Source organism: Leucopleurus acutus, assembly GCF_964270905.1.
Source record: "Leucopleurus acutus genome assembly, chromosome: 16".
NCBI lineage: Eukaryota > Metazoa > Chordata > Mammalia > Artiodactyla > Delphinidae > Leucopleurus > Leucopleurus acutus.
The window spans coordinates 27,208,783-27,280,871 of NC_139158.1; the positions used below are offsets into that span (position 1 = coordinate 27,208,783).

Below are 72,089 nucleotides of genomic sequence, written 5' to 3' on the forward strand. Positions count from 1 at the left end.
CTACATTTCAAGGCAGAAGCAAAATACTTAAATCATTGAAATGAGTCAATTAGTAAACTAATGATTAACTTGTTTAAGAGGCTACAACAAATTCACAATGTGTTAAAAGAGTAATTTACTTCTTTTAACTTTAAAAGGAATGTTGAAGGAACAAAAATGTATGAGTCAGGGGTGGCAGGAAATTAATCTTTGTTGAGTTAAGGTGTCCCAGGCATTATACTTACCCCATATTCATTACATTGTCAACAAATGAGTATTTTCAGAAGGAGAATGGTTTTCCCCCTTCCTTAAGGACACATGCTACAAAATGAAAAACAGTAAAGGAAAATAACCAAAAGAAAAATACTCTGATGCCTTAGAAAGTGGGTTTACCAAGCAAGTCAAATGCCAAAGCAGTGGTTCAAAGTGCATTTCAGCTTTAATCGTTTACTCTGCGTAAAAAAAACCAATTAAATATTCTCTGAATTTTAAATTATATTTACCAACACACTGGTAACTATAATGTACTGGGAATATATTCCCTTTCACTATACATGGTTATTTTTATTTTGCCCACAGAATGCTGAGGAGAATACTGAATAAATACACGTTATTAAAACACACACAAACAACTCTGTTACAAATTGATGTAAATGGTTAGGTCTCCCTCCCATACAAATTTTGGCTTATATACCCTTACATCAAAAAAACAACAGTGGTGGAGGCCACCAAATACCCATGGATAAAGATGGTAACTTAAGCACTGAAGTCCAGAATCAGACAGGAAATAGCTATAAACCAAAATAGAAAGCAAAATAATGAAGAGAAGTGACAACTCATGTCAAAGTCTGGGTAAATTTTAATATGCCCAAGCCTGAGAAAAGAATTTTCCTAAAAGGTTGGTTCTTAAGGAGACATTTGTAGGTTAAACTGAACACAAAAGAAAAGGGAATTTCCCTAAAGAAGTTTTCTGAGCCAAAAGAAAATCAAATTATGCTTGAAAAACTAAAGCAAAGACTAATAATTCCTGTCTTTCTCCCCTCACCCACCTCTCCAGATTCGCTTCAGTGTAGGTTTTCCTGCTGGAGGCCATTTATTAACTCTATATTCTGTTATCTCAACACAACTGAATCTAGACTTAACCCTCTGTGTCTCAGTGGGTTGATAAATGAGACAATTATTTTCAGTCCCTCATGAGCTGGGAAACTGCATTCTGGACGTGCCCAAACATACGTAGACATAAAGACATACTAAGCCTCAGATTAAAGAAACACTAACTACTGCCAAAAGGATATTATTTACGGCCACTATTATAAATGATTTCTTCTTATATAACTTTAAGAAAGTATCAAGAGAGACACTGTGAGTTAAAACTGAAAACGACTTCTCACAATATTTCATATGCTCAAAGTTTTATGCAAAAAACTTTTAACCTAGAATAATGTTGGTCTCAAGTTTTTAAAAAAGGTTTTTAAAAAGCTAAGCATGAGTTCATAAGTAAACTGGATGTTCGTGATTTTGAAAGAAAAAGGCAAAGTTAATAAAATGATGCTAGAAAATAAAGTGATATAGTTTTTTGCAACTGCATGCATTTCTAGTTCTTTGCCAAAGATTCTTAGATTGTAAAAATTTTAAAAGAATTTGGCAAAAGTAAATACATGATGGTTGTATTGAGAAGGCTTTCCACAACTGGAGACACTAAAATATATTTTAGTTGGGAGAGGAAGTGGCAGTGAGAGCCTTTCAACTATAATGACCATTTTAGAGTTCATTAGACACTATCGTTCATAATTCAAACACACATGAGCTGGTGCACTGTCTTAAGATGTCTAGTAGGTACAACAGCAAATAACAGAATTTGGGAGACAGAAGACACTGGCTCTCTAAATAGAACTAAGACTGTTTTCTATGTTGTAGCAGATAACAAGGACTGTTTAAAATAGTAGCTTTGAGAGCTTATTTTTGAAAACTTAACTTGGAGTGAAACCCTTACCAAAGAATGTGCTGTTAGGATTTTCCTTTTACGTAATGAAAGAATAAAAGGCAGGTGGAATTATACCAGGAGAAAAAAACAGAAATTACATCTCTCAAGCAGAAGTGCTAGGATAGAGTGAAGCAAAATTATAATAACCATTACTATTTGAGGTGGTATCTATTTTAATGTACTTTTAACTATGACTGAATGCTTAAATAAATAAATGCATACAAAAGTGAAAGTTAACATTTTTGTTTTCCTATTCTCAAGGGTATATTTTTAACCCTGGGACAAAATTAGTAGCCCAAATCTTTATTCTGCCTTAAACTAATTTTTTGTTTCTTCTCTCCTCTCCAAGTCACTCTACAGAGTCAGACGATAACAAATATGGTTCCTTGATACCCCTTAATTCATTCTTGTGGTATCCTTGTATAGAGTTCAAAATCCATACACTTCAACATATGTCGACATACCAAGAAATCAAGATGAAAGGTTCGGTTTGGAGATGACAGTTGAAAGACTTCTGTTAAAGTTGAAGACCATTTTGCGTTACATGGTCCACTGTCGACTCCGAGTTCCAACAGTGTAACAAATAAAAACACGGCCGACAAAATGTGACCCTATGTGATGTGGCCAGCAGAACTGATGTCTACAGCAGCTCTTGAGGTAAAAACTTACTACACATCACTAAATATGTGAATAATACGTAAGTTAATAACGTTTCAATATAAAAGTTTAAAAACTGCACAAAGATGCTGTGAATGTCCTGTACATATACTTCAGTAAGGACCAGGAGGAGGTTTGGAATGAGACTGTTTTCTTTATGGATTTTCAAATATATATATCTTTCTTTAGGATTTTTATATATTCTATGCATTGATCTTCCATCTCTTACAACCCTTCTGACTCAACTCATGGAAGGAAAATCAAATCTTAAAGGCTGTGGGTCCCTCCTTTGCTTGTGTGCCAGTCCCCACACAGAGGCGCAGGAGGCTGCTCTGGCACAGGGACGTGGGGGGCGGAGACCCGGGAGAGGACCCGAGCTGGGGGTCCCAGGACAGGTGAGGAGAGGCTGGGAAGGAGGAAGTCTAAGAGACTCTGCTGGGACTTAGGAGGATAAACAGCTATAAAAACGGAGCATTTTCAGGGCCCCGTCACCCACGCCATCCAATTTCGTAAACTGGTAATTCATTTCATGTTTTAAAAATACTGGTTTTGAACAATCCAGTTATAGTTATAGTACGTGCCTCATATCTTCAGGTGATCAGAAGACCGACTGGCCGGTTTTAGAGGTGGCTGCCTTTCTTAAATTAGCAGTAGGAAGTCCCCATGAATTTATCCCAGAGGCAGACAGGTGGGAGAAGCACGCAGCTGAGGAAAACCTGGAGGGGAGAACAGGTCGGCAGTGGCAGAGATGTTCCCTTCTCAGTGTCCTGGGAGCCCCTCTGTAGACAGAGGGTAAGAACACGATGGTGCGTTTTCAGTCTGTGGAGGAAACCTAAGTTTCTGCATGTTTCAGAAATGGCCTTCTATAAACACCTGCAGACACTTTCCCTGATCCTGACACCTCATGTAAAAATGGAACGTACTAGACCTGGCAAGGATGGTGCAGGGAAGGAGGAGAGCAGGCGTGGGAAGTAAAAATGATTCCTGAACGCAAAGTTCAGAGCCCAGCCTTGGCCTCTGGTCCCCTGACCCAGGAGACAGCCTAATCATTCAAAGACTGGCAGAGAATGAGCTACTGGGCTAGTAATTAATAAAGACCTGTGAGGGCAGGCAAGGAGCAGCTGAGAAGCATAGTCACAGGATAAGAAAACAGGCACCACTGTTCATTTTTCCATTTTCCCTTTGGAGATGACCTCTGCGTAGGAGGTGTGAATGAAGTCATAGAGCTGCCTGGCATTTGCCGCATTCCCCAGCAAGAGCACCAGCTTGTCGAGGGACAGGCTTGCTAATTCGGCGATGTTCTTAATGTTGGTCATCAGGGAGCGACAGTTTTTGGCATTTACCCCTGGCATTTTTAACAAGAAGTCCTGGGGCCCGGGATTATACTTCTCTGCCTCGGGGAGGGTCTCGGAATCGGCTGTCACGGCCATGGCCGTCGCCGCGTCCGGCTGTGGCTTGTTCTGCTTCAGCCCCTCAAACAGCTCTGCGGTGGCGTGCGGGGAGGGGCACCAGAGGATCCGGAGCCTGGGGAAGTGCAGCGTGAGGAGCGTGAGCTTGGAGCTGATGTCGTTGCCGGAGATCTCCTGATGGAAGGCACCTCGGGACATGAGAGAGAAAGGCTTAGTGGGGTCGAACTCGATCAGAAGCACCGGCCGCTTGTAGTAGCGGGACATGGAGATACACTGGCTGTAGAGGCGGCCATTGTTCAAAGAGCCGATCAAATCACTGACGCTCTTGCGCTCCACGCACATTTCTGGAGTCAGAACGTAGTCTCCGACCTCTAAGGTCACTGGCTCAATGTCAATGCCCCGACGGTGGATCAGAGATGGGAGTTCGCTTCGAAACTCGCGCATGTCCACAACGATACTTTGCTGGGTACCATTCTGTTCCTGGCCGCCTATGAAGAAAAAGAAGCACTTTAAGTAACGTCACTGAGGAATAACTCTCAAAGGTGGCAGAGCACAAAGTTAAAAATCTATGTTCCCGCTGTTAATCTCCGATGCCTGGTTACACAGTATGACATGTTATTCCACACTTTTCCGTATTATAAAAAGGTTTATTTACAGTTTAAGGCTATTTCCCTTAAACTAAATAGAGCTGGTAGGAAGCTGGGGTCTCGTGGTACTTTCTTACTTAGAATTCACAAATACCAGCATTCGCCATCATCTTCCCTCTGTGGTTCCTCTATGGCAGCGGTCCCCCAGCTTTCTGGCACCAGGGACTGGTTTCGTGGAAGACAGCTTTTCCACGGACGGGGGTGGGATGTGTGGGTGTGGGGGGGCTGGCTCAGGCGGTGATGTGAGCCATGGGGAGCCATGGGGAACTGCAGAGGAAGCCCCACTCACCCGCTGCTCGCCTCCTGCTGTGCGGCCCGGTTCCTAACAGGCTGCAGACCAGTATCGGTCCGTGGCCCAGGGGTTGGGGACCCCTGCTTTATGGTCCCTCACTGTTGCACTGACCACATTTTACTGATCATCGTCGTCCCAATTCCTAGGACATAGCAGATGCTTAGAAATGTTCTCTGCATAAACTGCCTTGTGGACTGCTGTGAAAAAGTTTGGCGCTTTTAGTGCTTGTATCAATGAGTCCAGAGATGGGAAAATGCGAGAAGCTGGGAAAAACAAGAGCACAGAGCTTCTCCCACTAATGTGCATATGAATCACCTGGGATGGAGTTAAAGTACCTACTTCTGTAGGTCTGGAATAGGGTCAAAGACCCTGCGTTTCTAACAGGCTCCCACGTGATGCCAACGCTGCTGGTTGAAGGACTCAAAAGTGCTGTTGTAGGCAGAATGGTGGCCCCCTGATGATGTCCATGTCCTAATCCCTGAAACCTGCAAATATGTTACTTTACACAGCAAAGGTGACTTTGGAAATGTGATTAAATTAAGGTTCTCAAGATTGGGAGATTATTCTGTATCATCCAGGTAGGCCCAAGGGTCTTTATAATGAAAGAGGGAAGCAGGAAGCTCAGAGTTGGAGCTGCTGACCTTGAAGTGGGAGGAAGAAGCCATGGGCCAAGGGATGCAGGCGGCCTGGATAACCTGGAAGAGGAAGGGATTCTCCCCTGCAGCCTCCAGGGGGATCACAGCCCAGCACACACCTTCACTTGAGCTCAGTGAAACCCATTTGGACTTCGGATTGTAAGATAATAATGGTTAGATAATAAATGTGTGTTGTTTCCAGACACTAAGTTTGTGGCAATTTGTTACAGCAGCAAAGGAAAGCTAACACAAGCGCTTAGAGGACTGAACTCGAAAGGGCAGATTTCTGTGAACAGCTTTCTGTGTGGTACCTACTTGCTCCAAACTACCTCATTCATATTGCCTGACATCCTGCTGTTCTGCATTGACATGTCCACAGCCTATTTGAGTTAATAGGAATCTTCTTCAAAAGATACTCTGAGGCAGTGTTTCCCAGTACGGTCCAAGGACCATGTCCATCAGACGCTGACCCCATTTCAGATCTATTGATTTGGAATTGCTAGGGACTGGGGTCCGTGAATCTACAGTTTTAACAAGCATCAGAGGTTATTCTTAAGTATGCTAAATTCTGAGACCCACTGCTTTAACTGCGCCGGACCCCCCACCGAAGGAGAAAAGGGCTCCACTGTATTGTTCTTCCCACGCCTCTTGGCTGAAAGCAGCTGCTGACATGGGAAAACGGGGCCTGGGGCGTGGGACATGGCTAACCCTGTACCACGGTGCACGTGGCATCCAGCAGGTCTTGGTGGAAGCCACTGCTGGGACGCTGCATGGCAGTGAGAGTACCACACACCTGGGATCTGGAAAAGCACCAAGAAGCAACCAACAAACACAGATATGGAAGTGGGAACGCACCCCAAACAATCCTGACTCTTTATCTAGGGGCAAACTGGCCTCTTCAGGTAAAGGTAAGAACCTAATCACCATTTACAAAAGTTTCTTGGCAAAAGTACATTCTGAATCTCAACCAATGCTGGAGTGTAACTGATTTCCAATGCCGGTGCGTGGATCACAACCCCACTTATCTTACAGGTGAGGAGCCCGAGATCCAGGGAGGACACGTGGCTAGTAAACAGCCAGCTGAGACCAGGGTATGGGAGCAGACAGCCACGTTTAAGAGCTTACTGAGAAAAACCAAGCTTCTGCAGAGAAACTCCGGAACCTCACAGCCTCCTGCACAGGCAGCAGGAGTGCTCGGCAAAGGGCAGGACTCACCGGCTTTGCGTGTGTCGGTGGGAGCACCCGCAGATACACAGCCTCTTACGAGGTCGAGGTTCGTTTCGTCTCTGCCTTCTCTTTCTTCAGGGACAACCATGCTAGCCTTTTCCCTGGGGGTGGGAGAAAAACATCTTCAACATTTCTGAGCTAATTTCAAAATTCCAGATTTTAATCTCTGTAAATTATAATATACAAAATGATCTACATAACTGAAGTGGTAAAAGAGAATACAGGAAACACTAGAAGTAAATATGCACAGTCAAGTGATGTGTAAAGGAAGCAGAAAGAGCTTCTTGGTTGGGTACTCCTGCTCATCTTCCAGAGTTAAAAAATACTGTTATTTATTTTCTATTCTGTATGTCCTCTAAACACTTTGTGGCATGAAATAAGCATGTGAAAAATGCCACAGAGAGATTATTGAGACTTTTTATTAAAATGTGCTAAATGTGTTACTGAACATTGAAAAGGATTCAAATAATTTATATCCCAATATTTTCAGAGTAATCATAAATAGGATGGTTAAAAATCAATGATTAGGGACTTCCCTGGTGGCGCAGTGGTTAAGAACCTGCCTGCCAATGCAGGGAACATGGGTTTGAGCCCTGGTGCAGGAAGATCCCACATGCCACAGAGTAACTAAGCCCGTGCACCACAACTACTGAGCCTGCGCTCTAGAGCCCGTGAGCCACAACTACTGAGCCCATGTGCCACAACTACTGAAGCCTGTGTGCCTAGAGTCCATGCTCTGCAACAAGAAAAGCCCCCACTCGCCGCAACTAGAGAAAGCCCATGCACAGCAACGAAGACCCACCTCAGCCAAAAAAAAAAAAAAAAATCAATGATTAAAGAAATGAAAACAATACATGGTTAAGCTTTGATTTAAAAAACTCCAGGTGGGAGGCCTCATTAAACACCCTCGGTTTTAAAGGAAAATCAAGATTAATATTAGAAAGCAAATTTCCAACAAAAGATTTAAACAAAAAAATCAACATCTCAGGTTATGTAGTAGAGCAGCATCAATTCACTCACTTGTGCGTTTACTTAAAACATTTACAGAGGGCTCCCACATGCTGTGTGAGGTATTTTGGATACAAATACGGTTATTTGTATCCGATAATTCCTGTCTTCAAGGAAGCTCAGTATCTTAAACCCGGTAGATTGACAAGCCTGTACAATCCTAACTCAGATTTGTAATCAAGAACCAGAATCATGGCAAGATCCTCAATAACCACAGGGAGAGGAGGCCAGGTGTGCCACAGTCTTATTTTTCAAAACCAGTAAAAGATGCTATCATCAGTTCAGGAAAGAGCAAGCACTGTGTGTTCCTCTGTGCCAGGCTGACAGAAAAGATGTATAAGGATGGGTCTCTGCCCTGGGCTTGCAAGTGAGTTTCACGGCAACGTGAAAACCGTGGAACTGACTGACTGCAATAAAAGAGGCCGGGGAAGGTGAAACAAGAGGAATCTTCATCAGCAACTAATGATTTCAACACGGGCTCAAACAAAAAGGATTTTCCAATGAAAGGAAATAAAATCAGATGGAGCAACTCCCCAACCACTCTGGATATGTGATGTTTTAGGGCAGGGCACCACGAAGAGATTCCACCAGAGAACAGAAACTCCAAGTTTAAATTCTTTACTATTTGAAACAATATACAAATGCAAGGTTATTAACAGTATAACATTTTATGACTAGATCGCAAGGAGGCAGGCAATAGTTCCAGTTCTGTGCTCCCTCATCATTCTCAGTACCGCTGTCAAGTGTTGCTGATGAAAGATTCTTTGCAGTGACAATGGCTCTGGCAGCCACTCATTACTGCCCCGTTACACCAACTAGACTCCAGCTGGGGGTAAGGGGCAAACCGTTCAAAAAACTTACTGCTCTTAAATTTCTTTTTCTTTTATATTTGGGATCAACATGGGGGATTTTTTTTCTTCTTTATCTCCACTTACCTTACTGGCTAAGCTACCACACGTGAGGGCATCCTCATTTCCTGATTAATTTGTAACTGTGGCTGTAGAGCACAGCGAGTTAGAATGCAGACTCTGGGCCCATGTTTCGTGAATTGGAAACCACTTACTGGCTGTGTGACTTTAGGCAAGTTGTTTAATGGTTCTGTCCCTCAATTTCATCTGTAAAATGGGGATGATACTAAAATCTAACCTCAAAGAGACTGTTAAAAGGATCACATAATATATGTAAGGCACTCAGAAGAGTGCCTGGCACATAGGAAGCACTATATAAATGTCAGCTGTTATTATAACCGTACTTTTCTTACATGTAGTAACCTCATCCCCTAATTATCCACAATTATGCTAAAAAACAGAAGATTTTCTTTCAAATGATTCCACAACTGTTTCAGTTAATACTGTTAAAAAACAGCTAGTTTACTATGAAATGTTATAACTGCAAACTGAATCTGAGAAAAAAATATATTCCTGAAATGAAACCAGGGTTGTGAAGAAAATAGTTAAGTCTTCCTAATCAGTAACTCAAATTAGTTTAACAGAAATTTGCCATACTTATATTCAGTCTCTTGCTTTCAACATTTGCATAATTTTTCAAGTTACTCTTTGTGATAGACACAAAATAATAATTAAACAATTCAGGTCCCTATTTCCACTTAAAGTACTGTGGTTTCTTAATTTTGCTTTAACATCTTCAGTGATATTTGAATAGCTTGTACAACGTGATAACACAGGGAGGAGACACTGGACTAGAAGTCTCTTCAAACGGGCGTTTATTCAAGCCCTCATGCTAACCCATTTTGTGATATTTTCTAACTGTAAAATTTCAAATAAGCTAATAACCCTTTTCTTTGAAGAGTGGTGACCTCTCCAAAACTATGTATACTCAGAATGTTATTACTAATTTTTTGACGCAGGGAGCATTTTATTAGCAATACTTACAAGTGTAACTTTTTTTCTCTTTACTTGTCATCTGTAATCTACTGATCTCCGGTCCAGTCAAACAGTCCTTTCACTGCCAGTTCGCCTGATTCATTCCTCTCTGGTTATTTTAAATAGTAGCATTGCTTTTCTTCTTACAACATCACTCATGGAGGTCCTGGCAAAAGCACATTCCCTCGGTCTCATATCAAATTTTTCTCTAAGTCCAGGCTTAGTGCAAATGCTCTTTCAGCCATGCACCTCACATATATTTTGCTTTTCAAAACAAACACTTCTCAAATTCCCCAAGTTTTCTGGGAAAGTAAATATCTTAAGATTCTGAACGGCATAACTATCTGTGTAATATGGGAAGATCTAACATAATAAGTAGACAATCACCACTGAGAGTTTATAAAATTATGCCAGACCATAGATAAAAGGACATCAAAACCTGGTATGAAAATTACTGTAGAGATTGAAACGTAGGAGAAAGTCCGTATCCTTTGTTCTGCTGAGTGAAGTTTCCAGTCTGTGCCAGGCTTACCCGAGCTTTGTCACTGAGCCCTTCGAGTGTAAGATCACTTGTATAAGCCGGGAATGGCATGTGGTCCCCGATACCTGGCTACAATCCACTGACGGCACTCTTTTTCTAGGCCAGGTTCTGATGCACTGGAGAAGAGGCAGTCACGGGAAGGAGGCCTGGAGCATAAAACTCACCTACTCAGAGCCTACCAGGCCCCCCTTGGCTACAACACTGTGCAGGAAACGGTTAAGGGAGCAGGCCTGGGCTGCTCAAACCCTGCACATTCCCAAGAAAGGCCTGTCTCCTCAGCTTGTCTTCCCAGAAGCCCTTGGCCAGCTTCTGGGAGTTGAGGTCTGAGCTCTTGGAATACAACGCCTGATAAGAGGGTTTTTATAATGCCTGGGGCCACACGGCACCAGTGTGATCAGATGGTTTATGCCAACAGTGTGATTTCTAGCGAATACCTTTTTTGCTCCAGGGAGCTGGAGTCTGTCACTTGAGTACTATGTCTATATGACTGACTCCCAATAAAAACGCTGGACTCCAAGTCTCGGGTAAGCTTTCCTGTGGACGACACTGAGCGTGTGCTGTCACACACTGCCACTGGGAGAATTAAGCACATTCCTGCGACTTCACTGGGAGAGGACACTCAGCAGCTTATGCTGGATTTTCCTGGACTTGGCCCCGTGTGTTCTTTCCTTTTGCTGATTTTACTCTGTGTCCTTTTCCCTGTAATAAACCGTAACTACGAGAATACCAGTTTTTCTGACTCCTGGGGGTCCTTCTGGTGAATCACTGAGCCTGAGGGTGGTCTTGGGGACCCTCAACATGAACACCAACAACCTAATCCGAATATTTTAGCTCCATGTGCTCATTTGTGATTTAGAGACAGTTACTTTAATCAGAGAAGCCTTAGGCAAAGGATATTTTAAAAAGAGTGAAGGAGCAATTAGGAGGTACTGGCCCACATTCAGTAGCACCAATTCTTTGATGCCATTTCCTCAATATCTCTTAAATCTGTCCCCTTCTCTCCATCAACCTAATCTTGGCTGCCACCGGTTCTTATCAGACAATTGCAGCAGCTTTCCTGACTACTTCCCTGCTCTATCCATTCCTCAGTTTGATGCCAGAGAAAGCCTTTAAAAAATACTCCATGTCACTTTCCTAATTAGAACTCTTCAGTGCTATCTTACTGGCTACAGAGTCAAGTTCTAAATCCTTAACAGGCCTTGTGCACCTCGGAGCTTTCACACACACCCTTGTTCAACAGAACCCCTGGCCCACCTTGTCCACTTAGCAACCCACCTTGTCCACTTAGCAACCAGCACACATGCTCCATGGGTCAGCTTAAAGGTCATTCCTTCAGTGACACCGTCCCAGACATCCCACACTGGGTCAGATCTCTTTGACAGACTCTCGTAGGATACCCTTTTCTTTTACCTTTGTAGCCCGCCGCCCTCTGCCCATGTCTGTTTATGATATTATTCATAATCATTCAATGTTTGTCTTTTCCACTAGGGGATAAGCTCTAGGAGGCAGGACAGAGCCTTTTTCTGCACCACTGTAACTCCAGCACTTTAACATTAGCACAGGGGTTGGCTCATAATAGATGCTCAAGAAATATCTGTTGACTGTTTGAGTCTTGGGAGATGAAGGTCTAGGAGACACAGAGAGGCGCTAAAAAGCTCTAGATAAGAAGAGGTAGTCTGCATAATACCTGTTTTTTTATAACACTTTCTGGAATACTTTTTCAAAAAGCCTATGTACACACATATAAACTATCCCATAGAGCACATTAATAGAAAATACATATCTACGAAATGCAAACAGATTCGCAGACATAGAGAACAGACTTCACAAAGGGGAGGGGGCTAGGGGAGGGAAGGATGGGGAATTTGGGATTAGCAGATGCAAACTAGTATATATATAGGATGGATAAACAACAAAGTCCTACTGTATAGCACAGGGAACTATATTCAATATCCTGTGATAAACTATAATGGAAAAGAATATGAAAAAGAATGTACATATATGTATAACTGAATCATTTTGTGTATAGCAGAAATTAACACAACTATGCTTCAAGCAAAATTGAAATAAAAATATATATTTTCATAAGCTGAAAGGACTGACCAATAATTGTAGGGCCAATAGCTGCAAGAATCCATGGCTAAGGCATGCCACAATCACAGAGGATAGGAAGGGAAGAGAACTGCCCACGAACCGTGCTGAGTTTCTTCAAAGGGACTCAATGACACTGATTCAATAAGCACTCCTGTTTCTGGGAATGCATGCCCTGGATGAACTGGGGTATCTGCATATTTTAAGCATATACTGAGAGCCCACAGCCAGTGTTGAAGGATGGCCATCCATTTTGAAATTCTGTCTAGGTCCTGGCTAACTGCCACTAAAAATGATTTCTGCCCTCTCGCTGTCACTGATATGTTGCCAATGTCTGAGGCTTGAAAGACTGGTCTGGCCCAGCCACTGCCAGGCCAGGCCATGGTCTCCTCCGGTCTAGCCTTTTCTCTGGCTCGGATCAAGGATGCCCTGTCCAGCCCCCGCCCTGGCTTCTGGGGCTCCTTAGAGAGCATCTGATCCATCTTCTCTCACCAAGCTGCCGTTTCCTTGATAACATCCCTTGGGGGAGGCTATTAGATTTCTCAAATGCTTGCAGGAGTAAGAGGTAGCCATGTAGTTTGTGAATATCTCAATTAGAAACATTTTCCTTACGTTAAACCAAAAGCTTTTTCTATTTGGATTTGGAACATTAAAGGCTACTTATTCTCAAAAAACACACATCTGTTCAGACCAATGTCACACCTTTAAAAAAAATATTTTTCCCAGAGTGATTCTATTGATCTGAACTGACCAGGTCATAAAAATATTTCCCAGTTGGGCTTCCCTGGTGGCGCAGTGGTTGAGAGTCCACCTGCTGATGCAGGGGACATGGGTTCGTGCCTCGGTCCGGGAAGATCCCACATGACGCGGAGTGGCTGGGCCTGTGAGCCATGGCCACTGAGCCTGTGCTCCGCAACAGGAGAGGCCACAACAGTGAGAGGCCCGCATACCGCAAAAAAGAAAAAAAAAAAAATTCCCAGTAAACCAGTCACCCACCCATGGACAATGGAAACTTTACAAGGGAAAAAAAAATGATTCCAAGGGAAGGGAGAAATCTTGTACATGGGGGAGGGTGAGAGAGTGTTTCAGTTCTATTGCTGGTGTTTTATGTTATATTTCCTTATTAACATAAAAGCAGTTTTCTTCACATTTCTATTCTATTAAACCCCTGAAAAGCACCTGGAGATGGTGGAGAAGCAGGGGAAGAGAAAAGGAAATGTGTATTGATGTATATAAACCCTGGAGTGAATCAGACTACAGGTGTATCTTGATGTGACCCTCCCCAGCAGCTTCCTCTCTCCATCTTTCCTGACGGCTAGTAGATATTCCCCCACTCAGAGAAGCCTCTGGATCTTCAAAGGCCTTTGATTCCTTCATACTGATCTTCTATGTATTTACCTTATGAGTTTTTCAAAAGCTTCCTTTTCTTTCCGCAAAGCAGTGAGATAGCGCTGTTCCTCGGTTGAACCTCCGTATATAAGAAAGTAAACCCTGCAAGTTAAGACAGAACTCTTTTAGGCTGCAGACACATAATTTTTAATCCCTGGAAGGAAGAGCATGGCATTTGAAATCAGCAACCTAGAGTGTTCAAATAATAAATATTTGACTGAGAAGAAAAGGTTCCATTAATCACACACTTACTAAACCCCACCTGTTAAAGGTCTCATCACCACATGGGTTTTTTTTTTCTTCTTTCATCAAAAGGAGGAGCAGAGTTTAGGTAAACACTGAAATATAACAAAGAGGGATAGAATAATGCTTTCCTCATAACTATAAACAAATCAGAAAACACAATCTTAGCGGCTTCTCTTTTTTCAATTTTTTTCTTTGCATCTCTGCCAAACAATCGTTTAAAAAGTTGGATGGTGGTTATAAAGGCCAGCGTATGAAAGTTCATGTTAGGGAAAAATAAACAAATGAAATCTATATGACCTTTACCTTCACAAGTAATTTCTCAGTTCCTTTTTATTCATGTCTTAACAGAACCGAGTCATCACACATTTTATATAAACACACAGACAGAGAAGACATGGATTATATCAAGCTCCTCAAAAAATAATTTGACATATTCTTTTCTCTTAGAAAAGGCCAGCTTTCCTATCTTGTTGGTTGCTAAGAAGCTGAATGAAGCACCTCCTCTGCCCCTTTTCCTCACCTTCTATCAGAGACATTTTCCCTTTTTAGCCCTCCATTTTTCTTTTGGTCTTCATTTTCCTAGTTTATATTTCTTTGAAGTGCGGGCAGGGAACAAACCATTGGCCAATGAGTCCAGAGACCTGAGCTCTTCCACGAATGTATCATGTGGCCAAGGGCAAGCCATTCACCATGTCTGGGCCTCAGTTTCCCACTGATGGATCAAGTGGTTGAACTCTGAGGTCCCTTCTGGTTCTGACCTTTTGTTTCTAAATATCACACTATTCCATATTCAGGCAACAGAGAACTTTTGTGCACACAAGCTATCTCCAATGTTGATCAACAGCAAAGTATGAAAAATTTATCAGCCTATAATTATTTCACCAGCTTTGTCTCATCTCTTCATCCTGCGTTATTTCTGGTCCACCTCCTCCATTCACCTCTACTCTGAAAGGTTGCATTCGTTAAACTGGCTGGAGAGGTTTCTCTTGGCTCTGCTTTTGGTTCAGGCTGAGTTCAGGATATTAACCTTGAGGTTTATTTCCCTCAGATAGCTGGAGAGCCGGAACACTATATTCTTAGGGAGGCATCGTTTTCTCATCTGATATTTCTTGAAACTCAAGAATACATGGTACAATAATTCCCCAAATACTTTAGTTTTATGTGGCTGTAACTTAGAGTCACTTTTTCAGATTTACAAGAAAGACGTTTTAGAATTATGAAATTTAGCTGAGTCATAATTACATTAACATTTGGTAGAAGGTAGGATATTGTAAATTCCCTAGGCTTGTTCAGAGACGGTGCCCCATAGGCTACAACCGATGCATAAAGAATACGGCACAGAACAGCAGAAGAGCAAGTAACGAGAAGGGGGGCATTCCCTCAGATTCCTGGATCCACTACAACATCCGACCTCCTTCCCATGCGTACTTCCCACACTGGTACTTCCCAGACTGATCAGAATGCCAAATAAGGTTTCATAAACTCAACCAACATCATAACAATGTAACGTTAAAGATAAGAAAGCCCATGGGCAACTGGTCTATCTGTGCTAAATCCTAAAGAACTGCAAAACTGAAGCCCATGCAATCGCAGTTCATATTCCTTACAACTTGCCTCAGGGGCTTCCCGGGCCGACTTGCCCTGTAAATTTCAAGCTGACGCACGAAGGTCAGCTCTGCGTCGTACAAGACCACGTATCTTGGCTCCACCTCGTGCAGCACCCGTGTCAGAGCGTAGGGGTCGCTGCAGCCCAGGAGTGGGTGGATAATGGTGAGGGGGTCTTTCATGATTCCATACGCGGCATCAGAGGACACGTTTAAATCAAACTCCTCGTGCTTAATTTCTTCTAAGCAGCTTTCGGGGCTACTGCTTAGGTCTCTCGGACAGCCCTCCTCGACACCCGCCTCCTCCTCCAGTTCTTCAGATTGTTCCATCATTTGAGTTAAAGTCAGCCTTGGTTTCTTCTTTTTGACAGCCCTCTCTTTGGCAGAGGCCCTGTCTTTGTTTCGGAGGCCTTTGGGCCTTCTGTTGGATTTCATAATTCTCTTTGAGCCATCCTCCTTCCTAAACCGCATCCACACATCTTCGGCTTTGCTGTCCTTCTCAAAGGTTTTCCTGTACAGCCTCAACAAGAAGGCCTCTGCTCCGACAGCGATGCACTCTCGCAGCTGGGAACAGGTCCTGTCATCACTTGCGCAAATGAGAACGTGTCCTAAAATTAGAAACAAGGTTATGTCCTGATTACCGCACTTGTCGCCCTACCCCACGCACCCCCTCGTCCCTTCCCCCGCAGAGACACAGCTCACCCCTTGGCGCTAAAGATACTTTACAATTTGTTTAAAAAGGGTCTCGGATGCTCATCAAAGGCTTTCGCCTCCCTGGCAGGATTACTTAAATCTTCTGGGTAAAGGTGAAGCCAGAAATATTTAGAGTCTTACGAAAGTATAGCTGTGGTATAATGGAGGCTTTAAAGAAGCTCTTTTTAATTAATAATTTTCCAGAGGATCTGGAAATAGATCTGGAAATACCAAAATAAATTCCAAATGGATTACAGTCAAATGTTAAATGATACATCATGAAAAAAAAGATGACTATTCTCCACCTCTCCATATGAAGATGATTTTCCAGGCTTACAAGCAATGGAAGAAATCTCAGAGAAGACTGATATCTGTGAGAAGATTATCAACTGATCAATCAATTGACTGACTCTATGAGAATAAAAAACTGCATTAAAAAAAGCTAAAGACAGGCTGCTCCCAAGCCTTCTGAGATGGACCACATTTTGCCTATGGAATGTGCATCTCTAAATAAATCCACTTCTTGCCTAAAAAAAAAAAAAAAGCTAAAGACAAAAAAAAAACACTTTATGTAACTATGATAAATGTTAATATCTTTAACATATAAAAAGTTGATACAAACTGAGGACACACTCTAAACCAGCAAAGGAAACTAAGACAATTCACAAAAGAAGAAATGCATCTGAGAAAAAACTGAGCTCCCCAAGCATCAAAATTTGAAAACAAGATCACATTTTTCTCCAATCAAATGAATAAAATTGTTATACATATGTAATATATGTAGATACACACAGAAATATATACAGAATCTCCAGTCATTGCTAGCTGGGTAAAAAAAGATAAGCTCTTATACTTCCAAAAGAAATGAAAATTGATAAAAACTTTCTATAAATCAATGGGGTAATATGTCTTGAGAACTTTAAAAATGTCAGTATCATTTGGCTCATTAATTCTATATCCAGAAATTATATCTACACTATACCTTTAACAATGTGAAACAGAAAATACACGAAAGAAAACCAGGAAGGAAATATGCCAATGTTAACAGTGGCTGCTAGATGTAATTTTTTCCCCTTCTTTATTCTTTATGCTTTTTTTCTAAGTACACATGTATGACTCTGGGTCTTAAATCACAGCACCATAAGTTCTGGGATAATATCACAGCATAATTACTCATATAAGGATTATGTGCTTGCCTTTATTGCTTTAAAGGAGTTCAAAGTCTCAATAGATTTTTTTTTTTTAACATCTTCACTGGAGCACAATTGCCCCACAATGGTGTGTCAGTTTCTGCTCCACAAGTATATCAGCCACACACACACACACATCCCCACATCCCCTCCCTCCTGCGCCTCCCCCCCACCCTCCCCATCCCACCCCTCCCTCCAGCTATCCATCCTACACTTGGTAGTGTGTATACATGTCCATGGCACTCTCTCACCTCGAACCAGCCCACGCCTCCCCGTCCCCGTGTCCCCAAGTCCACTCTCCACGTCTGCATCTCCACTCCTGTCCTGTCCCTAGGTTCCTCAGAACCGCCCCTTTTTCTTTCTTTTTTCTACATTCCACACACATGCGCCAGCACACGGCACCTGCTCCTCTCCCTCCGACCCACTTCACCCTGCATGACAGACTCCAGGGCCGTCCACCCACCACAAACAGCTCAACTTCGTCTCCTCCCGTGGCTGAGCGATACTCCATTGTGTATATGTGCCACATACTTCCCTCAACAGATACTTTTTTAAATTTAGTTTTATTTTCTATCTGGTTTTATTTTTAAAACTTAATTCAGGTTCAGTCTACAGTTCAGGTTCAGTCTACGAGTATACTTGTGTTTGAAGAGAGTAGCCCCAAAACTCAAAATTTTTTTAGCACTAGGTCAATGTCATTCTATAATACAGTTGAGGCTTCTTTGAAAAGACACTTGCTGAGAACCTAAAACTTAAGCCCATTAGCTTTCTCCTTGAGGATTCCAAATTTAAAGCCTGGTGAATATATATGTAGAGATTTTGCTGCATCTTTTTTTTTTTTAAATTGAAGTATAGCTGATTTACAATGTCCTGTGAATTTCTGCTGTACAGCAAAGTGATTCAGTTATACACACACACACACACACACACACATATTCTTTTTTATATTCTTTTCCATTACGGTTTATCACAGGATATTGAATATACTTCCCTGTGCTATACAGTAGGACCTTGTTGTTTTTATCCATTCTATATATGATAGTTGATTAGTTGCATCTTTAAATAGAAGTCCTGAGAACCCAACTAGTAAAACAACCTGCTTTCATGAATATACAGTGATTCAACCTGGAGAAAATCACATCAGATGAACAGATAGGCGCTTGTCACTAAGATTTCAGTGTTCATGGGGCACTTACTCTTCTACATTTGATAAAGAAGATAATAGTATAAATTATTTGTAAAGAGCTAATCAAAAAGACTCATTTGCTAGATTTTGAACGCAAATACCATTATCTCCTTTTTTCCTACCTGGACCACCAAGGGCTTCACTCTCCTTATTCTCTGCCTCAATTTCTTTCAATACTTCCGAGAGTGCCTCCCATTTTGGATTGTTTTCTAGGACCAGTTCCTTTCTTGTTTCTGTATAGAAATAAAAGACAACCTCATTCTATGTGATAATATTTATCTATAAAGTATTCCAAAGGCTTTTAAGACAACAGATAACACAGGCATCATTCCATAAACCCACTCCTTTGTACGTCTTTCATAATACTCTATAGATAGAATCTGCTTCTTTGAGAAAGGTCTCCTTATGGTCTAAAAGAAGACACCTCAAGCCAACATTAACACAGGTTCCATAATGCCTTGAGAGAAAGTGATATGAGTGGTCACTAATAAGAGATGATTACGTGTTAGTTGTCAACTGTGACATTATATATAAACTGCTACACAAAATAAAGGACTTGGTATTTCTTATTTCTAAAATAACAGTATTTATTATTTCTAAAATCCCCAAGATTTTCACAATCTTGAACATGGGATATAAGCAGACAACAATAAAACTTTTATTTCTGTAAGTACTCAAACATATTACTAATATATTTAATTAACTTTTGAAACAGACCTTTGAACTAGGCAAAAAGTAAACATTAACCCTATCCCATGCTTTAAAAAACCAACGATATTTATTATACTTACTAGATGAGTGTGAAACAAAACCCATTATTTGCCTCATTCTAGTATTTATGTCCCCTAAAAGCTAAAAGGGATGTTAAAATGTCCCACTAAGACTTCAAGTGCCCAAATAGTAATTACTCCGAAGTTAAAAAAAAAATCTATAATTCTTATGTAGTAGTAAGAATACTCTTTTTTGCGTTACGTCTTAGTTGCGGCATGCAGGATCTTTCGTTGCAGCACGCGGGCTCCTCACTGTGGTGCACGGGCTTCTGTCTAGTTGTGGCGCGGGGGTTTTCTCTCTCTAGTTGTGGCACACGGGCTCCAGAGCGCATGGACTCTGTAGTTGGCGGCACACAGGCTCATTAATTGAGGCGTGTGAGCTCAGTTGTGGGACGCAGGCTCAGTTGCCCCGCAGCATGTGGGAATCTTAGTTCCCTGACCAGGGACTGAACCCGCGTCCCCTGCATTGGAAGGCGGATTCTTTACCACTGGACCACCAGGGAAGTCCTAGCAAGAATACTCTTGATTGATATTTGGCATTTGTTATTTGGAATCCCCTGGCAATGAATCCATACCAAATACTTTTACCATACATTATATATGTCACACGCAGTTACACATTCTTCACACAGCCGAAGGAGATTTAAAGTTATACTGTAACTTGATAAGCATTTCCACACCAAATACTTAAATAAAAGACATTTGAAGACTTAAGCATACAAGATACCTTGCTCTTCTTTAATCTCCAGTTTTTCAGGCAGTTTGCCTTTTTTACTCATTTTGGCATCTGGAACATGATAAACCCTTGCTCGAGCATTTATAAACATTGAGGTGCTGGAGTCAAGAAACAGCCAACCTAATAAGTTTAAAAAAAAAAAGCCTTCAATTTATAGTTTACTTCAGAGCATCTCTGAAGGTCACGTGACCTGTTTATCAACCGGTCACCAGCTTATTCATCCCCCAACCACATCTTCTCCCTTGTTATGGCCTCTGTCACTGTTTGGCTAGACCGTGGTTTTCAAAGTGCAGCCTATAGACCCCTGGGGGCCCCCAAGCTGTTTTTTTGGGGGGAAGGGGGGTCTGTGACCTCAAAACTACTCTCATAATAATACTAACTCATTATTTGACTTTTTTCCACTGTGTTGACATTTCCAATAATGGTGCAGAAGCATTGGCAGGTATTGCTGCTGGTGTCCAAGCACAGATGAAGGCAGTGGAACCCAAAGCGTACTAGCAGTCAATATGTTCCTCAATGCTACACATTTGTAGTTTATGACTCGAGAATATTCCTGGTGAAGCAGTTAAGAAACATTATTTGTATTAAATCTTGGCCCCAGGGCCCCTGGACCACACTTTAGAAAACATTGGTTTAGCCAGACAGTGAGAAAGATCATGGTAGTGGGGGAAGGATGTGACTTGTAAAAAAACAAGATGGCGGACAGCCGCATATGTATGTTTCCCTACAAACCTCTTCTCATTCTTCACCACTTCAGCTGATGAAACTCCATATTCCCTTCCTGTTTCTTCAGGGAATATTAATTTTAAGTTCATAACAACTAAACTTCCAGAACACAACCTATTTCTAAGTTGGGGACTGCCTGTGATATACACAGTCTTTTCTAGAAATAAAATCTCTTGTAATGGTTATGAATATTTATTATTATACAGAAGTAGGTGGAAACATTAGCTATCAATAAAACCTACATCCTTGTGCTGTGAACATAAAACGTAATTTGAAATCTTACTATACCATGTAGCTGAATATAGCACTCCCCACACCTGATTCCCCCCCAAAATCCAGTACTTTATTCAAATGAGCTCTTAGGATAAATATTAGTATTTTTATCTCCCACCTGAATTCTGACCAAATGCCTTCTCTGTTGCTTTGAGAGATTCCAGAAGATTAAGAAATGTGATGCAATCATACTGAGAGAGATATTGCAGCAAAGTTCGTAATATCTTCAAATCCTGAACCAAGGATTTAGTCTTGGCTCCAAGTTGGTGCCACAAAGGATCCAGATAATGGCGGATTGTCTAAAACAAGAAAAAAATTAGAACTGCTAAAAGATGTTCTATATAGCTATAATTAATACAAATTATACTTTCAACAAACATTATCCCTTGTATACATAAAAATGGTTAAACTGGTAAACTCTGTTATGTATATTTTGCCACAATAATAAAACATTATCTCCCAAGGAAGTGAATAGAAAATTTAAGTTCATAAGATTCTAATAATAATGTTTAATCTTTCAAATATAAAGCAGAGTGTCATCACTAGAATCTTTATGATCAGATAGAGTCAATTCATAGTTACCCATATTTACATTATTAGGAGAAAAAAGGCCTGATAAACATCAGATGATCATTTATTTGCTTTTATGAAGAATGAAAGCATGTAGCTCAGATACATTCAATTTCTACCAAGTTTGGTCGAGACCCCATCCTGGGTGGATAGAGATGTGAGATCCAGCTGCACGAGGAAGCAGAGGACATAAACTAGAGAAACTACATGGAATCAAATTAAATAACAGTGGACCTTAGTCTGTTGGTATAATAAAATATTTAGTTTTTTTTCTTTAAGTGTGATTCATGTATGGGAAAATATTTGTTAAATTAACAACTAAATTTGAATACTTTTTAAGATCCTGAAAAGTTGCCTAAAACACAGAACAGCTTTATGTATATACTATGTAGGTATCTACATATCCACAGCTATATATATGCACGTTTCCTTCACAAGCTGATTCTGTAACTAAAAGGGATAATGTAGCATGATCTGGAAGCAGTTTCACTACAAGGCATCTTATCTAACATATTTAATACTGAGCAGGAGTAATATATATTTAGATGACCAAATAATCTATTGTCCAAACTGGAACTCTTGTGAAAATGAAATGATACTATTAATAATTACGCCAGGATAACAGGCAGATACTGGGACTGTCCTAGATAAACTGGGACATATAACTCTTTTGTATATCATCTTTTGTATAAAATCATCTACATACCTCTTTTGTAAAATCATCTACAAATTTTCTAACAAGTGCAAATTATGTCTTGGTTACTAAAAGAACGCCTAAAACAATACTTTGACTTTCACTGGCCAGGTGATGATAAACAGAAATTTAGTGCAAAACATATCTGGTTATATTTTGGTTTTCTAGGGACATATACATTCTACTAAAAGAATGTGAGAGGTTTTTTTTTTGGTATACCATGCACTAAATTATAATAAACTCTACTTTAAAAACAGAGGCACACAACACATGGAATTACTTTTATGTATCATTATTTCACAGTAAAATGACTTTGGAAGAATCAGAAAAATGAGGACTTAAATTTTCCTTTTTAAAAATCAATATGCATTACTTCCATTGACAAAGAGGTTGATTCAGAGTTTGAAAGAAAAGAACTTGTTCTACCAAAATATGAAAAAAAAGCTGCCTGGAATTTTTTAAAAGTCAGCATTTTCTGTATGTACAATTCAATCTTAGACATTTACATATCGTAATTAATACTGATCTATGATGAAAAAATTAGTTAGATAAAAAGTCCTTGCACTAAAGTCTTACCATTTTCTCAATTCAGAATGCAATTTTAAGACAGAGCAAGTTTAACATTCCTCAGTAATCAAAACTCATCCAAATTATTTTTATTCCAAATAAGAGATCATAAATTTGGAAGGATTCTTATGTAAACTCTTCTATCTGTAGCTATCCAAACGTTGCCATTTCAGAGCAAAAGGTTATTCATCGTCCTCTTACATATACTTAAAATTAGAGATAATCACCATATAACTGCAAAAGTCAGAGTTGTGCTTATATGCCAATCAATGTATTCTACTACAAATTACTTTCCAGTAAACCAAAGAAACTATACTTTAAATCACCTCCAATTTAATTTTAAAATAACAGCAAATTCCTATTAAGAACATTGTAAATATTAAAATAACTTGCATTCTTAAAAGTTACAACATAACAAATGGTGCTTAAATAGGAAAAGAAATAAAGAGTACCTTGTCAAAAGGTTTTCCAATAGCATTTTCTAAAGATAAATCTTCAACTTCAAGCGACGGGTTATGGCATTTCAGTTCCTTTAGACATGCATTTAGAATGTCCAGAATAGCAGTCTGTATAGCAAGCATGGCAGGTGTCATAGAAACGTGAATTTCTACGACTTCGGGTTTATGCTGTTCTAAAAATGAGTTTACTGCTACATGGAACCTAAAGAGACAAACATTTTTCAAATATTTCTAGAGTTGCAAGAGCTATGTGCTTCTGGTCTCAGTTTAATACTCTAATAGCTCTTTGTAACTGCAATTAAGAAACAAAACGGAAAGCCAAATGACAGTGTTTTCAGGAATACTTTCAACCTCTATGAATAGAAGTATTACTCAAATAAGGCAGGGATCAGCAAATTATGGTCTGCGCTAAACCCAGTGCCCGTTTTTACAAATAGTCTTATTGGCACGTAGCCACACCCATTGTTTATGTATTGTCTGTGGCTGCTTTCACACTGTCACGGCAGAGTTGAATAACTGTGACAGGTGCATGGCCTGCAAAGCCTAAAATATTTACTCTCTGGCCCTTTACAGGAAAAGTATGTCAATCCCTGAAGTAAGGTATAATCAAAAAAGGAAAAAGACTGCAATAACTACTCTCAAATACCATACAGTATAACCAAGATACATATTAGCATAGGTTGCAAAATGTTTTGAAAATTGATACCTTATGTTTTTCCTAGAAATTTACATAGATTTTTCAAAATCTTGGTGCTTTATTTCCCTCAAAGTGGAAGTTGGAATCTTAACCAGTAAATCTGCAGTTCACCTAAAGCTGTTGTGTATGTGAGCCTCTAGATCCCTGCGTGGTTTCACTAAATGTACAAGAAAGTGATAGCCCTGGGCTACCAGAAAAATAACTATCAAACCTCTCTCTCCTGTTAAAAGAATCACAAATGTGGTGACCATTTATTTATATTTGGTTGTACTTGTTATGAACCTGACTAGCATGTATCAAGTGCAATGACAGTAAATTCTACATTATAGTGCAAAATTAAATTACGGCAGGTTCTCTCGCAGAAACTGGTCACATAATGCTATTTACCTTGGCCACAGATACAGCTTCCTTACGAAAAGATTTCTCATCACTCTCTCCACATGACAAAAGCCGGTGTCAAAGGCAATAGCGTTGTCTGTGAAAGCTTTAATAAAACCATGTTTGTTTTTCTGTCGGAAGAGGCGCAAGATGAATGCTTCTTGACAAGACTCGATTATTCTGTGAGCTCTGTACACCAAGATGCCTGGGCGGGGGGTGGGTGGGGAGGAGGGCGGGAATCAAAATTTAAAGTACAGAAAAGACATGTCATTTTCATGCTCGCTTTCATTGATTCATCACAGTTTTCTTGAATGCCTACTTGAGCATGGGCAAGCTCTGTTCGAGGTTGGGGATACAGCCATGAACAAAACACGTAAAGCTGTCCTGTGGCATTTACAATAAACAATACAAATAAGTAAAATATTTAGTAGGTTAGAAGGGATAAGTGCTGAGGAGAAAAAACGATCAGAGGAATAAGAGAGGGAGTATGTGTGAGGGGTGGTAGTTTGCAATTTTCTTATTTAATCTTTTAAAAAATTGAAGTACAGTTGACGTACAATATGTTACAGATGTACGATAGAGTGATTCACAATTTTTAAAGGTTATACTTCATCTATAGTTATTATAAAATATTGGCTATACTCCCCGTGTTGTACAATATAGCCTTGTGGCTTATAATAGTTTGTACCTCTTACTTCCCTACCCCTATCTGGCCCCTCCCCTTCCCTCTCCCCACTGGTAACCGCTCATTTGTTCTCTGTATCTGTGGGTCTCCTTCTTTTTTGTTATATTCACTAGTTTGTTGTATTTCTTAGGGTTTGCAATTTTAGATAGGGTGACCTCACTGAGGTCTTAAGTGAGTAAAGCCTGGATGGAGACGAGGAGGTGAGCCTTGTGACCATGTGGGCCAAGGGAGTTCCGGGCAAGGGAATAACAGCAAAGGCCTGGGGTGGGGCATGTCTGGCCTGGTGGAGGAGGAATTTCTGAAAGCAAAGCAGGTCACTCATTCTTTTAATATATGAATCAGATGTGAACTATGCAAAATAGCTGCCTTTCAGAAGTTTGGGCAACATCTCCATCACTTATTAGAAGAATTCAACTTTCAGAATCAGAGTATACTCAGTTGAAAGGTAAATTAGTCCATCTGAAATAAAAATCTTTAATGAATATGCTTCAACATCTGTTTTGTGGGGTGGATGTGATAATGACACCCCTGAATCACAAAAACAAGGACAATCATACGTGTTTCCTTAATTATAAAATTAGAGTACTGGACCAGACGATCTCTCATATGTATGTATGATATACACATGCCATTGTGGTGCAGTGGGATTCATGGAAAATTAGGGAGAGACATGAGATGACATGAGAGTGCACAGATGTCATTTCTGGATCAAAAACTCAATTATTCTATGACAACTCTCAGTCTTTTAGACCTAAACCAAGCCAGTTACCATATACATTTGCTATAAATGCACTCGCATGTTTTTGCTCCCATGCTCATCGCTCCTAGGATCTGGAAAATGACACCAATAGTAACCCAAGACTCCTAGTAGTTCAATAGACTCAATTCAGCTTCTACTATTTTGGTGTTTAAATTTTAGATTGAGGTGGATGGAGCTAAAATTTATTCTAGCTAAGCAAAATTGTTTTTCAAATATGGTAAAAATTAACAGTGCTATTTAGGACTTTGTATACAAAAGATTTTCAATAACACCAGTACGTGTACGTAACTAATCTACTGCTCATAAAATATTCCGTACCTAACAGGTAGGTTTTTCCAAGTACTCTATTGGGCCAGAGTTCCTGGACTGAAATATGACAAAGTTAGAAATAATAAAAATGGACTTCTAAAGAAAAGGTGAATCTCAAGTTAAGAAAATGGTGTGCTCCAAAAGGTTGTCATTTCTTTTGGAATCTAGAAGAAGGAGGAGAAGAGAACTAATATTCTCTCCCGGGCACTGGGGTTAGGTACTTTTATAGACTTTTATTTCATTGAATCCTCACAATAACTCCATGGGGTAGGTATTACTATGAGACCAGGAAAGGGAAGCAACTTGATTAAGGTCACTTCGCAAGTAAATAGGAGACCAAAGGTTCCAAATCATGAGTGTCTGAGAACAAAGCCATGTCCTTCCTGTTAAGTGACATCATCCGAGGACCACACCGCCCCCTTTAAAAAAATACAAGCAGGTTAGGTTTCTGGGGCAATTCTAGTCCCATATTTTTATGCTCCCACAACACTCTGTATCTCATGCTGCTCTGTAATTACTTCTCTACACCTGTCTCCTCCACTAAATTGCTTGAGGACCAAGAACATAAGTAGTAATCAGAGAATGTTTACTATGTGCCATGCGTGATGCTAGGAATTTTACATACATTATCTCAGTTCATCCTCACAATAATCCTAGGAGGAAGGTACTATTACTGTCTCCAATTTACAGATGCGAAAACCGAGTCATACAGAAATGAAGAAACTTGCCCAAGGTCACACAGCTGGTAGCTGGTGAAGGTGAGCTCAAACCCAGAAGCCGCCTAACTCAGGAGAGCACCCTACCGTCCTGTCATCTTTCTGTCTTCAGCACCTACCTCATTCCTGCCAAATAAGGGACGGTTAGTAAACGAAATGTTTACCAACATTTAATGTTAATAATGTTGAATGAATATAAAGCTGAATTATGCACTGGGTACACGAATCTAATATGTAACTTTTTTTTTAAAGTTTCCCACGGAAAGCGTGTTCTGAGTTCTGTTTAGAGATGTCAGGATCTGTTTTAACAATGAAAGCATCCTCATGCCCCATTCTTTTGAAAGTACAATCTGGGGAGATATTTTCACAGTTCTCCCACTATTGAGGAGTTGTGTTGGCAGGGACGCCTAGGGTGGGGTATGGTGGTGACATTGGGTAGTGACAGGGGAACAAGTTAGGGCTGGTACATTCAAGATTTTCTAGGGGGTTACATGCTTCTGGGACACTCTGGTCCGTAAGAGCTATGGTGAAAGTTCCTACAGGGGCTGGGGGGTTGAGGAGGTAGAGGATGATCCCGGGGGTGTAGCATTTGAAGAAATTCATTTCTGCCACTCATTTACATTCCATTCAGCGAAGCAGCAGTAACAGCTCCAGCTTCATTACTGGCTGGGACTTGATCAGAAACAGGAATGGCATTTTGCCCTTTTTAATTAGGAACTACCTATAAACTATACTTTGGATATTTCTTTGATTCAGATAGCTCTCTGCCTAATTAGGTTGAAGTGTTACTGGGAGACACAGAGTAATACTGACATCTAGTGGTCATTTCAATACATTTTTTTTCATTTTATCAACTGAAAAAATAAGGAAACATAAAGCTAAATTTATAAGAAAGCAGCAAACAGTAAAAGACTTTACAATGTATCAAGATTTCTGGCTATAAAGAGCCAATTTTTTGCTATTATTTATGATTTACTATGTACCAGGCAGTATGCTAAGCAATTATTTATTTTACTTCATTTAATCCTTGATAACTTCACAAGGCACTATTTTCTCAATTTAAGCAATGAGAAAACTGAGGCTTGTGAAAATTAAGTACAGTAGCTTGCTTGTAAGCAGTGGCATTACCCTTCAAAGTCAAGTGAGTCTGACCTCAGCTGTACTGCCCTGCCAGTGCTTATAACAATGAGAAATACAAAAGTATAACAAAACTTTCCAATAATCAGTTCACCACGAACCATATAAAACATTCATTCATACACTTATGCATTAAATATTTCTTGAGAGTCTTCTAGGTTCAGGGCAATGTGATAGATATGGTAGGAAGGACAATTATGAATTCCACAACCTCTCTGCCCTTCGAAAGTTCATTAAAAATTGTCGTACATACATGCATCACTCACCCAATATATATGTGTTTGGTACCTGCTATGTACCAGTTACTTGTCCTGGGATGAACAAGTTATTCCTTACTCTTAGGAAGCTTGTCATCTCATGAGCGAGACAGACAAATAAATAGGCAAATACAGTGTGGTGTTCTGAAATGCTCTGACTGGGGAGAAGCATGGGGCAATCAGAAAAGGTTTCCAAAAGGACAAATAATCATGACATATGACTCCTTTTCTATATTAATTCTGGCTAAAATTAAATCATTCTTCTCAAAATAATTAAGCAACTAATTGGTTTAATTTCAATCATGGGAGAGAGGGGGGATCAAGATGGTGGAGAAGGAAGACCCTGAGCTCACCACCCCCTACGAGCACATCAAAACTACAACCACATACGGAGCAACTCTCTCTAAGAACGACCTGAAGACTAGTAGAACGGCTCTTTTACAACAAAGGCTGTAAAGAAAGAACCCCATGGAGCCTGGTAGGTGGGGAGGAAAAGAGATCTAGTTGGGACCCACGCCCCTGGTGGGCGACCCAGCAAAGGAGGGGGATGTCAGAAGCTCAGGGATCCTCCCTAAAGAGTGAGGGGTTTGAGCCCCACATCGATACTCCAGCCTGGGGTCCAGCACCGGGAAGACAGGCCCCCTTGGCTGGTTTGGAAACCAGTGGGGCTAACCAGTGGGCTGTAGGAAACCAAGACTCCACTCTTGAAGAGAGTGAGTAAGCACAGACTTGTTTGCTCCCAGTCTCAGCAGAGGCAGCAGACTGAAAACTGCCTGGTGCTCTGGTGGCCCTGCCTGACCGCCCCAGCCTGCACTGAGCTCTTGCTCCAGCCCTATCCCCCACCAAGGAAGCTCTGCCAGTGGACCCTGGGAGAAGACGCGGCCTGTGCCCTCTTCAGATTCAGCTCTCCCACCAAAACCACTGGGCACACTCAGACTGCACAGGGACACTCCCACACAGGGACATGGATTCAAGACTGGGATAGGTAACTGTTTTGCCTAACTTCATAGGGACAAACAGAGAAAGTTAAATAAAATGAGAAGACAGAAGAATATGTTCCAAACAAAAGAGCAAGATAAAATCCTGAGAAAAAACCCTAATGAACAGACGTAAGTAATTTACATGATAAAGAGTTTAAAGCAAGAGTCATAAAAATGCTCACTGAACTTGGGAAAATAGAGAAATATAGTGAGAGCTTCAACAAAGAACTAGAAAAATATTAAAAAAAAATCAGAACTGAAGAATACAATAACTAAAATGAAAAATACACTAGAAAGACTTAAGTCCTTACTTAAGTAAATTTAAGAAGACTGCAATTATATCAAGGATATTTTCCAACCACAACAGTATGAAATTACAAATCAATTTTGGGAAGAAAAATGGAAAAATACAAACACATGAAGACTAAATAAGATGCTACTAAAAAGCCAATGGGTCAACAAATAAATCAAATAGGAAATTAAAAAATACATTGAGAGGAATGAAAACAGAAACATAACTTTCCAGAATCTATCTGATGCAGTAAAAGCAGTTCTAAGAGGGAAGTTTATAGTGATACAGGCCTACCTCAAGAAACAAGAAAAAACTCAAATAAACAACCTAATTTTCTATTTAAAGGAATTGATCCTTTAGCCAGACTCATCAAGAAAAAAAGAGGAAGGGCTCAAATAAATAAATCAGAATTGAAAGAGACAAACTTACAACTGATATCACAGAAATACAAATAATCATAAGAGAATATACTAAGAGTTATATGCCAACAAATTGGACAACTTATAAGAAATGGATAAACCCCTATAAATACACAATCTTCTAATACTGAATCAGGAAGGAATAAAATATCTAAAGAGACCAATTACTAGTAATAAACTGAATCACTAACAAAAAATCCCAACAAAGAAAAGTCTAGGACCAGATGACTTCACAGGAGAGTTCCACCAAACACTTTAGGTGAGTTAATACCTATCTTTCCCAAACTATCCAAAAAACTGAAGAGGATAGAACACTTCCCAACTCATTTTATGAGCCCAGCATTATCCTGATACCAAAACCAGACAAAGATACTACAAAAAAAAGAAAATTAAGGGCCAATATCCCTGATGAACACAGATGTAAAATCCTCAACAAAATATTAGCAAACTGAATTCAACAATATATAAAAGGATCATACATCATGACCAAGTGGGATTTATTCCAGGGATGCAAGGGTAGTTCAGTACTGAACCTTGATTTGTGGATATTGAACCATTAACAAAATGAAGGATATAAATCACATAATCATTTCAACAGATACAGAAAAAGCATTGGACAAAATTCAACATCCATTCATGATAAAAACTCTCAACAAAGTTGGTATAGAGGGAACATATCTCAACATAATAAAAGCCATTTATGACAAACCCACAGCTAATGTTATACTCAATGGTGAAAGCTAAAATCTTTTCGTCTAAGATCAGGGACACGACAAGGATGTCCACTCTCACCACTTCTATTTAACATGATATTGAAAGGTCTAGCCTCAGCAATCAGACAAGAAAAAGAAATAAAAGGCATCCAAATTGGAAGTGAAGAAGTAAAACTCACTATTTGCAAATGACATACCATATATAGAAAACCCTTAAGACTCCAACAAAAAACGATTAGAATATATAAATTCAGTAAATTCAGTAAAGTTGTAGAATATAAGATTAATATAGAAATCTGTTGTATTTCTATACACTAAGAATGAGGTATCAGAAACAGAAATCAAGAAACAATCCCATTTACAACTGAATGAAAAAGAATAAAATATCTAAGAATTTAGGTATTAAATTAAATAAATTAAACCAATTATAAATTTAATAAGGAGGTGAAAGATCTGTACTCTGAAAACTATAAGACACTGATCAAAGAAACTGAAGACAATACAAATAAATGGAAATATATCCTTTGTTCATCAATTGGAAGAATATTGTTAAAATGTCCAGATTACCCAAAGCAATCTACAGATTTAATGCAATCCTTATCAAAATACCTAGTTTTCCTAGAACTAGAACAAATAATCCTAAATTTTGATTGGAATCACAAAAGACTCTAAATAGCCAAAGCAATCTTGAGAAAAAAGAACACTGAAGGTATCATGTTGCCTGACTTGAGACTATACTACAAAGTTACAGTAATCAAAACAACATGTACTGCCCCAAAACCAGACCCAGAGGTCAATGGAACAGAATAGAAAGCTCCCAAATAAACTCATGCACATGATCAATTAATCTACGACAGAGTAGTCAAGAATATACAATGGGGAAAAGACAGTCTCTTCAATAACTGGTGTTGGGAAATCTGGACAACTACATGTAAAAGAAAGAAATTAAAACATTTTTCTCACACCATATACAAAAATAAAGTCAAAATGGATTAGAGACCTAACCATAAGACCTGAAACCATAAAACTCCTAGGAGAAAACATAGGCAGTATGCTCTCTGACATCTGTCTTAGCAATAATTTTTGGATCTGTCTCCTTAGGCAGGGGAAACAAAAACAAAAATAATCAAACTAAAAAGCTTTTGCACAGCAAAGGAAACCAACCAACAAAACGAAATAGCAACCTACTGAATGGGAGAAGATATTTGCAAACAATGTGTTCAATAAGAGATTAATATCTAAAATACACCAAAAACTCATACAACTCAACATCAAAAAACCAAAGAACCTGATTAAAACATGGGCAGAGGATCTGAATAGGCATTTTTCCAAAGAATACACACAGATGGCCAACAGACACGGACAATGAGATATCACCTCGCACCTCTCAGAATGTCCATCGTGAAAAAGACAAGAGATAACAAGTGTTTTTTGAGGGTATGGAGAAAAAGGAACCCTCGTGTACTCTTGGTGGGAATGTAAATTGGTGCAGCCACTATGGAAAACAGTATGGAGGTTCCTCAGAAAACTAAAAGGAGAAGTACCATATGATTCAGCCATTCCACTCCTGGGTATTTATTTGAAGAAAAAAAAACATTAACTTAAAAAGATATATGCACCCCAATGTTCACAGAAGCATTATTTACAATAGCCAAGATACGGAAGCAACTAAAGTGTCCATGGATAGATGAATGGATAAAGAAGATGTGGAATATATATACAATGGAACATCACTCAGCCATAAAAAAAGAATGAAATTTTGCCATGTGCCACAACATGGATGGACCTGGAGGGTATTTTGCTAAATGAAGTAGTCAGACAGAGAAAGACAAATACTGTGTTTTCACTTTTATGTGGAATCTAAAAAATAAAACAATGGAAGAAATACAACAAAACAGAAACAGACAACAAACTAGTGGTTACCAGTGAGGAGACGGATGGGGCGAGAGGCAAAAGAGGTGAAGGGGAGTAAGAGGTACAAACTATTAGATATAAAATAAACAAGTTAAGGATGTAATGTACAGCACAGGGAATATAGTCAATATTTATAATAAATTTGTATGGAGCATAATCTATAAAAATACTGAATTACTATATACCTGAAACCAATATAATATTGTATGCTAACTATACTGAAAAAAATTGTTTTGAAAATTTCAAATCATGGGAAAAAATATTCTTTAAAGAGGAAAACCAAACTCTTTTAGGAAATATATAAAGAATATTTATAAACATTTCAAATCTGAGTAGTTTCTAAAAGCAAATGCCTGTCAATTACTAAGTATTGACTGAATATGAGCTTAGAAAACAAGGAAACGTCAATCTTACATTTAGTTTCTTATTCAGGCCATAAATATTTACTAAGCATCCAAAATGTGTCAGGTATTGTGTTAACACCTGGAAGCACAATGTTGAACAAAAACATCCAATGCTGTTCACAAGAAGGTTCTAGTTTAGAGTTTAGCAGAGGGAACAGATACATACAGAAAAAAAAGAAAGTGCAAACGTATATACAAATAACAATAAGGCTTCAAATTCTTACCGGTAATTAAATCTGAAGGTATTCTATCAGTCAAGAAATCAACCACAAGTATTCGACTTGTTGCAAATATCACACCGCCTTGTGTGTACACCTCATAGCGATTGCTACTTGTGATTTCATTTGTTACTCGGCGAGGGAGATGTTCAACTCCTTCTAACTTCAGCTGATTGATAAAATATTCCTAAATTAAATCAAACTTGATTAGTAGACCGTTTAATAGAGGGCAGTTTTTATTAGGTTACCAGTATTTGTATTTAAAGTGATATGCTGCCTTTTTCAGAGATCATGAACTTAATAATGAACATACAAACTAAATTACTTTACGCTGATCAACCAAACAATCGACATTTATCTAGGGTTTTGTTTTTGTTTTGGGGTTTGCACTAAGGACTCACTGCACTTGAGATGTTATTAGCAGTTTAACGACAACAAAAGACTTTTAAAATCCTGAGTTAAAAGACTTCTGCTACCTAGAAAATACTGCCCACCAGAGGCAACTCTGCAAGCAAGTGTAAATACCATGTGAGAAGATAACAAGGGAATCCTTTCCCCAGGTGGTGTTTTAGACTATTAGTTCTGTCCTGGTCCACCCTAGAGGGGATTTCATCATGTCAATGGGACCCTTGGTCCTTTAAGTTTGATACCACCTTTCCTGGGGGGGCTCCGTGTTGTGCTAAGCGCTAGTCAAGCACTAGGGATACCTAGATGGATCAGTCAGGGAGTGTGTGGTCACTCTTCTCAGCTGGCATTTTCCTTCTGGCCATCCGCTCTAGATATCTAAGGGCCCATCAGAGTTGTCAGATCAAGCTGTGTCGCCTGTCACTACCCCTCAGCAAAGGTGTATCCCCCTTCTATCTTCCTCAGTGTTCTCCACTCTCCCTAACCCAGGTACCCTTCCCCAATACCCTCAGCTTCCAGCTCCCTTCCCTTCTGACCCTATGCCCCTCTTCCCACAGCCTGGGTGAACCCCCAGTCCCTCCTCTTCCCTACAGGGTTCTCCCCACCCTCAGCGTCTCCTTTCACGTCTCCCCATTCCCTTCAGAGATTCCTCCATCCCCACCACTGTTCCCTTTTAGAGACCTCACTCCTCTACCTCCAGCCAGTCCCTTAATACCCAACTTCAGGACTGCCTCGTTATTCCCTTCCACATCCTCCACCAGACAACTCCCCACCCTCTTCAGAGACCTCCAATCCTTCCCATCTCCACGCTTCTCAAATGACTCCCCTACTCCTCTCAGAGACCCTCCAACCCTGTCAGGTCCTCGAACCCGTGTCAGGGTCCTGCGACCCCGCCCACCGTCTCAGCGTCCCCGCACCCGCGTCAGGGGCCTGCATCTGTCTCAGGGACCCCTATTCAACGCCGTCCCGCCCGCGTCAGGGACCCGCATCGCCCTCAGAAGCCTGGCCTCCGCGCCGAGGCCTGCGTCTGCTACGAAGGCTCCCAGCGTTCCCGGGGTCCCCTCCCCCAGCGCGGGCGGCCGCACCTCCTCGGCTGGCTGCGTGTTGAGCACCAGCACCAGGCACGCCGGGTGGCAGTGCAGCCGGAGGAAGTGGTAGAGGAGCCGGTCCGCGCCGAGGCCACGGGCGCACACCACCAGCCCGTCCGCGTCCAGTAGTTCCAGCACCAGTTGCCGTTCATACTCCAGCAGCGGCGCCATAGCTGTCTCTTGAGCCGGCAAGCCCGGTTCCATGGGCGCCCTTCGGCGCCGCGGCCGAACGTAGCCGAAGAGAGCCGAGTCCGAGACGAGAGCGAGCAGAGCGCGGCCGAAGAGAGCCGAGCCCGAGAGGACACGAGCCGGCCGAACGCAGCCGAAGAGAGCCGAGCCCTAGAAGACGAGCGAGGCCGAACTCAGCCGAAGAGGAGCCGAGAGGAACCGAAGATTCGTTGAGTCGCGGGGAGGTGCTCGTGCTTCCAAGAGGTGTCTCTTTTCAGGCTTCAGGCTGCGCCCCAGAGTCTTCAGTTATTTCACCTTCTCTGTACCTTCGATTTGAGAGTCAGGCGGCCTAGACCTAGACCTAGAACATAAGCTACCACCAAGCGAGAAAGGAGAATTAAACCCAAGGAGCTTAGTTCCCCGACCTTGACAATTGAAAAAGTTAATTGTCAATCTAAGGATTGCGCCTAGAATTGGTAGCACCTGCTTCCCAGGGTGAGGTTTGCTCCTTTCTTTTGCAATGGGCCCCTCTTTTTTAAAAATTTTGAATAAGCAGCATAGCTTACTAACTTTAGGCTCTTGTTTCTCTCGGAAAGTCTTGAATACAATTAGCTATGTGAAAAGTCGCAATCAGGTGTTCCAGCGGCCGCCGCGTCCCGTCTTCCACTAGGGGGACACCTTCGGTAGTATTGGTTCTATACCTAGAAACGCCTGTTAATTTCACTAGAGGAATGGTTCTGTGTCGACGTCCCTTTTCCCCAATCTTCATTGTTAGAAAATTAAAAATACTTTATAAGTAAGCAAAAATAAAAAACACTTCTTATTCCATTACCCAGAAATAACCACTGTAACATCATGATATCTACACTTTTAGTCTTTTTTTTTTTTTTTTTTTTTGGTATATAAAAGCTCTCTCACCACATAGAATTCTTTTGCTGATGTAATAAGCAACCCTGACTTAAATCCCGGGTTTGTCACTATCATTTGACAAGCCTCTGAACATGGTATTTAATATTCTTTTACAAAATCCTTTTATATGGCTGATGAGATTTCTGCAATGAGGATGTACCATACTTATTTACCCAGCTCCTTATTAGTGGACATTTAGTCTGTTTCTGTTCCCCCTGTCATATTATAAGTAATATTTCACTGAGTATCTTTGGACATAAATTCAACCACGCCGCTAAGATGCACTTTAGAAGTGGATACTTACTAGGATAAAGAGAACAAACATATATAAGGCTTTTCATTATATTCATAGTGCCACATTGCCCTCTAGAAAGTCTGTACCAATTTACATTCACATCAGAAGTTTACAAGAAGATCTGTTTCTCTACCTCTTACTGCTTAATCCAGTGTTTTACATTTACATTTTTTCAAGATTAAAACAGTATATAGTAGTTCCTAAATGCTGGTCAAATGGAAAAGACTGGAGACATTCTCCATACAGCAGGTCCTATGAGACAGATATGAATCCCTCCACTTTTGCAACTGAGAAATGGAGGCTCAGGGAGGTTATGTGACTTGGGCAAGACCACTGAGCTAGTTAGTGTATTTCTTAGATTTAGTTCAGGACATGATAAGTAGGGACTCAACATATGTAGGTTATGCATGTTGAAGTGACAACGCTGAAATTCAAACATGATTCCGCAGCTGTGATATGCAAAGTAATGGCTCTCCAACGATGTCCATGTCCTAATCCCTGGACCTGTGAATATATTGCCTTATGTGGCAAATGGGACTTTGCAGATGTGATTAAGTTAGAGATTTCAAGATGGGGAGGTTATCTTGGATTATCAAGGTGGGCCCAATGTAATTACGACAGTCCATATAAGGGAAGAAGAGAGACAAGAGGGTCAGAGTCAGAGAAGGAGATGTGACAAGAAGCAGAGGTTGGAATGGTGTGGAAGAGGCCACAAGCCAAAGAATGCAGCCTTTAGTAGCTGAAAAAGGCAAGGAAATGAAGTCTCCTGTAAAGCCTCCAGGAGGAACACATCCCTGCCAACCCATTTTGGACTTCTGACCCCCAGAACTGGAAGATAATGAACTGTTTTAAGCCACGACATTTGTGGTAATTTGTTATGGCAGCAACAGGAAACTAATACACAAACATGCACTATTACTACTACACTGAGCTCTAAAGATGAAGTCCCCAGCTGGTGAAAACAAAACAAAACAAAGCAAAATAAAACAAAGCACATGGGAGTATATAATGAAACAATAATATTGGAGGGTGCTTGGTCAATATATATAGAAATTAAAAAAATATCTGTATAGATCCATATACACATGATATTTACCCCACAAATGTTTATTTGGCACCCACTATGTGTCAGTAAACAAAACAGGTAAAATCTGTGCCACCATAGAACTTATATTCTAATGGGGAACTTGTGTATGAAGGTGTTTATTCATCATATAATTTTGTGAAATATCATTATTTCTCAGGCATTTCTCCTGAATTTCCAATACTAGGAGACTAGTCAGAACTTCTTCCTGCATCCCATAAGTGGGATATCATACAACAATTATAAGCTGTAGGTGACAAGATACCCAATCCATGCTATTACATACTAAAAAAGTAATTTCAAAACAATGATGTATAGGATGGTCCCATTTGTTTAAAAAACCAGCCAACAGATATTATTTCCTTATGACTGCATAGAAAAGCTCTTAACAAAAGGAATTACTTCTGGGGAGTTGAAATGGGTGGTTTGTGTAGGGTGAGACCTTTACATTTCAGTTTACTCCCTTCTGTTCTGTTTGACTTTCTTACCATGAACTTATATTGCTTTTATAATGAAAAAAAAAAGAAAAAACTTCCCAGGTACTAAATAAATATGTCATCAGCACTGCATAGTATTACCTCGTGAATTCTAGATTTAATATGTGTGTGCTGGCCCACAACGTCAAAAGTTGGTATCTGGGGAAACAGAATTTTGTAAATTCTAAGAGGTATCTAGACATTGTAGTTTTGTCCATGGGCAAAAGTTTTCCACTTAAGGTAAAGGATTCTTTTTTTCCCCCTATGTCACTGTCACAACAATTCTTCAAACATTTCCTTATTTTTAGATTGTTCTGATCATCAGAGCCATCTCCCCTCCAGATCACTTCGCAAGTTTCAGTTTTGCCCACAAGGACACAGCTCAGGCAGCGGTCCTTTGGTCTTTGGTTTGGGCTGGGAGTGAGATTAAGCATCATTTTCCTCCTGACCGGAGGTAGAAACCAACACACCTCAGTTAACCCTAGCTTGACTGCTGTAGGTAGGCCACTGTAATTTCTCTTAGCAACCTCAGTCTTTCACATACATATGGGGAATGCCTACTAAATCTAGAGGATGGGGAAAAGATAAAGAGAACTTTTCCTAGATTTAGCTCCTCTGCTAGGGCCAGATCACCACTGGGCCTCTTAGAGCTTACTTGTGTGGTCTAAGCGTCCATTCAGGCTGTAAGTCAGAAATGAGACAGGGCTGGGACCTGGTCCCAGGTCCCTTTGCTGCAGTGTTGCAATGCTTGCACCTGGACATACCTCTCCTCCAGCAACAAAATACAAAGAAACCATATGGGACTAAAAATAACTGCACGTATGCACAGTTAGGGCAAATTCTGAACAAAGGATACAAAGAGACCAAAAAACCCAACTGCCACTTCTGAAGAGCCTGGAGCAAAAACAGGGTGTTGGGAGCAAAAGTAGGGTACTGAGCATGCCCCCTGCACTCAGCATCACCAGAGGGGTGGGCAAAACACCTAAGCCTGCCCTCCTGCCCAATCCCTGGACACACCCCCACCCTCACCCCATGTAAGGGTCCAGCTCCCCCCACCCCCTTGGGGAGCAGCGAGCAAGGGAACCCGCTGCTTGTTCTCACTCCCCCCTGCTGCAGCAGGGGCCCCAGTAAAGCCTTGCCTGAATTTCTTGTCGGGCCTCTGGTCAATTTCTATTGATTGGGGAAGGCCAAGAACCCTGGTCTGTATCAGAAAGACCTGGGCTCGAAAACCAGCACAGCTACCTACCAGCTGTGTGAACTATGTAAGTTATTTAACCTCTCTGTGCCTGAGTTGCCTCATCTTTAAAATGGGGCTGATGTAAAAAAGAATGCAATAATGCTATTTGCAGCAACATGATGGACCTAGAGATTATTATACTAAGTGAAGTAACTCAGACAGAGAAAGGTAAATACCATATGATATTACTTATATGTGGAATCTAAAATATGACACAAATGAACTTATTTACAAGACAGAAACAGACTCACAGACATAGAAAACAAACATGGTTACCAAAGGGGAAAGGGGGTAAGGGATAAACTAGGAGTTTGGGATTAGCAGATACAAACCACTATATATAAAATAGATAAGCAACAAGGCCCTACTGTATAGCATGGGGAACTATTGGGTTGGCCAAAAAGTTCATTTGGGATTTTCCGTAAGATGTTACGAAAACGAACTTTTTGGTCAACCCAATATATTCAATAGCCTGTAATAAACCGTAATGGAAAATAATCTGAAAAAGAATATCTATATCTATATCTGAATCACTTCACTGTATACCAGCAACTAACATAACATTGTAATCATTGTAAATCAACTATACAAAAAATAAATAAATAAAGTAAAATGGGGCTGATAATACAACCTACCTCATGGGGTTGTTGTAGAGATTAATTGAGCCAAAGAATATAACAGGATATGAATATTCAGCCAATTTAAAATCAGAAACTTAATGACAACTGCTTTAATGATCCAACCCATTCTAGGACCTGAGGCACACGTACTCTAAGGATGGAAACCAAACATTCTGAGGCCCCTCCCTGCCCTTCAATAAGGGGAAAGTAGCTTGTGGTTGCTAATCTTTCGGGTTCTGGCTTTAAAACACCTTAAGGATGATTGTGAGAGGAAAAGAAGATATTTACGTGGAGGAATGATGAGGGTGTTGGCTCAGAACTTGAGGGAAGACTGACTGGCGGTGTGGGGAATGAGGGGCAATCAAAGAGGTTTCTAGGGAAAAAAAAAAAAAAAAAAAGAGGTTTCTAGGGAAATCCTGGGACTGGCTCTCAGAAAAGATGTCCAGCCCACTGCCTGCAAGGACAGGACTAAAGGAAAAGGCCCACGAGGCCATGAGTCACAGGAACCTCCCACCCAGAGCCTACAGCCTTCCCCTCACCACTCAGTCTATATGGCAGGGGTGGGGTTTGCAATCCCAGCATCCTGTCCATGGCCCAGCCAAGCTGGCTCATGAAATGAATCCTCATAAATAGAATTACAATATATCTGTGGTGTTAAAATATCATGGGGAAGTCCATTAGGAAAAGTAATGTCTTAAAAGGTAATGAACAAAAAGATTAAGAAGCACTGCTCTAGAAGGTGCTTTTAATCATCACACAGGTTAGGACAGCCAATCAGCTAGAGAAGGCAGGCAAGTGACTTAACCATTGTAAAAATAACTAAGTGATACTTATTGTAGGCTTGCTACATGCAGACACTATGGTCAGACTATTACATGCCTGTGCAGGGCATGTCACTAAGCACCATCCCAGCCCCAACTTGCTCTGTTCTGCTCCTTCCTCCCCTTAGATGGGAGTGGGGGCTCCCTCCACCACCATGATCCCCTTCCTTTGAGATCAAGGTGTCCTGGGGTGGTGTCCACTGAGATAACAAGGTAGGTACTGCTATGTTCACCTTATTTTACAGGTGAGGAGAAGAAGACATAGAAGTTAACTAGCTTGTCCAAGGCTACCCAGCTAATCGTGGAGCATGGAACACAGTCCACCTAACTTCTAAACCTGTGTTCTTCACACCTACTGCCTCCTTAGATGCTTGACACTGGAAGGCCTTGAATGCCATCCTGAGTTGTTTAGATTTGAACACGTGGCTCAGATGGTCTCCATCCTTTCCACGCTTAAGCATCCCTTTAACATAAACTCAGAATACTCTTGGATGGATCCTTCAGGAAGGCAGTCGGATTTTTTATGTCTGTTGGTTGGGACAATGCATTTAAAAAGTTACTATGAATTCAGCAATGCTTTCATATGACATTATTTCATATAGATTTTTGACTTATTAATTCCAACAGCATCTACAAACATTTGAGAAACTTTAGTATATGACCTCTATTACTGATTCTGTCTGTGGGCAATGGTTGGTACACACAGGACTGGGGAAGCAGTTGCAATACCTGTAGAGTTCTGCTCACGACCTAAGGTCCATGGGAGATCCATTGGTGTGTATCACACATATCAATTGTCTGAAAACGAAATCACCTGTGTACTAATGCTGTATTGTTAAGTCCACTGTGATATGTGTATCACACATATCAATTGTCTGAAAATGAAATCACCTGTGTACTAATGCTGTATTGTTAAGTCCATATCAATTGTCTGAAAATGAAATCACCTGTGTACTAATGCTGTATTGTTAAGTCCACCAAAAGAAGACAGTATTTGGTTGACTAATTTTTACTCATAGAAGCAGAGGGAGTTTAATCATTAAACTAATCTTTTCTCTTGGAAATAAGGACTTTCGATGGATGGTAATTAAAATAAAAATATTATTGCTGCTTTGACAAGCCATTCATCATTAACAGAAAAGGAAAAAAAAAAGTAAGAATGACGTGGAACACAAAAAGCAATTACCTGCCCCTCTGTGCAAAAAGTAGCCTTTTGTGAAAATGATAGTGGTTCCTATGGGTTAGCAGTTAACCTTTTGTAGGGATTTAGGAGGAACCCCATGGAGGCTTTCCCATGGGGAAAATAATACTTAAATCCCGCAAGTTTTGTGGAGTGTGTTTTTCCTTATTTTTGGAGACATTCTTTTTCCCTTACTGCACCCTCTGTCTTAGAATGCATTCTGAAAAGAGGCAGAGGGCAGTGCAAAATAAAAATTCAGGGCATCTTGTTAAAAAATTGAGAATTTCAAGGTGGTGACCGCAGAGCATTCTACCAAGCATGGGGCCTTCCTGAGCCTGTGTGACTGTACATGCCTTGGAACTGGCTCTGGCAAAGAGGTTTGACCTTGCAAATGACAATGTTCTAAGAGTTATCTGGCTTTGTTAGTAGGCACTGATGACTCTGCTGTTGTAAACCATTTGCCTGATTTGGAGTTAGTCTTGTGGGGGAAAGTTGGGCTAGTGATGGGAGGGGCCGTTTCCCTGGGGACCTATTCACAAGGGTCTTAAATGTAGACTTCTGATGTTTCCTCCAAATGTGGTTCTACCTGCCGTCTTGTAGAAGAGGGCAGGGATGATAGAAGAAGACATTAAATTTGGGTCTGATTATTGGACCACATTGCCTGTAGCGACTTTTGACTTAATATTAAAAATAGATAAATCGGGCTTCCCTGGTGGCACATTGTTTGAGAGTCCTCCTACCGATGCAGGGGACACGGGTTCGTGCCCCGGTCTGGGAGGATCCCACATGCCGCGGAGGTGGCCCGTGAGCCATGGCCGCTGGGCCTGCGCGTCCGGAGCCTGTGCTCCGCAACGGGAGAGGCCACAACAGTGAGAGGCCCGCGTACCACAAAAAAAAAAAAAAAAAAATAGATAAATCATGTAATTTTATTGTAGGACCTTGTCATTGGGGTGGGGTCTGTATACAGACTTAATTTTGTAATTTATAAGTAATACATAGCTATCATTTTAAGCATACTTGCAATAATACTATGATTATCCAGAAATCCCAAATAATAATATTTTACTGTAAAAAATCCCCCCCAAACCCTGTGGTTTTTTATTAATCAAAAACAATTGATTTTGTTGAGTGAAAAAAGCAAGGTGCAGAACAATGTATAAAATATGCTACCTTTTGTGTAAGATAATTTTTGTGAATATAGATTTATGCTTGAATATACATAAAAAAATCTGGCAGGATATAAGAAACTAAGATAGTTGGTTTTCTGTTGAAGGAAATTGGACAGATTGGATTCAGGATGAGAGAGAGATTTTTGTTTTTCATTGTTTATCTTTTAATTCTTTTTGCTATTTTGAATTATATAGTTTAAAAAAGTATTAAAAAATAAAATTAACAAATAAAAATGTAATTCAATAAAAGCTAAATCAGTTATTATACATTGAACCAAATTTTGGGGTTAAAAGCATTAATTTAGTAAATAAATGAATCTAAATTATAGCCATTTGAAAAAAAATCCCATTTTGTCATTCCTTCATGGCCTGGTCCTTTCTTGACCTCTGAGATGCTTGATTTGGAGTTTGCTTCTTACATTTTTCTAAGAAATGCCATCGGGTGAAGGTACTTTCCCAATAAAAAATAGGTTTAGGAAATTCAAAGCTGGCTCATTTCAAAAGTAGAATTGATTGTTATTTAACATAAATCTAATCAGGTCTAGTTTTGCCTCCACAGGGAGATATGATATACAGCATTGACATTTGGAGTGAGAATGATGTTTAGAAGTCAAGACAAGTGCTTGGAATAACAGAAAGGAGGAAATAGTATGATAGTTTGTGTATCATTTTGGTGGGAGAAATGAGATTGTGAATAGCTTATTCATGGAGATTATTCTTTAGGACTAATAAATCAAAAGGTTGGTTCTTTACCCAATCTTGAAAAAAGAATAAATGGCATTCTTTCTCTTCTCTCTCCTATGTCACTTCCAGATAAATCCTTGAATTTTTTAACCATATCAAATTTTATCATACGTTATAGTCAGTGCAATGGATGCTGTGGTGTGCTTCCTCATACTCAATTCAAAGCAGAAATATTTATTTCCTCATCTGCTGGAAATGTTGGAGGCCAACAGTTCTCATCTGAGTCTCTAAGTCTTGCTCTCAGCTGAAGAGAGCTGCCTCATCCCTTCTCCTTCCTGGGGCTAGCCAGGTATGATTGGAATGGATATATTAGGTGTTTGCGAGAGCCCCGCATTGCTTCCCTGGTCTGTGGAGTAAAAACTACCATAGTGGGAGCAGGCCAACTGTAAGTGTCTAAAATGACCCTTCTCTCTCACTTCAGCCAGAATAGTATAAAAAAAACAATATTGCAGGGGGTGGCAATCCCCATCACACCTTCATTTAATTCACTGGTCTGTCCCTTACAAAAGTCAGATGAATCCTGGTAGGCGAGAGTGGATACTGCAAACTCTACAAAGTAGTAGCCCCAGTTGCAGCATGGGATGCTTTTGAAACCTACCTGCAAATTCTTTGACACTCTTCCATCAAGAGGTGCTGTTCAGATCCCCTGTCCTTGAATCTAGAGGGGGCTTTGTGACTATCTTGATGATTAAAATGTGGCAGAAGTGATTCTGCTGCATGACTTCCAAGGGTAGTTTAGTAAAGGCCATGTTGGTTTCTTTTGGGACACTCACTCTGGGAGCCTTCAGTTGCCATGTAACCAGTCTGGCTACCCTGAGTCCACCGTGTCAAAACACTACTTCGAGATATGGGTGAGAGAGAGGGAGGAGAGGGGAAGAGATAGAGAGAGAGAGAAGAGAGAAGAGAGAAGAGAGAGAGAGAGAGAGATTGAGACTTGCCTGAGCAACCTTGGATGTTTCAACCTGTAGCTATTTGAGTCACCCCAGCCCAGGGACCAGACATATGAGTGAAAAAGGCTTTGTGATGACCCTGACCCCAGGCGCTGACTAACTGTAACCACATGAGAGACCCTGATTGAGAACTGCCCACCTGAGCTGAGCTGATCTCCAGAATTAGAGCAAAATAAATGCTTGTTATTGTTTTAAGGCATTGAATGGTTTGTTACAAGTAGGTAACTGGAACATAGCTGCTGTGCCAGATATGGTATCTTTTGCTGGAGGAGATCAATATGACCTCAGGTACATGGCATGTGACTACTGATGGAAGAAATGTGTTGATTTTCACCCCTATCAGAAAGGAGGACCAGAAACAGTTTGCATTTACTTAGGATGGACAACAGTATACATTTATTTTCTTGCCCCAGCCTTATTAACTTTCCTTCCCTTTGTCAAAATATAGTCCCAAAGGTCCTTGGTCATCTGGACATCCCATAGAACATCCTATTGGCTCACTCTACTGATGACATCATTGACATACCAAATGGGCAAGAAGTGGCAAGTACTTTGGAGGCGGTGGTATGATATCTATGTGTTGTAGTCTGTTTGGGCTGCTATAACAAGATACCACAGATTGGGTAGCTTATAAACAACAGAAATGTATTTCTCACTGAAGAAATCCTTGGGTGTCTTTTGATACTCATTGGCCCAATTTTGGTTGGCCTGAGAAACACATGTGACCAGGTGCTCAGACTCCTCAGATAAGAGGGTCTAAAGCAGCTGCATAGCACAGGGACATCAGCTCGGTGCTTTGTGACCGCCTGGAGGGATGGGATAGGGAGGGTGGGTGGGAGGGAGACGCAAGAGGGAGGAGAGATGGGAACATATGTATATGTATGACTGATTCACGTTGTTGTAAAGCAGAAATTAACACACCATTGTAAAGCAATTATACTCCAATAAAGATTTAAAAAAAAAAAAGAGGGTCTAGATTGCTCCACCAGATAAGCCACCTTGACCTGCAGAAGTGCTAGCCATGGGTGAGGGGAATCTAGAATGGCTGGTTGGAGGAGGGGGCATAAAGAGAAGCAGTTTTGGCACTGGGACCTGCTTTAGTGATGGGGGCCATAGTTCATCACATTAATTATCCTGTGGAAATTTGCCCCAGGAAAAGAGACCCAGCAGAATCCTGGAGAAGCTGCTCACAGACGTAATTATGTGAAACACATGGATCTGACAAGGGGTAGACTGTGGTGGATACTTTAATGTGCTGACCAGATCACTCCCTTCCAGGACTGAAACATTCATTCTCTCAGCTGCTGGGAATATTGGCAGTTGTAAATTCTTGGCTGAGTTCCTTTCTAAGAATTGCCTTCAGCTAAAAAGAGGTGCTTTGCTCAAGATTACTCCCTGGCTCTTTACAGAGGTGGCCACAACTAAGGACTGGTTGATGCAGGGGTCGGAAGTTCTCTTGCCCCAGTTCAGGCCAACCCAGCTCCAGAACACCTTATAGGATCAGCTGAGGCCTTTGTTGTGACCGCATCACAATTCAACCTCTCCTTTTGATCAGTCTTGCTTTCTTTACTTCCTTATAGGTGTTGAGAACACCCCAATGAATTTCCTGTATGGAAATCTTTTTCTCAAAGTCTGCTCCCTGGAGAATCTGACTTGTGACAGACAGGAAATGCATTTACCAATTATTAAGCACATTTTAACATTATTATACGTATGTTTAGTGCACAAAAATGGGAAAATACAGAACAGTAAAAGGAAGAAGAGAAAAAGTAACCGTAACTATTTTTTGTAGATAGCTTTTGCTTTTATTTGAATGATACTATACTTATCATATTGCTTTTCACCTAACAATATAATTTGAAGATCAGTGTAAGATAGGTGCTTGAGGGTGAGCAATTGAAATTAATTCTGGTTTATTAAAAAGCAGAAAGCTCTTTGTTGAAAGCTATTCCGTGGTTCACAGAATTGCCAGGAAGGCTAGAGAATCAGGTTACTAAGAACAGAAACCAGGAAAATTAGGGACCAAGACCATAGGTAGAGCTACTCCCCAGGAGGAGTATGAGCCACTGTGGCCACCACTGGCTGGTGGACACATTCTCCTCTGTCTCTGTTTCTTTGTATCACTTGTTTCACATCCAAAGCCCAAAATGGAGATGTCTGTCCATATCCCCAGCTGCTAGGATGTGGCAAAAGTGTGTAAATGGCCTTTTCATGGTCTGCAAAGAGATGTGACAGCCAGTCTCTGTCTCCTAGAAGTTCCTTTTCCTGCTTCCATCCTGTCTGTCAGAGGCTGTCCTCATGTGCTTGGTGATCACTGGCTCGCTGTTAATATTAAAGAGTGGGGCACCAAAGGGATGACTGAAAGCTCTGTGTGTGTGAGTGGGGCTGGTAGACTAATTGGTTTCATTGAGGGATCTCCGTACTTCACCTTCTCTAAGTCTTTCCTCTTGGGAAGTGTTGTTTTTTGGGAGAAGAATCCACCAGGTTTCTACCTGGGGACACATGAGTCTGGTTTCCAGAGCTCTGGGACTTGGCTGGGAGGTTTCTGCAGAACAAAGTTTAATAATGGTCATGCCTTGCCTTTGGCTTTAGTGGAACTGTTTGTTTCCATTTTAAGATGTTTCTTCTGGTCCGGGGTAGTTTTCGTATATGTTATTTCTCCTTTTTAGTAGTTTATTTAAACTCTGGAATGGATGTTGGATTTTATCAAATATTCTTAAGCATCTATTGATATGATCATATAAATTTTTTCCTTGATTTATTGAAAAACGTTGAAATTTAGATTTCCTAGTAACAATCCGTTCTTGATTTCCATAGGCATTTTAGCTAATTGGATAACAGCACTTTTGGAAAGTCTATAACAATGTATCTGTGTAACCATAGTAGCCAAAAAGAAGCCTCATTCCAGGAGGTTCAGCCCAATGTACTCACAAAAGCACAGGCCCTGGAACCAGAGAGCTGTATCTTTGAGTCCTGCTTCTGCATCTTACTAATTATATGGCTGTGGCAAATTTCTTGATCCTCAGACTTTTCACCTGTGAAATGGGTATACAGAAATGAAAGTTAACTCATGGAAATGTTTTGAGGATTAACTGAGTTAATCTGCTGCATAGACAGAGCTCAGTAAATATTAGGCAAAAGATATTTTTGAATGAAGTGTATACGTGCAAGAACAGAGCAACTTGGTAACCATAGATGTCAAAAGACAGTATGGAGGTAGTTTTGTTAGTGTGAGCTGAAGCTTCAAAGAGCTATATTTCATATCAAATTGTTAGCACTCTGAGAAAATACACGTTTCTCCCCCAATCATTTTATTCACCACACATTTTATTCCTAACACCAGTTGCATATTAAAATATATTATTAAAATTAAATAAAGAAATTATATTTAGATGAAACTTTTCCTTGTTTCTGCCTCCAGAAAAATTACTATGGTTCCAAGAAAGAAGATTGCAAATAAATGGAAATTGAATATTAACTTTTTGGGTGAATTTATTTTGAGTAAGCATTAAATCCAAGGGAAGGAACTGAAAAATAGACTTATGGATTCAATTCAGTTTAAATATAGATGCATTTTAGATTATATGTGAATGTAGGTATATATATTGTATTGATCTATATGTAATATAGATTATGTATAATATATATTACAGATATATATAAATCAATATATAATATCTATATAATATATACTGTAGATCAATGAGTTTGAGCTTTGTCAGTATGTAGCACATACAGCATGTGTGGGTATAGCTGCAAAAACTTATTCTTTTTTTTTTTTTTTGCGGTATGCGGGCCTCTCACTGTTGTGGCCTCTCCCACTGTGGAGCACAGGCTCCGGACGTGCAGGCTCAGCGGCCATGGCTCACGGGCCCAGCCGCTCCGTGGCATGAGGGATCCTCCCGGACTGGGGCACGAACCCATGTCCCCGGCATCGGCAGGCAGACTCCCAACCACTGCGTCACCAGGGAAGCCCCCAAAAACTTATTCTTGATCTGTGTGCATATAACAATTAGTATGCTTTATTATTTTTGTTCTAATTGACTTGTGTAAATACAGATTTCCACCTTGATGAAATCAACAATAAGTTATGCAGGCTGTCTCATCTTTTCATATCCTATTCCCAAATATAACTCCACAAATATAGATAGTGTTTACCATCTTTTGGGATGTGAGCAATTGCTTGTTTATTTTGATGAAGGAAATAAATTACCTTCCCATAATATTAGTGTGAGTCCCTAATCTCATTAGGTAAAGAATTTAAAAGACTCCAAAATGATTCAAGACTAGTTAATAGCATCTTAATTATCTCACATCATTTTAGGAAATACAAAATGTCCCTCTGGGGTGTACTTTGCCTTGGTAGGAATAATGACTGATGAGGGTTTAGAGAATGGCTGTGCAGTTATGTAGCAAATTCTTCACAAAGAAATACATGTGACGACTCAAGTCAGATCTGTTGACTGGACCCTGGAGAAGTGGCTTGTTGGAGGCGAGAGGGGAAAACCCTGGTTACCAGGAGGAAGAGGGATAGATGTTAGGGACAGGCTGGAGAGGGCCAGATGAACTGGCTTTCTCTTTAATAAAGCCACATTGGCCAGTTCCATTCTCTGGGAGGAATTTCCCTTACAGGATGAGGAGAAGGAAAGAGTGGGGGAAAGACTGCCTAAAGTTGAATGTGGAGGAGGTGAACCATGTTTTACTCAAATTCTGAGCCGGAGAGACACACCACCGACACCAGACACAACAGCTTTGACATCGCTGCTCATCACCACAGATGTGCAAGCACATAAGACAAACCAACTGCTATATGAAAGAATAACAGATTTCAAAAGAGAGGGATCAAACTCAACAATCAGAACAAAAATTGCCTGGTGAGCTAGAGGTGCTGCAAGAAATGGGAGAATACTCAATGTTTAGAATTTTTCTAAATTATGTTTTAACACAATTCTTTGGAGCATTGCATTGTAAACATTATGTTTGCGGGTGATCTTAAAGAGGAAAGAGGCGGAGATTGGGAAGGATTGTGTGGAGAAAACATACACAATGGATAAATTAAAATCTGTGATGACACAATCATGTATTTATAGGTTGTCTATTGCAGAAAATGGAATCAGTGAAGGGGGAGACATGCTCTAAAATTTCTCCCATAACTCAGAAGAGGAAGATAAAGACATGGACATTGACTTAAGAAAAGATAAAGGAAATGTAGGACAGAGGGAGAAGAATGAGAAGAATTTCAGAAGGAACAAACTGTAAATAGAGAAGGAGTATTTTAAATAAATAATAGAAGATACTTTGATTTTTAGCGGAATAAAGATTTAGGTATTAAATTTATGGTTTACTAAGCATGGGCAAAAATAGACTAATGAAAATAGACTAACAAAGAGTATAACGCATACAGTATTGAGTCTAAGAGGGTTTCATGCTTGATATTTTTCAGAGGTGTCGATAGAAGGGTTTGCAGAATGATGACACTACTGCCATATGGTAGACAGAAACTGTAAGGTGTATCTTGATTCCAGAGGGTATAAAAATGCAAAAAATTTCATCTTTAATCAATGAAATAGGCTAATCTAGTGAAATGTTTGCATTTTAAGGAGAAGAAAAAGAATATGAAGAGCACTACTTATTACAGAAAAAAGATAAGGTTAAGATTTTTCTTATCTTTAAACCAATGATCAAAGACAATGGAGCAACTTGCACAGAACTTGGAGAGGATGAGATATTGCATTAAGACCGTGATACCTGCCTCCTCTGCTGTTCATATGAGAATGCAACAGAAAGACATTCTCAGACACGCTCAAGATGTACACCCTTAACACACACTTCCTGAAAATAATTACCTGCCATCATATTTCAGACAACCAAAGAATGAATCAAATTAAAGAAACCAAATATGTGGAATTCATGGTATAAAACAATTGGTGGCAAATAATTAAATTACTAATGCTTACATTAAATCTAAATAATTATTGCCCATATTACAACACAAATATTTTTTTAAAATCTTTAAAGTGAAGCATGTAATGTATAAGTGTATTAATCAGAGCTCTTCAGAGAAACAGAACCAATAGGATGTGTGTGTGTGTATATATATTTATTTATTATAATGAATTGGCTCACCTGATTATGGAGTCTGGCCAGGTTCAAATCTGCAGTGTGGGCCGGCAGGCTGAAGATCCAGGAAAACAAATGGTGCAGTTCCAGTTTGAAAGCAAGCGATCTGGAGATCTGGAAGAATCGATTGCCCAAATGAAGTCCAGAGGCAGTCTGCTGGAGAATTCCCTCTTACTAGGGGGAAGGTTCTTTGTTTTCTAGTCAAGCCTTCAGTGGATTGGATAGGGTTCACCTACATTATGGAGGGCAATCTTTTTACTCTATTGATTAAAATGTTAATTTTGTCCAAAAACAACCTCACAGAAACACCCAGAATAATGTTTGTCCAAATGTCTGGGTACCCATGGTTAAGTGAAGTTGACACATAAATATTAACCATCACAATAAATGAAAGTTCTTTAATGATCATAACCAAGATCTAAAAGGAGAAGTTGTAGCCTTAAAACTGGGAAATGTTAAGGAGTAGACTGAAGGAAAGAAGTGTATACAGTGGTATGCTGGCAAACCAGATCTCCAAAAGTAGAGGTAGGAAGAGGTGTGTCCACTCAGCTCTGTGAGCCGGTACAGGATGCCTCCAGCACAACCTGTCCATTCAGCACGTATGCTTACGTGCTGAATTCTCACCTACTCTATCTCTCATCCATGCTTCATTTTTGTTCGCATTTTCCTGATAGGTCTTCCTCAGTTACTTTACTCTTCCTTTCCAAGACATATATATATTTTAAGCAAAATAGAGGGTTTTTTTTAAGCAAAATAGAGTTTTAGACCTTATTTGAAATTCCTAACCATTTGACAGAGAAATTTAACCCATTTACTGTTACAATAAACATGTTTGGTCTTATATCTGATATTTTGTTTTATGGTTATTGCTTTTGTATTTCTATCTTTCAAAAATATGGATTTTCATTGCTTTTTTTCCTTCTTCTATATTCTTGAGCATTTTCCAAATTTGTTCTCTATAGCACAGTTTTCTAGTGTCCCTTATGCTTTAAGTTATCTTCAGTGTGGATTTTAATTCTTCTACTAGAGTTTAGATTTCCTTGAGTTCTTTTTTTTAAATTTCATATGGCTTTTTTTCTTTTGAGGCTCCCTACTTTTGTTTTATAGAGGATTGTTGATTCCTTATCTATCATCTATCTATCTATCTATCTATCTATCTACCTATCAGCTAAGGATAAATGTAAACTTACTTGCTATTTACCAACAAGTATTTTAAAAAATTCTTTCCGTTTCTTTTAGAAAATCACTTTTAAGTTATGCTTTTTCTCTGAGCCTTTAGGGTAATATTATCTTTCCTTACGTGGAAAAAAGTGCCTTTTTATAGGTCTCAAATGTGAATCATAATTTTAAAGAAGCAAATCTTTGCATCATTTAACTAACTATTCCACCAAAATATTGCTTATGAATAATAAGATCTGTGATATTTTATGGCAATGGATTATGGGTCCCAAGTTACAGAGAACTCAAAAGAAAGGATATTCCGTGTGTTTTTTGAGGTCCCAGAATAAAAGTAGTTTTAAAATAACTTATGATCTCTAGAACTTATTCTCATCTACTGAGAAGAAAGTATAGACATAAGAGGGATTATTAGAAATTTATATAGATGGAAAATATTTGGTATAAAAATTACCTCATTTTGGTAGTAATGTTTTATTAAGTTAGAAAAATAAAGTTTTATTTGAGGCTTCCCCATACCCTACTGAAAGTTTGATATTTTAATCTTAATTCATAACACTTTGGGTTTTAATGACATAAAGAAATTTGGATATTTACAAATTTGTTTCTTGGAGAACTCTCAAAAAAAGCAATGCTTTTTCATAGTTGTCCTGCCTCTTCCTGCCTTTCTCAGGAACAGTGAATTTTAAGTGCATCAGTACCAGAAATTTATGAATATACAAATATTTATGCTCACACATCAGACTTAGCAAATCCCTTGTAAAAGTGGAACAACTTCATATGATGTATGCAGCTTTCCAAATGTTGTTTGTTTCTAACAGTTAGAAACAGTCTTAGAAGGCACATACATTTCAGGCACCAGGAGTGAGAAACACCTGCTGGTGTAAGAAGAGCCAGAGATACTTTATTTTGACTTCAGACCAGCTATCAATATTCAACAAGAGCACCTGTGCTGAGAATTAGTCAGATTCTGTTCTCAGGCACTGTGGTGCATGAGTCTGCGATGGTAACTCCTTCTGGTGAGAGTGTGCAGGCAGGGCGTGCTTGATTAATGGGCTTAAATATTAAATATCATTCTTATATATCTGGAGGAATTTCTGCCAATATGATCTAGGTGAGTGTGACCTAGAAGTTCCTCTTAATTTGCTGCTTTGGGGTAGCTCAGTGTCTAAAGTGGCAGTGTGCTCTGGGGACAGAACATGGACTTCAGTCATGTAGATCTGGACTGAGGTCCAGCATTGCCTTAATTAACCACGTGACCTTGGAAGGTCATATAGCCATCATTTATTAAGCATTTTGCCTTCAGTCAGATTCCCCAGAAGCAGACCCTGGGATGAAGATCGCTGTGTGCATCAGCAAGGACTCAATCAGAAAGGCAGAACTACAAAGAGTAATATGGGAAAAAGAATTTATTATAGGGTTGAAAAGTGGGACAACTGAGAAATTATAACCAGCAGCAGTTTCTTCTCAGTCTCTGTGGCCTTATCTGTAAATTTGGGATAATAAAACCTTCCTCTTTGTTGTTATGGGGGATGAATGAGGAAACATGCTAAACAGCGCAGAGTGGGTGCTCAAAAACAGCTAAAGCAAGTTCTAGGCAAAACCATTAACTAGATCAGGGGCTCCCAGAATCTCATTTTACAGACTGACACAGTAACTTTAAAAAAATGGGGCAAGTTATGGGCAGGTGCCAATTTTTAATTTTGCCAGCTTACGACATTAAATAAGCACTTACTAGCTATGATCACCATCATTTCATAAAAGAAAAGACATTTTAAAACCAAAAAATGTAAAGCCATTCATTATTGTCAACCTAGCAATAATGCCGGACCATACTGTCAATTTAGCTTTACTGTGACATGTTCCTTATGTCAGTGTCATGGACAGGCTGGTGCACAGGTGCATTTTGAGGAACAACTGAACTGAGTAGCAACCGCATATAGTCTCCTCTCCACTTGCCTGCATCCTTTATTCCTCTCTGCTTCCTCCTCATTGGTTTTCAAGAAATCTATTGCCTTCCCTCCACGCACCAAAGGTATTCCACTGTGATAGTCACTATTTCCCATCCTCCTTCTCTTCCTGGGCAACTAAAAGACTACATTTCCCCGCCTCCTCTGGTTGATAAACATGTGACTAATTCTGACCAAGGGGCTGGAAGCATAAATATCATCTGTCACTCCTAGGTGAAAGCATTTAAGAGCCACTGTGTGATTCTCCATCTTCTTTCTCCCGCTGTAGTGAAATGCCTGTTGAAGTGGAAGTGCCACAGATGGAAGCAGCTACCCCATGGAGGGTGGCTTCCCTGGAAAGCTGCCTAGACACAGAGAGCTTTGCAGGAGCAAGAAATAAACTTGTGTAAAATCCTTGAGATGTTGGTACTTCCTCTTACTGCAGCATAACTTGGTCTGCTCTACCCAACACCAGCACAGCACCAAGACCTATTTGACCCAAGCAAGCTCACATCTGATTTTGTTAATAATTACTGCATAGAAATAAATATCAGTCTGGAAAGAAAATAATTCCTGACTTTCAGTTTTTTATTTTTTAAAACTCCAATACTTTCTTCCATCTGACCCACACTGGGAAACTATGTTGAATTCTCCTGTTAATGATCTAAATTAAAATATCATAACTTAGTTAGAGGAAAAATTTCAGCCAGCCCTGACTTTCCTTTATTATTGACCAGATGTTTTGTAAAGCTGCTTTGTTCGTGAGCACTTTCAGAGAACCTGAATAAATGACTTCTCTTTTGCATTTCCCTCAGGGTCTTGTTATTCTTTTAAAGCTCCTGTTACATAAGGTTTAAGATAAATACAGCATGATATGTTACTTCAGGCTGTTTTCAAACAGTGCAATTGACAGTTTGCTAGTTAACTAGATCCAGGCAAGCAGCCAAGACCATTAATTTGGATATTAAAAAATTCATTTGTTGATTACTACTCATTTGTTTTTTAGGCATTTGTATGTACATACTGAATTCTGGCCTCTGGTAAAAACAGTTGAAAAATGGCAAGTATGTGCCTGAAGTTTAGGATGCCTTGGATCCATACGAAGGGTTTTATTCTGAAAACAACTGTTGCACCCTCACATTCTCATAATTATAGTCCAGTGGAAAGAGAATGTCTTTTTCCCATGAGCTTGGAGCAAATTTCAAGAGTCACCTTAATTGGTCACTGAAGCATTCTGGCTAGAGGAATGGAACCATGCTGATTGGCCAGGTCTCAGTCACATGCTTACTCCTGAACCAATCATCTAGAGCAGGAGGCAATAAATCACAGTCCAAGTTAATAAAGTTTTATTGGAACACAACCACATCTATTCATTTAGAGTGTTGCCTATGGCTGCTTTGATGCTTCAACGGCAGAACTGAGTAGTTGCAACAGAGACCATATGGTCCACAAAGTCCGAAATATCTATTGTCCAACCCTTTACAGAAAAAGTTTGCCAACCCCAGGTCTAGGAGCGTATTCATTTGCTTGGTCTGCTATACAAAGACACAGACTGGGTAGATTAAACTACAGAAATTTCTTCTCTCAAATTCTGGGGACTAGAAATCTAAGAACAAGATGTCAGCAAGGTTGGTTTCTTCTGAGGCTTCTCTCCTTGGCATGTGGAGGGTTGTCTTCTCCCTGTGTCCTCAGATGGTCTTCCCTTTGTATGTGTCTGTGTCCATTTTTTGCGGTACGCAGGCCTCTCACTGTTGTGGCCTCTCCCGTTGCAGAGCACAGGCTCCGGACGCACAGGCTCAGTGGCCATGGCTCACGGGCCCAGCCGCTCTGCAGCATGTGGGATCTTCCCGGACCGGGGCACGAACCCATGTCCCGTGCATCGGCAGGCGGACTCTCAACCACTGCGCCACCAGGGAAGCCCCCAACTTTCTTCTTTTTATAAGGATACCAGTCACATTGGATTAGGGCCAACGCTTATGAACTCATTTTAAACTAATTGTCTCTTTAAAGACCCCCATCTGCAAATCTAGTCACATTCTGAGGTCCTAGGGATTAGGACTCCAACATATGAATTTTTTTGCAGGGGGGCAGGGGTGGGGAACACAATTCAGTCCATGACAAGAAAAATATGGGCTCTGATAGGTCATGACTTGGGTCACATGTTCTACAGTGAGGGGAAGGCTAAGAGTGAGGGGAGGTAGTTTTTAAGTGGAAACCAGGATGTTATCACCAAAATACAGGAGAATGGATGCTGAGTGGTAAACAAATTGTTCAGTGATATATTATCATTGCTTTGAATCCTCTAGAAGAGGAAAATGTAGGGGTCGATTGGAAAGAACCCTGAAGAAAAAATTCATGTTGGGCGATGGGGTGACCTGACCTGCTGTAGAGATAATGAATCAAAACAATATGTTAGAGTAAAAAATATATCTCTCTTCAAGTGCAAAATAAAACAGCAAAACCACAAGCTGTAAACACAACCCCCCACCCCCCTTTTTTTTTGCAACACGATTTTGAGCTATTGTCTGTGAAACCTCTGGCATTAAAGATCAAGGGAAAATAGAAAATGCACAAGATAAAGTGCTCACAAATGGTGGATTTACATTAATTACATGGATCTCTGCCAGCACCCAAAGTCCATGTTAGCAAGTTGGCAAGGATTCTGATAATGGTAGACATGGAGGGGCAGGCTGACAAAAAAGAAAAAAAATCAGGCAAAAGGTACAGTTTGCTATGTCTGGGGAAAGAATTCTTGGCCCAAAAAGCCAGAAAGGGAAAAACAAGAATGACTCAGTCCCCAGTGGCTTGTTTTCTTCACAGTCTCGAAGAAGAAAATTTTCCACATAAATTAGGAATGAACCATTGTAGCGGTTCTCAAAGTCTGGTAGCCAAAGCATCAGCATCAGCTCTACCTGGGACTTGTTAGGAATGCAGATCCTCAGGCTTTACCCCAGAATAACCAAATCAGGAGCTCTGGGGAAGGGCCCCAGCACTCTGTGCTTTAACAAACCCCCCGGTGATTCTGATGCATGCCAAAGTTTGAGAACCACTGAGATAGTGAATTCATTTATATTCATAATAAAATCTTTACGCTAAGGATTGCTTTTTCAGTTAGGATAAGGTTCAGCAGCTGCATGTAAAAGAAAACCAAAATAACAGTGGCTTAAATAAGGTAGGTGTTTATTTTTCTTGTACATAGAAGTGCAGAGGTAGGAGTTTAGAACTGGTCGTGTGGCTTCATGGTCATCAAGGACCTATGGTCCTTACATTTTTTTTCTCTACTAAAATGTCATCTTTCATAGTCAAAGTGACTCATGGTTCAAAATAGCTGCTGGAACTCCTGCAATTACATCAGCTTTTCCAGGCAGGAGGTAGGAAGCAAGGGAGGAGAGAAAAAGGTACAACTCCTAGATGAATCAGCCTTCTTTAAGAAGCCTTCCTGGAAACTCCACCCAACAAGTTATTCTTGTATAATTTTCACTAACTCTGGTGGTAAGAGAGGCCTAGAAATCTTCCTCCTGCTGGTTGCATTGGCCCCTGAAATAAAACTGAAGTTCTTTCCGTAGAGAAGAGAGGAAGCGAAAATTGGAAGAAGATAGTGGCTGTCCTTCTCCTTCCTTTTCTAGAAAGGTGATAAAGATTTGAATAGAGATTTGGAAAAGTTTTGGGGGAGAATTGCAGACCTGAGTTTGGGCAAGCCAGATCAGAAGCAGGGAGTATAACACCTGAAGGATTTTGCTACTTGTGAAGGGTTCATGTCTTTAGATGGCTTCCTTTTGCAACTCAAAGGAAAGCTCTAGCAGTGAGAACTTTAAACATTTCCTTCCTATATTAAAGTTTCCTTCTGCAACTGACCCAGGTCTTCAATAAAGAATGACGACAATGCTGTATCTGCACACTTTGTGTTGGTGGCCTTGGGGAGAATGAAGGACACTGCAATAAGGGAAAGGGAAATATTTCAAAGCAGACAGAGTTGAGTGACCATTATGCAACCCAACTACTTGTGGGCAAAGTATGCAACACATTCCTCCCAAGGTACATGAGATGATTTTAGATAGTACACAAAAATAACATCAATAGCACCTAAAAATATTTAACTCAGTTGAATGAGTTGAAAAGCACACCCATTGCCCTTCCACCTTTCCTCCTTTTTTTTCTGCCCAGTACATGGATGTGATATCTGGAGCTCTAGCAGCCATTTTTTGACCATTTTTCCACAACACTGAGGATGGAAGCCACACGCTAAGGACAACAGGGTAAAAAGAAAGCAGGAGCTTACTTTGATAATGTACATCTACTTCTAGCCTTAGTCTGTCTACCTCTGAATTTCTTCTATGTGTGAGAAAAATAAACCCCAAATTTGTTTAAGCCACTGTTATCTTTTAGGGATTTGTCGCTAGCTGCTGAATGCAATTCCTAACTGATGCAGAACATCTTTTGCTATTTAGGAGTGTTATGTGCTTGTAGGCACATTAATCATTGTTGTAATTAATGTGAAAAACTGCAGTGCATTTATTAAGGGGAATTAGACTCTAACATTAAGCTGGTAATATCAATAGTAGGCATTTGTAGTATGCTCTGAAGATAGCTGCAATCTGTCATTACCCTAATAGGAGATGACATTTCCAGGTGCAGCCAGGATCTTGGTGGCAGCTGTAGGATCTGTGTGTTGTTAGAGAGGCCATACGAACTTGGATGAATTGGTAATAACACTCACACTGCATTTGAGAGGTTTTCGTGTGTAAAATAGGGTGATTCGTTTAAATAAAAATGGTGCATGCCAAAGTGAGAAGCAGGCCACGGGGGCACTTTGAGTAGAGATATACAGCCAGCTGACTGGGAGTAAAAATGTAATGGGAGAAATCATTGTATGTATCCAACCTGTGGCCAGGTTTCTTCTCATAAAGCAGAGGAGATGTACTCAAACTGCAACAGCAGGTGGAGAGGGACGAGTGGACCTTGCTTCTACTTCTCATAAAGTGCATCTCATGGTTGCTCTTGCCTCCAGGGGTGCAAAATCTGGTTCTTGAGTGGGGTGTGTAAACAAATCTTACTTTCCACATATGAGGCACAGATATAGTACACAAAATGATATATGTTATATGGGTGCTCATAACACCCATATATATATATATATGTTATGTGCTCATAACATTTCATGGCAGGAGGGGAGATCAGAAAAAGAAATTCTAAATGGCTGCCTGGGGGTGACAATGAATACAAGATTGAAAAGCACTGGTGTATCTAGTGTGCTAGGTTACATCATTTGTCCCAGTTCTTCACTCCATGATCCCATTTCTTGACTTTGGGTTCAGCAGTGTCATTTGCTTTGACCAATGGGATTTCAGAGTTTGGGAAGTGAGTAGAGGCTTGCAGTGTGCTTGCATAGTTAGACTTGTCCTCTTTCATCCCGGTGACCATGAAACCACAGTCTCTTTAGTTTGGACCCTTGTAACAGACCTGAACGGAACCTCTAACCTGGAGGCATCCAGCCAGTTGCAGCCTAGATCAGCCAAACCACACCCAATCTGAAGACCCGTGAACATGAAAATAAATGCTTATTTTTGTAAGTCACTGAACTATTTTTTGGGGTGGGATCTGTTCTGCAGCGTTATTATGGTAATAATTACCAGATACATATGGGGGTCACCCCAGTAGAGTCCTGATCCTTGAAATAATCAGTTCCGCTATTAAAATTTGGGGCTCATCACAACAGAATTTACCAAGCGCTACTTTAAACTCAACAGAATCACCACCTCTGATGTAAAATCTGCCTTGCAGTAGTTTTGCCTCTTTCTAGCTCTGGTCTGGATTCCATGGGTGGCTGCCGCTAAGTAGATTGAAGTGAACTATAATTTCATCAGGATGTTTGGATGCTTTGTGGCTTTTGCTGGCTTCCTATTTATCTTTGGATGTTTTAATTCCTGCTTTGTCCTAGCATTCTTTTAAAGACATGATTTAGTGATGTTTTCATTCCATTCTCTCTGAAATTGGAAGGTTTTCTGGCTGGTGTGGGAAACTACGGGCTATGGGTTAATAGGACTGTCCAGTAATGCTTGTAAGTCAGATATGAGATTTTACTTTAATTGATTAAGCATTATTTGGTCTGAGCTCCCTTTTTCCTTGCTGTGAGCAGGACGTGAGGTGAAAATCAGTTACTTGCCAGGATTCTTTTTCCTCTATGTCTTCAAATGTATGTAAATATCCCAAGACTTGGCTCAGTATAGACAAAACAGTTTTGCTTCAGATGTTTGTGGATGTCACATAGACACAACCCCATTATAGCATCTTTGAAGAGTCAATTTCAAGAAAATTTTCAAAGAAATTGCTGATGCGTTGGCTTCTAAGAGGAGTTACCATGTATCACAAAATTTTATGGCCTTAAAATATTTTGTGTGCAATAGAGAAAAATATCACTGAGATAGATTATATTTAAAAATGTAATCAGTGAGTAGTCAAATGAACAAATGTATTTAAACCCTAGCCAATAAAACACAAGAGCATGATATATTGATTTTGCATTTCCTTCTAAGCACGATTATAACATAAAGGAAAATTCTCAATTAAATTCAAAATCACAATAACTATAATTTATGACTGGATTCCTGTCATGGAAATGAAAGCGTGGAGTCATAGAAGGAAGGGATGGTATTTGTCCACTACCAACAATTTTTAAAGACAGAAGTATAAGAGCACAGATAAGCTTTGCTTTATCTTCTTGCAGTTTTTATATTAAGAAGCCAAACTTTTCTCATTTCCTAAATGCTGCTCTTGCAATGAGATGTTAGAAAACCTCATTTGTTTTTAAAGTTGTTAGATTGGAGCTTTCTACCCTGCAGGCCAGTATTTCCTCAGCCTCCCAGCCTGCAGTCTCACTACTGTCCAATATTTTACTATTAAAAGTGTGGCCCACGGACATGCAGCACTGGACTCACTTGGAAGCTTGATAGAAATGCAGAATCTCAGGCCCTGCCCTTGACATACTGTATCAGAATTTGCATTTTAACACAGTCCCCGGGGGATTTGTATGCAGATTAAGTGAGAAGGACCAGAATCTATCTTTAGCTGGGTTGCCAGAACTAAGGCTGGGGCATCAACCACATCACCCGTTTGGTTCCTTCTATGCTCCTGGGCCCACCCATCCTTACATAAGGATACCTTTAAATGTCAAGTGTATTGAAACAAAAGCTCAGCCACATCCTTTGATTTGCATGGCCCTTAAACAGAGAGGAAGAGAACTTGGACTTGACTCCAGTTCCCTGAAGGAGGTCTGCTAGGTGGGAGAGAGAATGGCCCCCTGACTACAAATTACTCTGTGTAGAGGAAAACTTGGCCTGAGTGGGCCTAACTTGGAGTGCAGAGATCTGTATGGTACTGTCCTGATCATCTTGGGGCCCAACTTCCCCTGCAGGGTTGGCTGTCCTGAGGAGGAGTTGGAAGGGGAGACATCCAGGGTCTCTAGGGGCTGAAGAACTCTTAAAGGGCTGAACTTAAGACACAGGCTGAACTTGAACCTTTTGGCTCAAGTCACCATGAAACAAGACTCATGTCTCATTTATTGAGCACCTACAATGTACCAATCAAGCTGCCTATGTACATCGTCCCCTTTGGTTTGAATCCTTCTGAGAGGTAGCTCTTACTATTACCATTTTATAGACAAGGAAACTGAAGCTCAGAGAGCTTGAGTGGTTGTTCAAGAGCCATTGGCCCATAAATGGAAGAGCGGGATTTGAATTCAGGATTGCCTGACACCAAACCCAGGCTCTTCTTATACCATAAAGAACTAAGTACCTGCTGTTTTCAGAGCAGTGAACTAGGGGTTAGGGCTTCAGGGTTTGTGGATACGGTTGTCCCGCCATACAAGGATGATAGTCAAGAGAGATGTGAAATGCAGTTTGCACTAATGGTAAGCACTGTGCCTGATGCCTTCTTTCCTCTGTCCTCAGGACTGGACTTCCCTTGTATGTGTGTCTGGGTGAGAAAGCTTCCTGGACCATCCCTAGAATTCATAGAGTCTGCTGTGTGAGCCACTCTGGGTCCACAGACCCCAACAGCCACTGGAGAAGGAGCCAGGTGCTGTTTTGACTTCTTGTCTCACGACATGGAAAGAGACGTAGGAAGTGGGAAGGGGCCCATCGTGCATGGACACAGAGGTGAAAGAGGAGGGGTCTGGCTGGTTCCTACCTTTATCACAGGATCTTGCTGACGTGTAAAATGTGCCTGCAGACTGTCTCAAGCTGTCACCATCCAATCAGCAAGTCCTCCTCCCATAGGGTTGGCATGAACAGAAGGGACAGAATTGTTGCGGAGAGAGTCAAGTGTCCTACTCTCTTAAGGCTTGAGGCATAAACATTCCCTCCTCCCCAAACAGGGCCCTTGGGGGCAATGACAAAGATGCTGAAGACATATGCTCTACCCTGAGAAATGTTGGTTCCAGGTGGAAAGCAGGCCATGCGGTGCTGCAACCTGCTGGCGCCAGCTTGCGAGAACCAATGTATTTGCCTTTTCCCAACTCTGCATCTGTTGATGTCGTGACGGTAGTGTTTACACCACAGAAACTGGCAAATGCTACACACCGGGGCATCCTCTCCCCAGAGAGCCAGTTGTTAAACATTTACCAGCACCCCTCTGAGAGTAGGTATGTACAAACACAAAAGATCCAGAGTGGAGCTAGAGGAATTCATCAATAAGTTATATCTAGTGTTCAAGTGAAATCCTCTCACAACCCATTTGTAGCAAGAGAAATTTCTCAAACAGATTTCTAAACTCTGACAACTGGTCTTGCGTGTTTTTCAAAAATAATTCCAGTGAATTCGGGGTTTGTGGTGATGGAAATTGACATGGGTGATCCATCAGACATTGAAAGGGGTTAGAATAGTGCTTATCACCCTGGAACCCGCCTCAGTTTCCCCCGGGGGGCTTGTTAAAACTCAGATGGCTTGTCTTCACCTTCAGAGTTTGAGATGCAGTAGCTCTGAGCTGGGGCCTGCGAGTTTGAATTTCTAACATGTTCTCAAGTGATGCTGCTGCGGCTGGTCTGGGGACAGCACTTCGGGCTTTGATAATGGCTAGGTTAGAGGCAGGGATCAATTCCAAAGCATCTCAGCGAGAGTGTGAGTGAGGCCAGGGTTAGAAGGAGGGGAGGGATCTGAAGGCAAAATGAAGGAGTGAAGGAGGCACTCCATTTATTAAGCACCTATAATGCACTGGACATTAAGTGCAAGGTATTTTACATATATTGTTTCTTTTAGAAGCCTCTCTCATGAGTAAATGCATTCAGAGAGGATGTCATGGAAACAAACACAAAGATCTGGGGAAGGGACTTCCCTGGCGGTCCAGTGGTTAAAATTCTGCGTTTCCACTGCAGGGGACGCGGGTTCGATCCCTGGTTGGGGAAATAAGATCCCACAAGCCACAAGGTGAGGCCAAAAAGAAAAAAAAAAGATCTGGGCGAATGACCGTTTTACTCCACTGCGGACAGCTGAAGATGGCAGAGCTAAGGAAGGAGAAATTAGAGTTTCATTTTCCTCTTGATGCCTGAGCTTGGATAATTATGTTATAATCTGTTTGAGATGGGCAGAACACAAAGCAGAAGCTGATGAAATGTGCCCTGTCTTGAATGTCCGCCAAAGGAAGGGAGGTAGTTTCAATTTCCCAGTGCCTGGTCCCAAGGCGCCCGCATCCGGGCAGAGCAGGTGCCGCTTGAAGGAAAGGGAGGGTGGGGTGGGAAGAGCTGCAAATCTGGCACCTTGATGAGCATCCTTTTCAATCGCCACTGCACTCAAGCTTTATGCTATTCCTTTTAATTTTCTCAGTACTGTAATTGTAAATGAAAAGCAATATTGCACCACATCCAATTATAACCAGATTCCTGTCCCCTAGGACTCATCAAAGAGAAAAAAAAATGTATTTATGGCTATGAGGAGCCATTAATCTCTGCACTTATGGCTCTACACATGGTTATACAGCAGCTGCAGGACTGGGACTCTTTCCCTCTCTTTTCTTTCTCCAGCGATGCACTTTATCAAGTCCCAGCTGGGTGTTTTATTATAAATTAGGCCCTGAAATATTGGCTTCATAAGCACCTTGGTTAGAAGCCACTAAATAAGATTTCTTCTTCTGTGTGTTTCTGGGGACGTACTTAATCTCTCTGGGCTTCAGTTTCCTCCTCCGTAAAATGAGAATAACAGTAGTCTCTGTCTCTTAGGGATAGTAGGAGGGTTTGATGAGTTACTCCGTGAAGAGCCGTTGGGGCCATGGCTAGGATCTGGCTCTCAGTATACGCGTGGGCTGTTTTTACAGATGCCAGTCAATGCCTAACTCTGTGCCGGTTGTTGGGAAAACAGGCGTGATGTGGTCCCAACAGCAGGGAGCTGAGCTTCTGGCAGGAAGGTGGCAGGAAGTTCTGAGAGCAGAACATTTTGCCCTGTAAATCCTGTGCTTTTTCATCAGAGATGGAAATGCCAACATCACCAACCTATGAGTCTAAACCCTTAGTTCGGAGATGTTGCTCTTCACTGAACTTTGCTGGAAACTTCACGCTGGATAGGTAGACACATCAACACACAAGCGCTGGGCCATTCCACAGTGACATCGTTGGCTGTGCTTTGGCGTTTTTTCAGTCCCTTTAAAGAGACCCCAGTGGGCGGGGGCAGGAGCCGCGAGGGAAATATGTCTGGAAAGAGATATACAGGAGATCATATTTAATGTGGCTCAGTGATAAATCAGTGTTTACTTTGGGCATAAATTTTTGCTTTATGCTGGCATAGTCAGAACAGATGTATTCAAAACAAAACAAAACAAACCTGCAGGAGGAAAAATTAATCAGGAGGTTATTGTCTACTTTGTCACTGCAACAAGCCCAGCCATGGATTCTTCAAGGTGCCTCATTGTTCTGATTCTGATGGGGAAGGAAATGCCCTCGGGTTTTCTTTCTGTCTCTTTCTCCTGCTGCTGTTTTTTCACTGTGATGGTGCTTTTGCTGTCATCTTTCAGTGACAAATGTGCACCATGTGGGTGTTGAATTTATTCAGCTAGTCCACCTGGGAAAGATTACAATTGAGGAACAGTGTTGGGATCTTCAAAACACGCTTCTAAAAGGAAAGAAACTGTCTTTAGAATGATGCGGGGGTAGCATCTCCTCCAGCTGGGCTCCAAAAAGGACGTGAAATGACACAAATTCAATTCTGATTACTACATATTTACAAAACGAGGCCAAAGGGCAGTAGGAAAGGGAAATACAAGGGGTCTCCCAGAATAGCAATTATGGGCAAACAAATGTGCACTAAATTAATTGACTTGAACTATGTAATATTTGGAAATCATCTGTCATTCCTTTCATATTTGTCTCTGACCTAAGAAGACTGGAAATGGAGGATGGGTGGCTGAAGAGATAATTCTGCGCAAAAAAATAATTCTTAAAACAAACGTAGCCAAATGAAGGATGCTCTCTCAGCTAAGAGACTTGACATTCAAGAGGCAATGGAGGGAAAGGAATGCAAACAGCTGTTACTTACTGGGCTGTTGACAATAAATCTTGGTCCAAGCTACTAAAAAGTTGCCATAGCAGTGTGGGAAGGCGTCTGCTACTGTCTTCTTGGGAGGGGGCTTGGCAGGAGGGGGAAGAGGGAGGAGGGATCTCAGGGTGAAATGAAAAGCTCTTATGCCTGCTCTTTCCAACACTGATGTTTGTTGAAAGGCACTGCTGAGGACAGAAAAGATATCTACAGCCCAAGGTGAAGTCACTGCAATCACAGCTATTCTTTATCGGGAATTTGTTACGTGCCCAGCAGTTTCCTTATGGTATTATCTTTAATCATCACAGTATCTGTGAAAGTTAGGTAACATTATCTCTAATTTTAAAATAAGCTGTATTTTTAAATTTATTACTATTTTCTTGGCTGTGCCACGCAGCATGTGGGATCTTAGCTCCCCAACCAGGGATCGAACCTGTGCCCCCTGCAGTGGAAGCGCAGGGTCTTAACCACTGGCCTACCAGGGAAGTCCCATAAATAAACTTTTCATTTTAGACTAGATTTACAGAAGAGTTGCAAAGATAGTGCAGAGATTTCAAGTATCCTCCTCACCCAGTTTTCCCCATTGTCAATCTCACCAGGGTCATGTCAGAACTAAGCAACGGACATAGTTAGGTTACTATTAACCATGTTCCAGGCTTGATTTGAATTTCATCAGTTTTTCCATTAATGTCCTTGTCTTAGTCCACTCTGGCTGCTATAACAAAAAATCCCATAGACTGGGTGGTTTAAACAGCAGAAATTTATTTCTCACAGTTCTGGAAGTTGGGAAGTCTGAGTTCAAGGTGCCAGCAGATTCAGTGTCTGGTGAGAACCCATGTCCTTTTTCATACATGGCCATCATCTTGCTGTGTTCTCACATGTTAGAAGGGACAAAGGAGCTCTCTGGAGTCTCATATAAGGGCACTAATCCCATTCATGTGGGCTCCACGCTCATGTCCTGACCATCTCCCTGAAGGTATCATCTCCTAATACCATCATATGAGACGTTAGGATTTCAATATATGAATTTTGGGGGGACACAAATATTCAGCCTCTAGCAGTCTTCTTTCTACTCCAGGATTCTAACTACATTTCACGTGGTCATCATGTTCCCCAGTCTCCTCTGGTCTGTGACAGTCTCTCAGTCTTTCCTTGTTTTTCACATACTTAACAGTCCTGAGGGGTACTCATTATCATTATTTTAACAGATCAAGGAATTAAACCTCAGAGAGGTTAAATGGCTTGTCCAAGTTCAGACAGCTTATAGAGGCAGCACCAGATTTCTACCAAGCCAGTTCCAAGTCTGTTTCTCAGACTTGAACTTGCATTAGAATCACCAGAAGGGCTTGTTAAGACTCAGACTGCAGGGACCCACCCCCAGAGTTTCAGATTCAGTAGCTCTAGAGTGAAGTCAGAATTTGCATATCTTGAAGTTTCTCAGGTGATGATAATGATGATGATACTGGTCTGGGGACCACATTTTGAGAACTTCTGTATTAAGCCAAGTCCCATCTGAGCTGTTTACCCAGATCAAATTAATTAGATACTTGTCAAATCTCCATTTCACTCTCTGAAGTGTAGAAATGAGATCAGATTCTGATATGTCTTCCCTTCTCTTCCTTCCCTGCTTTCCTCTCTCCCCCTTTTTGAGCATCTCCGAACTAGGCACAAGAAGTATAGTCAAGGGTATTTCTTACCCTGGGTAGTAGAATGGGAGTGGTGTTTGCAGCCTGGCAGAGACTGGTTTGTGCCCTATTCTATCACATCTCAAGTGACCCTGTGACTTCACATGAGTATGTTCGTCTTAGTGTCCTCAACTGAAAAATGCTAATAACGAATTCCTACCCTAGACATTGAACGGAAACAGTTACTGAAAAAGAGGAGACTGGGCTTCCCTGATGGCGCAGTGGTTAAGAATCCGCCTGCCAATGCAGGGGACACAGGTTCGAGCCCTGGTCCGGGAAGATCCCACGTGCCAGGGAGCAACTAAGCCCCTGCGCCACAACTACTGAGCCTGTACTCTAGAGCCCGTGAGCCACAACTATTGAGCCCTAGAGCCGGTGCTCTGCAACATGAGAAGCCACCGCAATGAGAAGCCTGTGCACCGCTCGCTGCAACTAGAGAAAGCCGCGTGCAGCAACGAAGACCCAACACAGCCAAAAATAAATAAATAAATAAATAAAAACAATAGAAAGATATCTCTTTAAAAAAAAGAAAAGAAAAAGAGGAGACTGACAGATAATGTGAAATTCATACATTCTCTTGGAAATATTAACACTTTTTTCTTTCTTCTTGAGAAACTTTCCATATTATTGATTCAAAATTTATTCTTCCTTTCTTGCTTTAAAAAAAAAATGCTACTACAGGGCTTCCCCGGTGGCGCAGTGGTTGAGAGTCCGCCTGCCGAGGCAGGGGACGCGGGTTCGTGCCCCGGTCCGGGAGGGTCCCACGTGCCGCGGAGCATCTGGGCCCATGAGCCATGGCCATTGGGCCTGCGCGTCCGGAGCCTGTGCTCCGCAACGGAAGAGGCCGCAGCGGTGAGAGGCCCACATACCGCCAAAAAATGCTACTACAAAGCTGAACTGTGCTGAAAGCAAAATGTGGAGATTGTTAACCACCGATTTAAGAATTAAGCCACTAAAGGCAATGGACAATACAGCCTCACTAAAGAGGTATACTCATTTACTGAATTTAAGTAGTGAGACGGACGGTAAAGTAAACTTTTATGCCAGTGTAATGATTTCCAGTGCCCTGGCATTTAGTGAAGCCACAGGTAAGGCATTATCGCGCCATTGTTAGTCACTTAAAAACAAATTACCTATATTACATGTTGTTTTCTGGCACAGTTTATAAAGGAATAACTCAGGACCGTTGTCCTTCCTTTAGATGATCTTGACCCTAGGCCTATTTTAAATATTTCTTAAAAAGGATCTTGAGGGAGAGAAAAATAAAACTACTCAACCTCCTAGTGTTATCTGAAAAAGCGCTGCAAGTTTTTTGAAACCCTTGAAGAATTTATTACCTTAAGTACTCCCATATTAATGATTCATATTATTTTCAAGCTCTCTCCCTATTTCATATTTTGATTAGAAGCTCAGCTTGACTTTCAAGTTGGGCCGAATTCACAATAAAATATGAAACTTTAGTTACTTCATTTGTTATCCTTCACATCTCTGCCCCTTAATCATTTAAAACACTTCCAAACAATCACAGGTTTTCTAAAACAAAGTACAAATCATCACGCAGACAGCCCTCGGGGGCAGAGAAAAGAATTCTGCGTGTGTTAGCATATTTAATCATCCCATTTTGGGAAGATAATCCATTTTAATTTGCTTAAACCGTGCTCACTGCTTTCATTATTTTCTTTACTTCAGAGATCAACTTGACAACTATTTTTCTTCACAACCAGCCTTATGGTATTACTCCAAATCTATCTGATTTCATGGCCTTCGGGGTTGCTTTTGTATATTATGAATTTCTCAGTTGGCAGTGTTTATTAGATGGAAACTTACAACTGTTTGTAGAAGTACTATCTTGCAGAAGTTGTTGCTGGGTTTTTTTTTTTTTTTTTGAAAGTGGGAAATAATGTTTTCAGAGGGATGGTGAGGAATAGCTTGCAAAACCTACTCAATAATAGTGCATTGGATCCTACTTCTGCGATATGCACTGTTTTCTTTTTGTTTCCTGTTATTTCTCTCCCACCACTCCCAATTAAGCAGTGAGCCCCTCTGTGTTCTTGCCTCTGGCAGGGTTTGTGACAGACCCATCTCCTTTTCCTCCCTCACACTTCAAAATCCTAAACCCATTAATGAGAATAGGGTTTGAGCACAGAGGCTTTTCCCCAGACTTGGAAAAGGAGACCTTGTAAAGATTCCTGGGTTTCTGAACTGGCAGAGCAGCAGAGAGAGCTAGTAGCTTTTGAAACAGAAATTATATATGGCTGCAAGTGACAGAGACCACCATCTCCTAATAGAGTGACTTAAGCAGAAGTGGTCTAAAAAACACAAAGGAGTCCAGAGCTTGTGTGCCAGTGACACAGAGTTACTGGGGGCTTCTATCTCTTTGTTCCTCCATCCTCACTTCATGGTCTCCATTCTCAAGGTCACCTCACATTCCAAGATGGCTACCAGAGCACCAGCCATCACATCAGCTTTCTTGGCAGAAGGAAGGTTGAAATAGTGCTTCTCCCAGGCAAAGCAACTCCTTTTGAAAGCTCTGTCCCAGAAGTCACATATAATATATCTACTTATATCTCACTAGACAGACCTTAGTCACATGGCTGTATCTAGCTGAAAGGGAGACTGGGAAGTTAGCTTTTATAATAGAGTTCTGTTACTAAGGAAGAAGTGGAGGTGGATATTTGGAGAGCAACTAGCAGTGCATGTCACAGACCTGAAGGGGACAGGGGGGCCAAAGCAAAGTGAACTTCCTGTGTGCTTGATGTAGATCAATGATCAACGGGGATCACTTCGTGTGTGTCCTACATCCTCCTTGATGAATTGGCACAATGTAAAACCAGTAGACCCTTACCACAACCTTGTGGGAGACAGTGGGGAAGCACCTAAGATTTTCAGGCCAAAGAAATGAGGCTTGAAGTAGAAATTAAGCAGAGTTTTATAAAATAAAGTTCTGATTTCTTAAACACCTAAGTTTGGACTGAGATTTATAATTATTATTGAGGTAGGGTATCTAAGAATTCAAGCTTTGATTCAACTACTTTATTTTTTAATACTTTATTTTTTAAAGTTAAGCACCAGGACTTGATTAATTGCCTTTGTTGTAAAAATGCAACATGCTGGAAGGCTTGAGCAGTATTTTTCTAAAATGATCCACTAATTGCTGAGGACAGGGGCTGTATCTTTTATTTCTGCAGAGTGTCTGACAAACTAAGTCACCTCATGTATGTTTGTTAAGTGAATGAACAAATAATGGTAATCTAAGAGGTTTTAGTCACCTGTGTTTTCATATCTATTTGTGTGTGTCTGTATCATTGAGAACTCCATTAGATGCAAGTAACAGAAATGGAAGTCAAATTGCTTAAGACAAAAGGTAATTTATCAGTGCTTATTTAAACAGTGGGCTTCAGGCATGGCTGGATCTAGAGGTTAGATGAACTCTGTATAGGCTCACTTCTCAGGTAGACTCTCCTCTCTTGGTGGTAGAATGATTATGATTAGCTCCATGAAAACTTATCTTTTAGTTTTGAGTCCAGTGGATAAGAATATCTTTTCTCAGGTAGCAGTAGGAACCATCCCTGAGCTAAGTCTCATTAGCTCTGATTGTTCTGACTTGGAATGGAGGGAGAGAAAATCAACCCTTCTCAGAACGCTTCACTAGAATGTGACAAAATGTAAGGCTCATTCTCACTGTGTCAATCAGAGTCCAATCAGGAAAAAGAAAACACACTAATTATTTTAAGAGGAATAATTTAATACAGCTGGGCCAAATCCAGTCCACTGCATCTTTGGCACAGCCTAGAATGCATTTTCCTCTCTGTCTGACAGTGAATCAGTTCTAAACAACACTGTACCTTGCTAACTCTGTTCCTGGGCCCTTGTCTCTGCTATCAGACTTATTTTCATGCTTCTATTATTTATGCTACCCAAGCATTAGCTGTGGCCCCCTGGCCTCCTTAGGATTCAGAGCATGTCAGCTCAAACCACCATTCTGTCTCCCCTTGGAGTCCAAAGTCCTCATCAAAATGTCCACACGTTCTCAGGCAGCTTATATTCGCTATGTCTGGTTTTCAAATCTGGATTTTGCACACATTTTCTCTGATTTTTGCCATGTTAACCTGGCTATGAAATTAAGCTCTGTCCTCAATGTGTAGCTTGCTATTTTATTTATTTATTTATTTTTTTTTTTTTTAATTTTTTTTTTTTTTGCGATACGCGGGCCTCTCACTGTTGTGGCCTCTCCTGTTGCGGAGCACAGGCTCCGGACGCGCAGGCTCAGCGGCCATGGCTCACGGGCCCAGCCGCTCCGCGGCATGTGGGATCTTCCCAGACCGGGGCACAAACCCGCGTCCCCTGCATTGGCAGGCGGACTCTCAACCACTGCGCCACCAGGGAAGCCCTAGCTTGCTATTTTAGATGGGATTTTTAAAAAGTCTACTAAGATTGTTCTTTGTATATAGCAGTGGCCTTTAAACAACGATAAAGGATCAGAAGGTAAATATTTTCAGCTTTGGGGCCCATAATGACTCTTTTGCAACTACTTTTGCTATTGTAGTGCAAAAAGAGCCATAGACCATAGGTAAACAAATGGGTATGGCTGTGTTCCAATAAAACGTTATTGACAAAAATTGGTGGCAGGCAGGATTTGACCAGACCATGGACTGTGGTTTGTCAATCCCTGGTTTGTAAGAAGGCTATGGGCTTTGGTCTATTAAAGTTGTATTTTTAGTCAGTCATCTTATATTCTCCTGTTTGTAATTTTTTTCAGTTGATTTTGAAAACTTGGGTTTTTAAGGGTATATAATCATATCGCCTGATGTCTTAGTCCATTTGGGCTGCTATAACAAAATACCACAGACTTAACAAATGCCGTAGGTTAAACAACAAATATTATATTTGAAATAAGTAACTATATTTCTTATAGTTATAGAGGCTGCGAAGTCCAAAATCGATATGCAGCAGATCCAGTATTGGGTGAGGGCCCACTTCCTGGTTCAAAGACACCTCATTGTGTCCTCACATGGGGCAAGGGAGCCCTCTAGGTCTCTTTCATAAGGATGCTAATCCCGTTTATGAGAGCTCTACCTTCATGACCTAATCGCATCACAAAGACCCCACCTCCTACTCCTAATAACATCACATTGGAGGTTGGGATTTCAACATTTGAATCTG

The 72,089-nt window shown here is 40.7% G+C and overlaps 1 protein-coding gene across 1 annotated transcript; it reads right to left on the reverse strand.

Moving 5' to 3' along the window:
- Window positions 1–3,783: 3,783 nt before the first annotated feature.
- On the reverse strand, window positions 3,784–35,031 carry ERCC4 (ERCC excision repair 4, endonuclease catalytic subunit; the record flags this gene model as incomplete). The annotated part of the gene is made up of 11 exons (XM_082856167.1): window positions 3,784–4,517; window positions 6,819–6,931; window positions 13,752–13,844; window positions 15,603–16,200; window positions 18,784–18,894; window positions 20,159–20,287; window positions 21,285–21,465; window positions 23,450–23,657; window positions 24,540–24,735; window positions 33,341–33,521; window positions 34,825–35,031. The coding sequence occupies 11 exons, from the start codon at window positions 35,029–35,031 to the stop codon at window positions 3,784–3,786; spliced, it is 2,751 nt and encodes a 916-aa protein (XP_082712293.1).
- Between the last annotated feature and the right edge of the window lie 37,058 nt (window positions 35,032–72,089).